At 49.3% G+C, this 67,567-nt stretch overlaps 1 protein-coding gene across 2 annotated transcripts; it reads right to left on the bottom strand.

The window, feature by feature from the left end:
• Positions 1–8,627: 8,627 nt before the first annotated feature.
• LOC122394014 lies at positions 8,628–35,392 on the bottom strand. 2 transcript variants are annotated; one of them, XM_043390543.1, is made up of 4 exons: positions 35,258–35,392; positions 24,034–24,225; positions 12,506–12,819; positions 8,628–9,621 (listed from the first exon to the last, which is right to left on the bottom strand). In XM_043390543.1, the coding sequence occupies exons 2-4, from the start codon at positions 24,219–24,221 to the stop codon at positions 9,368–9,370; spliced, it is 756 nt and encodes a 251-aa protein (XP_043246478.1). In that variant the 5' UTR covers positions 24,222–24,225; positions 35,258–35,392; the 3' UTR covers positions 8,628–9,367. The 2 variants fall into 2 exon arrangements, with proteins under 2 accessions (XP_043246478.1, XP_043246479.1); XM_043390544.1 differs by lacking the exon at positions 35,258–35,392 and adding an exon at positions 29,765–29,848.
• Positions 35,393–67,567: the final 32,175 nt, after the last annotated feature.

Genomic DNA, 67,567 nt, shown 5'->3' with positions numbered 1-67,567 from the left:
AAGATCAGTTTTCTTCTTGCTCATTATGCTAGAAAAAGTATAAAACGTATTCACGAAACGTAAAAATTAGGAATTTCTCGCAAATCACCTAAACCAATGCGGTGCACTGCCCATACCTGACAATAGACAATAGACAATAGACAGTTTATTCAGGACATTCCACTGGAACATGTGGCTACCTATTAGGGGAAGTTGGGGCAATGCCGGAGTTGGGGCAAAGCCGAAATTCGAGATATTTCGAAAACTGTACGACATGGGTGCCACTTGTCAGTGATGCTCTGAAGCTTAAGTGACTACCAATTATCGCATGATTGTTACGAGTCGTCATTCGGAATACTTCGGCTGTGAGGGCGCCAAGAGCGTTTTCAAGGTACGTTTCCCTTGTACTACATGCGCCTTTGAAGCAGTATTTCTTACTCATTATCCTACCGTTTGTCTGGCAAATTCGGTCAAGTAATCTTCAGCATGTCTTTGCATAAGTGTGCTGCCTATTTGAAATTCATACAGCACGTTGAAAAGTTATGGGCCTGCAAATGAAAGTAGGTATGGCTGGCTGGGGTAATGCCGAAAACGTGCAATTACACACGTTAAAGCACGCTACGTGGACTTTACTGCTGTAGAATAGCAACGCATATTTTTAGTCACACAAATTACACTTTCAACCGACACAACGGCCTGTTTCCTATAAGGAATGATTTACCTGGCCTTTTCTTATTATATTACACAACTATAACTTCCAGTGTGCACCAAGCGTCCTCAAACTAATAAAAAAGTGTCAGCTTTGATGAATTCTGGATAAAGTATGAGATAATATGGCAAAACATCAATTTCGGCATTCCCCGTAGATCATTTCTCCCATTTTCGGCTTTCCCGCAGTCCGGGGCAACGCCGAAAAAGTCACTTCTTTGATATTTTTAGTTTGTGCGCTTAACGGTATGCGAATTCATCAAATGCGCCTGATATGGTTGAAAGGCAAAAGACTGGCCTCTCGAATGACGCCAACAAGAATAGCTTATGTTGTCTACCTTGCGTGCTACGGGCGTCAGAAAAAAAGTATTCGGCGTTCCCCCAACTTCCCCTACTGCCCGTCGTCAGTAAAACAGGTGATGATAAAATACAATAAAAGATGAAAGGGGAACACATATACAGAGAGACACTCATGATGACTAGTTGCTAGTGTTCTGCTCCTCGAGCAGATGCCTGCGTAGGCGTTGTCCGAACGCCCCCGGGGGCAGTCGGGGCAAATCCGATGGCAGTGAGTTGAGGGCAGCCGGCGCTCGGCAGGTGAACCGGCGTTTGCCCATCTCTGTACGGGATCGCGGCACGTGCAGGAGTGTGTCCTGCCGCGTGCTGACAGCAGCGTCCCGGCCGCGCGCCTCCGCCACGGTGGCCAGACTACCCGCTAGCAACTCCGGCTCGGCGTGACACCGCACTTTGTGCAGCAGGCACAGGGAGTGGTAGGTGACGAGGTTCTCCGCGCTGAGCCAGCACAACTGGCACATCAAATCGGAAACATGATCGTACTTTTTGCGGCCGAAAATGACTTTTGCTGAGTAGTTTAAGATTTTTTGTATCCGAGAGAGATTGTGTCTGGTGCCAGCACCATACACTGCGATGCAGTATCGAACTTGTGATGATATGACCAGTGCGCTGACCAGCACGGAGATCACAGTGGGCGGTAGGTGCCCCCGGAGATGCGAGAGACCACCCAAAACTCCAAAGCAGCGTTTCGTGAGCGTTGTAATATGATCACCCCAGGTCAGGTGACGATCAAATATGATGCCCGAGATTTTTTGCTGAGGAAACTGGGGACAACTCGTGATCGCGGTATTTTACTTTAACCCTCGCCGGCCGAGGGGGGGGGGGCGGGTGCCGCCCCCCCATAGGGTTTTTTCGCGATAGCTCCGAACACGCTGGCGATAGAGAGCTGAAACTTGGCATACCTGACCTTTGATCCAAGCCGCATCTTTTGACACCAACCGCATTTTTGGGTCAGGTCAGGTCACTGACCTATGACGTCATAAGTGAACCTCTGCACGGTCTTCAGATGTCGCAACTTCGCAACGCTCTCACTGCCAGAGGAGATGTCACAGGGAAATGAAACTTGCAGGATCTAGTATCCATTATGAGTCCCGCAACTTGTATATCTCGGATTTTTCCTAAAGGTCATATGAGGTCAGGTCATTTTCGTGACCTCACCATTATAAGTCAATGGGGAAAAATGAAAACTGCTATTCTGGCGCCGGGAACGATCTCCAACTATCTCAAGCACACAGAATCGTGATTTTATGCACTCCTTGCAAGGTTAGATGCGTCACTTTTGCAATGTTGACCTTGCGTGACGTCATTTATGACGTCATCAAGGTCATATTAGTTTTTCGTCAATAACTCTTGATCAAATTGAGCTAGCGAGTCGGGAAAGCCACTAATGGACTCAGGAAGACCTGCCGAATCGAATGATATGCGACATGACCTCTTTCGACCATCTTCGTGACCTGGGGGTGCTGACCTGACCTTGACCTGAGGTCAACACCCCAAGTTGACCTGGCCCGGACAAAAAGTATATCATTCGACGCGCCTGAGCGAGACGAACACGATGCTGCAAAAATCGGCGCTCTGCGGCCGTTTTTTGCGAAGTTATTCACCAAAAACTGAACCGTACCTTGGGGCACTTGACCTGACCTCAGAGGTCACCGGTTGACCTAGGACCTTAAAATCGGGTACCAATCTCTGCGTCTCGTAACGGCGCACACGCTCGTTTTTTCCGCGACGCGCTAGTCCACCAGGGGCGAAACGGCGAGGGGGGGTCGTACCCGCCCCCCCCCCCTCGGCCGGCGCGTATGTAGAAAACCAATAGGTCCGGCGAGGGTAAGTTCAGGCAATGTGCGAAGATTTTGGGGGCTGCCCAACAGCATCAGCTGAGTCTTAGCGGCGTTGACTTTTAAGCCGTTGGCCCGGAACCAACGGTCAAGAGAGGCCAATGTGTCCTCCATACGAGTGACGAGTGATTGAAATTGAGATTTCTTGCCGCTTACTAGAATTTGTGTGTCGTCTGCATATTGTACTACTACTGCGCCTTCGGCAAACTGACTAAGGTCGTTGGCGAAGACGCAGTAGAGGAGGGGGCCTAAGGCTGAACCCTGAAAAACTCCGATGCTGTTGGGTAGCGGGCGGGACTTTTTGATTCCACCGTGATTGTCAGTGAAGCTGACGCTCTGAGTGTGGTTTTGAAGATATGCGGAAAACCATGAAGTGTCAATTCCGTGCGCCTGTAATTTTGAAAGGAGCTTCGAGTGGTCAATCACATCAAAACATTTGCTCAAATCCAGCAGGCAGCGAAGGGAAACCTCTCCATGGTCAGATGCGGATAGGATATGGTCGGAAATGGATGCGAGCGCGGTTTCCGTGGAATGGTGAGGTCGGAAACCGTGCTGGCTAGGAGATAGGAGATGGTTTTCAGACAGGTAGGAATAGAGCTTTGGTGGACAGCTCGCTCTAGGATTTTGGTGATGACAGGTACGATGGATATGGGACGGAAGTTGGACGGGCTAGACAAATCACCGGATTTTAAGATGGGATGAACAAGGGAATGTTTCCAGGAGTGCGGGACGTCGGATTGGGTAATGCTGGAGTTGAGCAAATGTAGGAGCACCTCACCGATCGACTCAAAACACGCACGGAGCACGTGAATACTGACACCGTCCTCGCCACAGGCCGACGAGCTGCTGAGTCCGAAGACGACAGCACGCAGCTCTGACAGCGACAACGGCGCCAGCACGAACGCACAGGCGCCCACACGCGGCAAACGGCAAGGGGCGGTCGGCAGATCACCCGACCCGCGTACCTCGGCAGCTACTCGCGGTCCGACACTGACAAAATAATCATTCAGGTGGTCCGCCGATGTGCTGGGCACAGCACGCGACCCCCGCCTACTACCCACGTACGGTCTGATAATGCGCCACATGACCTGCACTTCTGTTGTCGTCATGCTGCCAAAAGACAGTCAGCTGTCGCCCTAGACCTATTTATATTTCTGATTTCGGGGTGGGCGGTTTTCCCCAAAGGGCGGTGTTCCCCATCTTCCCCTATACCTACAGAAAAACGTTTTCCGCAAAAACTTCAAATTTTGTGTTTTTGCCTATGGAGGCTAAGCCGTTGACATGTCAAATTTGAGAGCATTATTCAGAAAGAGCTTTGAAACAGCTATCGAATGTTTTTTTTTTTTGTAACCATGTACAGGGTGTCCGGAAATTATCTGCCCCTTGTTCATTGAGCTATACTCCACCTGTGCGCTTAAAGAACTGTTGAAAATTTGCTAAAACCGTGCCTAAGGCTATCCACAGCTGTCCGTTAGTCACATGACCTAACCCGGTCACCTACCTTGACACGTGAGAGGCGCCAGGGGCCAGCGTTTGGCAGGCGTAACTCGCACCTTAACGTGGTGTCTTCTGTGACGAAAGAAATTCTTTGACAAAGCGTCATCGCGCTGAAGTTATGATGAAGACTGGAATGAAATAGGAAGTCAAATCGATTCCTCTGTCCTAATCCCAATCGAAAACCTATCGGGAATCATGAACGAGGAGTTCAGCAAGATTGAACCAGCTCCCACAGTAAAGAGACTTAGAGGAACCTGTGAAAGGTGTGGCTCAGCATCAGCGCGAATATTCTGGACATCTTGATCTATGGAATACCAAAGCGGATGAGGGAATGGGTAAGACAGGGCAGGGGATAAATCGGTCAATAAACCATGACCCGGGGGCTGTTTGTTTATTAATTATGGCGGCGAGCTGATGGAGGGGCAAATAATTTACGGACACCCTTTATATTAGCTGCAGCCGTAGCTGTAGCTTAGCTAAAGCTCTATTGTTTCCAGACTCATGCGCCGCTTTGTGAAAAGCTGTTCAGCTCGGGACCAAAATTCGTGATAAATTTTCTTTTGGTGACCTTCAGTGACCCCAGCGATGACCTGATCGAAAAATGATCTTATTGGTTCTGAAAGATCTTACTATAGCGAGCTATCTATTGCTTTTTGCCGTGTCTTTCTAGCTTTCTTACTTTTCGAGATAACCTGTTGTAGCTTGATAGCCCCCCCCCCCCCGGTGCGAGCGACTTTAGCGAGTGTCATTTGAGCGAACGTCATTTGAGCGAACCATTTTCAGCGACTGGCAACTTAGCGAATATCAAATTGAGCGATTATCAAATAGGTATAGCGATTATCAATTTCAGCGAAAGCTATGTTTCAGCGACATCTTTTTCGTCGACTACAGTTTGAGCGACTGTCATTTCAGCGAATCGTCCCGTCATTCGATCGTCGTCGAATCGTCATTTCACTTCATCGTCCCGTAACGGTGTATTTTTTTCTTTTTTCTTTTGCGAGCATTCGTACAACGAATGTTTCCGGAACTTTTCATGGTTATCCCGAACTGGATGGCGGATGTCACGTTCAAAGTTAAGACGTTAGGCTCCAAATTTGATACCACATTTCTAAAAAATTCTAGCGGTTCGATTTCACCCTCCCCCCCCCTGCTATTTGCCAATAATGATGACCAAACGTTTGTTCTGAGAGTCATATTGCTTGTGCTGCTTTTTTCGCGAAATCCCCCCCCCCCCCTTGAATTTGGATCAGTTCCCCATGTTGTAAAATTTGCTCTTGCCCCAAGCAACGTACGAATTTCCAGATATTTGGGTGAGGTCCCTGAAACATAGACTGGATCCCCTGTGCCATCCCTCGAGTTTATTATTGGTCCTTGGTATTCCTCCCATCGTCCTATCACTCACGTTCCACATTTCCTAATCAAAGTTGCAGAATGAGGCCAGATATTTTTGTGGTTTCCAAGCAGTGATGCCATCCACATTTTTGCTCCATCCCAAGATCTCGACCAGAATTTCCCAAGATTCTCGTCTCGAATCCCAAGACTACCTATCGCATATTCTTAGTAGTACCCCAAGTAAATCCATAGCTTATTTTGGACATATTAGTGTGTTTAGTATTCAACTTTCTCTTCTAAGGGTCCACCCTTGTCCTTATTGGCGTATTTACAGCAGCTAATGTACCTAGAGGCCGGGGGGAGGGGACGGGGAGGGGGTCGATCGGAATCCTACAGCTGATCGGTTCCTGACCGAGTATAAGAGCTTCACGAAAAATGAAGATGCTGGCCTAGACAACATGAAGCCGGTGGTATCTGATATTATGGTCAGGTCATTCGTCGACCGTCAATGGTGGGTCAAGGACCCAAAACACAAAGTCCTAATCTGTTAGAACTTCTTGGAAACGAAGTCTGTGGCATTTTGGATTTATTTCGAAATTTGTCTCGTGACACATTTGGAGAAGCTAGGGTCAGGTGAGGTCAGGCTGATTTTAAGTGTTTTCCACCACTGAGTTTTGAAATATGGGCTCCAAAACAAGCTCTTAAAAGCTTATGTGAATCCCGAAATCGAAAAGCCTATGCTGTGAATCTGCGCGTAAGCCAGTGCCCGCTGGGGCCCATGAATTTTCAAGCCGACGATGGCGAGGGGGTCTAAACGAGGACCTAACTCGTCCCCTTGACTATATACTATATAGTTACAAGACGTCAGCAGTGTTGTGAAGGTCGCAAGCAGGGCTGCGGAGTCGGAGTCGGAGTCGGAGTCGGTCGGAGTCGACAGTTGTGACCGGAGTCGGAGTCGGAGTCGGAGTCGATTTTAGAAACCCGAGCCGGAGTCGGAGTCGGAGTCACCGAAAATCTGTCGACTCCGCAGCCCTGCTAGGTCTGCGGAGTCGGAGTCGGGAGTTGGAGTCGGTCGGAGTCGACAATTCTGCCCGGAGTCGGAGTCGGAGCTGGTTTTTGAAAGCCGGAGTCGGAGTCGGAGTCGCCGAAAATCCATCGACTCCGCAGCCCTGGTGCGAAGGTTACGCTTTGATTATTTTTGGTCCAGCAAAGCCCAGAGGTCAGGTGACCAGACACTTTTCCGAGGTCAAAGACAAATTGCCCTTATTTTGGTTCGCGGTCAACGGAAAAGCCTCCATAAAGCAAAACCGTAAAATGAAACGCTTTGTGCGGGAGCCGCTTTCTGAAATATTTTTAGGCATAATGTTTGTAAAAGCTTTTCATAGCCACCCAACATCATGCCGCCAAACCACCCATCCCCGTTGATCGGTAGTTGGAAATTAAACAAATGAGAGCCAGTTGCGAACGGCGACTGAAAGCTGCTACTATACCCATAACAAGTAATGGTACAAAATAATCCTGCGATCTCGGGAAGATAATGCCTGCTAGAAACATCGCAAGCTTCGTCCGTTACTTCAATATGTTTAATTAACCGTCCGTAAGGCAAATCCATCCTAAATCTATTATCGACCAAGGAAAAAGCATTCGACAGCATGAGAAGACAAAGTGAAATCAGCTTCTGCCAGATCCCAAGATATGCAGTGCAAATCACAAGATCCCAATGTTAATGTTCAAATCCCAAGATCTTGGGACAAATCCCAAGGAATGGCATCGCTGTTTCCAAGCTTAAAAGCAAATTTTTAAGTTGCCGCGCGCAACTTGAAGCATGACACATACCAAGCGGGTATTCCAAGGGCAAGAATTCCCGAAAAGTAGCAAATGATCTTCCGTCGCGTTTGGTTTCGCTGTAATTGTGTTTGCTCAATTGGTCCCCCATTGACCTCCATATATTCGCTCAAACTGGTTTCGCTGATTCTGGTCCTCGCTTAAGTTGATAATCGCTGTGATTGAATTCGCCGACTTGACAATCGCTGAAAAAGTCAATCGCTTAAATTGATAATCGCTGAAAAGGCTTCGCTCAAATGTCGTTCGCTGAAATGACGCTCGCTCACGTGTCGCAGAACCCCCCCCCCCCTCCATGGCGAAATCGGCTGAGAGGCCCACCCGGGCGTGGGTTAAATTGGTCTCTCATGAGTGTTTGTAATAGGTATGCGTTCCTGTATTCACTTCGAATAAGCATTGGAGCAGTCGGCAAAGTGCTTCGGTCTTTTAGCAAACAGCACCATTATTACGGTGCTCTTTATCTCGCCTACGGACACAGAATGAGTTTCATTGAGTTAGTTTTTCGGGAGGAAGTGCAAAAGTAATGAGTTTCACGATGCGAGATCTGCCAATTGCGGGAAATATTTAAGCACCTGATACAGAAACTGCTCCCAAATAAGCGAAGTGTGTGAGAGCGCGTCGTCATGCAATGGAGCAGTCATTCCCAATCCATTAGCCAAAAATACCTACTGACTGCATCAGAAGGTATTGGGAACTTATGCCTTCACCACGTTGAATTCTTCTGCGAGTAGGTACCTACTATTATTCCCACCGCCTATCTTACTTGTCTCGCACAACCTGCCTCACAACCTTAACGTTTTATTTGTTTTCGATCAGTGGAAAGCTGTTCTCTCCTGACGTTTCATCCTACAGTTAAAATTAGCCCGTTTTGAACAATTTGTTCCAGTCACATTCCCTCGTAATAAATATAGCATCATCTCGGAAGTCTCGGAACAGCTTGATGCACCCAAGTTTCCTCTTTCCAGTGTCACGCTGCTGGATACTGGTCAAATGAGTTGTGCAAAGCGGAAAGGACGATGCAAGGTATGTTGTTGCCAAGCTCGGTAGGCATTTTGGATCAAAATCAAAATAATACACTGTTTTGCTTCTTGATTTACTGCGGCCTGAACAAAACTCGGTATGTGTTTCACAAACAAGCATTAACTGATCATACATGTTCCATTTACGCAAGAAAATAAAGAAGTCGTAAATTCCAAAACCACTGCAATAACAAATCAAATGTTTCCTCTAAAGTGCAAACCGATAAACAGAGACAATACCTTGTCAATACTTCAGCTCGGCACTGACTGGTCGTAGTTCAAGGTCATCTGACGACTACATATTAACAAAAGGCTACAAATCTACGATAAACATGATTTGAACAATTCAAAGCATCTTCGCACTGGGTGCAACAGCGTGAACTAAATGTGCTGGCACCTCTCAGCTGACCCTCGGCCAACACTTGTCATGCCCACTGTCTGCTATTGGTGCTTGAACGGATCTTCGTTCGTTCATTGTAAGTTCATTGTAAAACATCTTTGTACTTTCCTGACCACGACGACGTCACCTGATGCGTGAAACGATGAAAATAGTTGCCAGTGTCACAGTCGACGTCTCATAGGGCGGAGGCATAAATACAAATCGGACTGATCATAAACGCCATTTATCAGTCAATTCACTTGCATCGCAGTAGCGACTGATCGCTGGCCGATGCAAACCTAAAAAGTGTTATTGGCCAATTTCGAAGCCTTTGATAGCCTGAAGGGCAGCGCCTACCTTTCCCAGTATGATTTTCCAAGACCGATATGGTCTCATTTTCATTGGTCACTAGCCCCCTTTTAAGCTGTATCAAGATCTTGTGAGGTACTTGGCGCCGACTTTCCAGCACTTCTATCTGCGCACACGGGCCCTGCTGTGCGTGGCTGGGCGCGCATGGCCTCCGCGAGACGGTCCACGTGGCGGGCACACAGCTCTGGTGTGACGTGCTCCCAGGCCGACTGCAGCATCTCCCACATATGTTCGCTGGTGACGGATCCACTAAAGCCGCCCAGCGCACTCCTAAGCTCCTGCACCACCTCCTCCCAAACCTGATCTGTAAACAGACACAAACACCAGAAATTTAGTTATACGTCCGGCCTATTTCGAATGTTCATAAACATATTGAACCCGCGCACCGACGGGGGTCTGCGCCAACTTCGTACCAACGGGGGGGGGGGGGGGCCGCCCCCCTGAGATCTCGAGAACGAAGCAAGATAGCGAGTGCGACAAGCGGTAAACAGCATCGGATACGCACGGACATGGTCTACAATTTTTACACAGGTCATTTTCAGGTCAGGTCAAAGATGACGTCACAGCCACAGGGGTCAAAAAGTCAAAATGGCTGCGCTAGATATGGCGAGTTTTTCTCGAATAACTTTCGAATTGGTCAAGATAGGAATAAACTAAGGGCATCATCGTGATCCTCTCGTCAATCCGCATCGAATGATATATATGTTGACCTCGAAAGGCCAAGGTCAAAGGTTGACCTCAGGTCACGTGACCTCGAGGTCATCATGTATATCAATCGATGCGTCTTGACGAGCTGAACACAATGAGACCATCCGCGCGACTGTATCTTGTTCCTGTACGGAGTTATTGGCAAAAAACCTTTGGTGACCTTTGATGACGTCACATGACCTTACAGCTACCCACCAGCAAAACAGACCTCAAGGTAGTGAAGGTTGATCGTATATGAAGTCACGTATGGTATATGGGGCCTGTCATAACCGGCTCTCGCCTCTACCGGCGGCCTCCCTCCCTCTCTCCCTCGCATACTGGTCACCCCTCTCGTCCCAGTGGACTCGCCCGGTGCCTCGGGCAGTATCTGTGACACGACCTCGGGTGAGCGGCCGGGAAGCAATACAGTTTTGAACGGGACGCCGTGCTGTCTACTTCAGGGCCATTCCGACCCGTTTTAGTGGTAAAAACAGGGATTTGATTTTTCTCCCATTGACTTATAATGGGGAGAACGAGAAATTGACCTGACCTTAGGTCATCGATATCAAAATTCCGAGCTATACAAATTGTAGCTACTATAATGACTTAATAACATCCTGCGACTTTCAAAGGCCTCCGACATTTACATACTGTAGCTCTGGCACGGTGACAAAGTTGCAAAAAAGTGACTTGAGGTTGGGTCATTCAAAGTGACCTGGTGATCTGACCTTAAAAGTTAGGAGGTTCAAACTTGCACATCATGTGTAAAATTGATGAGAGAATAGTCGTACCAAATTTCGCGGCGCGATTTTTCCGTTATTCGCGAAAAACCTCAGGGGGGGCGGATATCCGCCCCCCGTCGGTGCGCGTGTTAAAAATGTACCAATACGTGCGTCTAGGGGAGAGTGGGGCACATTCGTGCATGGGGTACATTCGTTTTCAGCAATTTATGGGAACACGAGTGACTGCACGAGCTCAAGGTAAATTATGGAAATATGTCTATCATTGCCGCCCTTCGTTCACCGTAGAAGACAACACTGTACCTGCTGTCATGCTTGATAAAAACGCAAATTTGTAATATTCGTGAGCTTTCCAAACTTTTCTCATATCATCCATTTTCGTGACCCTGACTCGGAAATGTGGTTCAGCTTTTCAAAATTGGGGGTGAAGAACGGAACGGAACTCTATTCACGGAACTGCTGCAAACTTGTTTGTTGAAAAAGTGTCATTTTTTCAAAAAGAAATTTTGAAATATATTACTAATAACGTTGTGGGGCAGGTTCGTGTACGCACTGCCTGGGGGCACATTCGTGCATATTTTTTTTTAGTTTTTGCGATTTATGACTTTATCTGTACTAGGTTTCTCTAATGACGCTCGCCTGACTCAGTCTCGACTGCTTGCGACGTCGTGACGAGCAATTCACGCGAACTTGGCGAGGTCACGGAGGCCGGCAGTTGGCACATTCTTGTTGGCCAGCCCATTCTTTCTACATTTGTTGTGCAATGCATTCTTGTCGAAAAGAATCAAGTGAAATGACCCCATGCCAATTTCCTTTGGTAAATTTCCGGTAATGCCCGGTAATTTCTCGAATTTTGCCGGGTGAACGGAAGTGCCCCATCTCTTGAACGAATGTGCCCCATAGGTGGGACAGTTTCGTGCAAATGTTCAGAGTTAATAAAAGTCATTTTTTCTAATGGAAGCAATAGTTTTATAGGATAACTTTTAAGAGGAAAACTATCTGCAATAGTTCCTTTCCATACTACAATCAACAATTTTGCCATTGCACTAACCAAAGAACAGATATATGGGTTTATCCAATTTTTGCACGAATGTGTCCCACTATCCCCTACTTAACATCCACTATGGGTATTTTACGATAGGTTCAACCAAAGATGCGGCCAAAGTTGAACTTCCAACATCAATCATTAGCAGACATGTGCATGGATCCGAGTGATGGATCTATGATCTCACTGGATCTCAAGTAAAAAAAAGAAACTAGGATCTGTGATCCCTACGGATCTCTCGATAAATTACAGAGCTGGATCTACGATCCCGTCAGATCCGAGATCAGGATCCGTGGGATCAGACCCCAGATCCATTTGTTTGTTTGTTTGTTTGTTTGTTTGTTTGTTTGTTTGTTTGTTTGTTTGTTGGGGTTAGGGGCGCGCCGACGGCGAGGTCATTTTGAGCCCATAACAGATATTTTAAATACGTCTTTAATTACTTACTTATTTACGTTTTCTCGGATCCATGCACATGTCTGATCATTAGAACGGTCACATTGCACCTTGCACCCAGTACCAGTACCTACCGCAAGTTAGCATGTATGTCATGGAACGCTACATGAATGCTTGTTGCGTCAGCTCCTGACGCTGACGGTCATCGCGAATTTCGAGGAAAAACAGCCATGGTATTTTAGTCGTCACGAAGCCCATACTATGGCACCCAAAATCTCAAAGACACCCCTCGCAAGTCACCCACTAAGTCAGTCAGCGCTCACCAATCGGGTTGTGCTCAGTCGGGCGCGGATACCACCTAACCAGCTGCAGTCGCGGCTGTGCTTCCAGAAGCCCGTCCAAAGACAGCGCCCTCGGCCAATTGCGCAGGTGAAGCAGAACCCGGGACCGGTCGGGCCGCAGCTCGTCGTAGGCAGGTAGAAACTGACTCTCAAGCAGGGCGCGGTAGGCAGCGGGACCAGACGCACCGGCGCGTCCGGTGCGCAGTAGCGAGCCGCGTCCCTCGCCGTCGATCCACGTCCAGACTCGCACCGAGCGGGGGCTTTTCTGATGGCTTTTCTGGCGGTAGTCCCGTCGTCTGAGGAGCGACCATTGTCGGTGTGAGGTGAGACAGTCAGGGGCGGATCCAAGGGGGGGGGGGTCACATGGGTCATGGCCCCCCCCCCCTTGAGGCCCGGGGGCCCAAAGACCTGCCAGGGGCACCACCGGCCTATCAGGGGTATCACAGTCCTGACAGGGGCACCACAGGACCGCCAGGGGCACCACAGGCCTAACAGGGACACCACGGGCCTGGTGCCCCTGGGCCCTGACAGGACTGTAACGCCCCTGACAAGCCTGAAGTGTCCCCGGCAGGCACGTGGTGCCCCTGACAGGCCTGAGGCGCCCCTGCAAGGCCGGTGGTGCTCCTGGCAGGCCTGTGGTGTCCATTGCAGGCCTGTGGTGCCCTTGCTAGGCCTCTGGTGCCCCTGACAGGCTTGTAATGCCCCTGGAAGGACTGTGGTGCCCCTGGGCCCTGACAAGCCTGAGGTGCCCCTGACAGGCCAGTGGTGCCCTTGCTAGGCCTGCGGTGCCCCTGGCAGGCCTCTGGTGCCCCTGACAGGCTTGCGGTGCCCTTGGAAGGACTGTGGTGTCCCTGGGCCCTGAAAAGCCTGAGGTGCCCCTGACAGGCCCGTGGTGCCCTTGTTAGGCCTGTGGTGCCCCTGGCAGGCCTCTGGTGCCCTTGCTAGGCCGCTGGTGCCCCTGGCAGGCCTCTGGTGCCCCTGGCAGGCCTCTGGTGCCCTTGCGCCCGGAGAGGACTGGTGCCCCTGAAAAGTCTGAAGTGCCCCTCGGCAGGCCCGTGGTGCCCCTGACAGGCCCAAGGTGCCCCTGCGAGGCCGGTGGTGCCCCTGGCAGACCTCTGGTGCCCCTGGCAGGTCTGTGGTGCCCCTGGCAGGTCTGTGGCGCTCCTGGCAGACCTGTGTTGACTGGTGCCCCTGCTAGGTCGCTGGTGCCCCTCACAGACCTGTGGTGCCCCTGGGCCTTGACAAGCCTGAGATGCCTAGCTATGACAGGCTCGTGGTGCCCCTGATAGACCAGTGGTGCCCTTGCTAGGCCTGTAGTGCCCCTGGCAGGCCTCTGGTGCCCCTGCTATTCCTGCGCCCGGAGAGGACTATGGTGCCCCTGAAAAGCCTGAAGTGCCTCTCGACAAGCCCGTGGTGCCCCTGGGCCCTGACAGGCCCATGTTACCCCTGCGAGGTCGGTGGTGCTCCTGGCAGGCCTCTGGTGCCCCTGGCAGGTCTGTGGTGCCCCTGGCAGGCCTGTGTTGACTGGTGCCCCTGCTAGGCCGCTGGTGCCCCTCACAGGCCTGCGGTGCCCCTGGAAGGACTGTGGTGCCCCTGCCCCTAGGGGTGCTAATGGCCCAACAGGCCCGTTGTGCCCCTGACAGGCCTGTCGTGTATACTTGCTAGACCTGTGGTGCCCCTGCTTCCTGGCAGGCCTGTGGTGCCCCTGGCGGGCCTGTGGCGCCCTTACAAGGCCGTAGGTGCCCCTGACAGGTTTGTGGTGTCCCTGGAAGGACTTTGGTGCCCCTGACAAGCCTGAAGTGTCAAGGACAGACCCTTTAGACGCCAGGGTCAAGTTCGTCGGACTGACAACGATTTGCTTACCTGATAACGTTCCTGGTAAGTACTCACTACTCAGCGCCCACAACATATATACACATAGCACATTCATATATACTTGCTTACAATTGGTAAATGTGGTTGTGGCTAAGAGCTAAGATACTGACTAAAAAGAAAAAAAAGAAAAAAAACTGAAAATGGGGGCACCACCAAAATGAAGTGGACGAAATCCGTTGAGTTTTTAATTTTGGGTATAGGTAGGGGCACCACTTCGATTCATGACCCTCCCCTTGGAGTTTTCCTGGATCCGCCCCTGGAGACAGTAGGTGGCTTGGTGCATTTCATCACACATGAACCCCAGTGCAAGAAACGGGCTCTAAGTGACCATATGAAAGGGTTATTGAGTCGTATGAACTACAAAATGCTATTATTTGTTGAGCTTCGGAGGGCTGAGCCAATTGTTATGATCGAAATGAATAACCTTCGAAATGTATGTTTTTTTTTGCATTTTTGTCGTATCTAACAAATAACAAAGAAGTCTATACGCATGAATAATAAGTAATAACAACATTGTGGACAGAGGATAAAGGAAGAAATAACGCAATTGGTGAGCTGATGTAGGACTTGACGTATTTGATACCAGCAATTAATATCTGGATGACCGCCGCGATCACAGTGTCAATTCACGTACCGGGATACGATCAGCCTCCCTGCGGTCACAATGAACGTTCTCTCGTCAGAGAAAACAACGCGCCGCCATTGCTCCGGCTCGTGCTGTAGCAGGACACTGGCCAGCAGCACGCGCGGCGTTTCCGTCCGTGCGACGCAGCTGGGGGGTGTGGAAGTCGATGGTGCTCCAAATACGCCCCCATCAAGCATTCGACTGTAAAAGGACACGAAAAAAACTCAGCCAACAGCGGACGTCACACACAGATACACGGCACGGGAATTGCGTACATCAAACAGCAAATAGTCTCGCCTAGGCTGACGATTTTGGAATGTTCCCAGTTACAAAACCCGTCATCAATTTAAAACGCTGAACACTATAAAATGTTTAGAGCAATATTGAGTAACAGACACTGCGCCACAGACCTGATTCATCTACATCTTGCGTGGAATGGCTAAGCAGTCACATGAGATTAAGAACTGCATGCTTTGATCTTCAAAAGAAAGAAATAGCACATATGTAATTCGAATTTCAAACAAGTTTTCACATTTTCAAACTAGTCAGAAATGCTCAAGAACGTGTCGAGTTCTCCAAAACTTTCTTCCAGATGATCAAAATTATGGGAAGGATCAGCTAAGAGTTAAGACCTATAAGGTACACCAACCTGCCAGGCGCCATTTTACTGGGAGCCCCAGCGACAACGATCCTTCAGATATCTATGAGCCGAAATATTGTTGAGATCTCGTAACAAGTATCTTAGTGTCATGTAACGAAGTTCATATAAATTATTAATGCAATTTCATTCGTAACGCACCTTCTGACTGAAGCAACACTGCAGCCGAGACCAAGTTCCTTCTTGACGACAGCAGGGGTACTGAGCGGGTGCTGCAATACGTACTCCACTATCCTGGCATCATCTTCCTTTGCAGTTGACCTCCGGCGTCCAACAGCTCCGAGGTAGTAATTTGCAAACGGGTCTATCCGGAGACTCTCCGTACTGTTGTTCACAGTTCCTTGCACACTCGTCCCATCCTTCCTTGAGACATTTTGTACCTCCTGCTCTAAGCCAGTGTCGTGCTCCTCAGTGCCCGGATGGGTTAATCCAGCATTTTCTACCTCTGGCTGCTTCCATCCGTTGACCTTCTTCCAGCGATTCCACCAGAGACGAGCAGTGCAAACGGTGCAGCCGACCGCATCGCTGGCTGATCGCAACGAGTGGCCCTGCCTGATCAGCAGAACGCAGCGCTCCCGTTCTCCGCGGCTCAACCGCCTCCATCTCCCTGCCGGAGATCGACAACGTTAGCACGGGTGGTGTTGGTGTGATGATTTGGTGTTTTAGGGCGCACCAGTAACGAAGCTATACGGCAACGTTAGCAGTTAGCACGGCTGCAGAGGAACGACTGAACACGAAAAGCGGGAAGTATGATAACTTATTCGTTGAAGCAGAGAGTAGTGCCGCACTGAGAACCCATCCATGAATTACCATAGCAGGAACGAAGGAAATTGCATTGAAACGCACCGTAGACAGAAAATTTCACACCTTTCCTGACCCTTGATCGTGCATGGTCCAGCATCAGAGTTGCAGGTGAGGTAAGGGATGCAACACGGCTCCCATTTGATGTTCTACGATCGGAACAGCGCCACGAACCCGACTAAAATAAATGAATAATAACTCACGAGTAGATTTTAACGGTCCAGTGCGAGCTTGTGTGGGGGTTACCGCCTTTGCCATTCGTGGCGAGGGTTCTCCAGCTCCACCTGAAACGATAACCGGACGTCTAACGTCGTAAACACGTCATTAAAACGGTAACGCTAGTATATACACCTTACCTACTCGCTTTGTCTGGCATCATCGATGACGGAAACGTGATCCAGTTATCGAACTGTCTGCCGTGCGCTGAGCGATGTGACCATAGGAACGTTGGATTACGTCGTGCATGTTTATTTTTCCCGAAGTGACGAGTTCTCTGACATTTTTTTTATTAGTCAGTGCTATTGTCAATGCTCCAGTCTGGTATGACTTAGGAGATCGATAGATGGAAACACCACACAGCCCACAGTTTTATAGATCTGTTGGATGTTTCTTTATGTCTTTTTCATTGTCACGATATAAAAGTTAGTGACATAATCAATGTTCAAGGTCCCAGAGACGCCATACCATTTATTCGCATCTTTTATTTAATTAAATAATCACATGAGCAAAAACGCTTGGAAAAAAGAACATACTTCTTGCACAAACCAGCACAGACTTCAAATCAGATTTCATACGTTCAATAGTGATATGAACATACGAACCAGGGCAAACCGCTGCACCCTTTTCTCATTTAACACGACCGAAACAAACCATAGTAACTACACAGCCAACAAAGATCAGTACCTCACTGAAAGCAATAGACAATAACTGAAAAATATTCTTGAGGAAGTTTCATCACAGTCGAGGGACACTTTTTGGCTCGTAGCACTTTACAGCAGCACTATAAACATCGGCATGCTGTTATTGCCTACCAGTGCCAGCCACTGTTCGCTCACCACTCTTGTTTATCTGGGCTTAACGTCATATTCGTCACAAACGTTATCACTCATTCGATGTCATACTTGGAACAGGCGTTGACGGTAGTTTCCAAATACTTTGCAAGAAGGCGAGTAAAGCTTCACTCCGACTAGTTGACCCACCAACTTGGAAGCACTGCATCTGAAAAAGCATATCAACCGTCTGAGCGCGGCATAACACAAGAACAATCACGAACCACATTGCTTTAATAATTCTCAAACTATTATCACCGGTGAACCGGCTGCCGGCGAGGTCGGGTGGTGGATCCGTGGTGGCATTCGCAACAAGCACTGGTTAGCGGGCACCCGGGCCCACAGCAACGCATTAAACCATTCAGACAAAATTTCTTTTAAAAAACTTCGTTTACGAAGTAATGGCAATGTAAACTAGAGAAGTATACAAGCACCCGCCTGTTCGACGATGATAATTATCATGGATGCATGGAAACAATGATATCACCAATCTTTGTCTGTTCTAGTTTTAAGCGGCCATTACTTAACACTTCTCACTACACCACTCAGTACTCACTGACTCCCTTGATGCGCAGAATCACGGCAATTGTGATGTACTCTGCGCCGACTTCTCAGCATTTTTATCTGCGCACACGGGCCCTGCTGTACGCGACTGAGCGCGCACAGACCCCGCCAGACTGTCCACGTGGCGGGCACACAGCTCTGGAGTGACATGCTGCTCCCAGGCCGACTGCAGCATCTCCCAGATCTCTTCGCTGGTGACGGTTCCGCTACGGCTGTTCAGAGCACTCCTAAGCTCCGGCGCCACCTTCTCCCAAACCTGATCTGTACAAAGGCACAAATACCAGACATCCAGTTACAAGTTTGACCTCTTTCAAAACCTTGCAAACATTTAAGGATATATAGTAATGGACGTTTTTACATGAGGTCCTATTGTTTTTCATTCATAACTTCAAAGTAATACGCAGGTAAAATTCAAGTTCAAATTCAATCATTTAAAATGACATAATACATCTCGCACCAAATACAGCAGTTGGCGATTATGTCAACAATCGCTACATGAATGTTTGTTGCGCATATTTTTGACGGCCATTGCGATTTTTGAGAAAAGTCACGGCTTTTAGCCATAGAGCTCATATAATCACGCCCAAACCCTCAAGAGACCCCTCGCAAGTCACCCACTAAGCCAGTCAGCGCTTACCGATCGGGTTGTGCTCGTTCGGGCGCGGACACCACCTAACCAGCTGCAGTCGCGGCTGTGCTTCCAGAAGCCCGTCCAAAGACAGGGTCCTCGGCCAATCGCGCAGGTGAAGCAGAATCCGGGACCGGTCGGGTCGCAGCTCGTCGTAGGCAGGTAGAAACTGACTCTCGAGCAGGGCGCGGTAGGCAGCGGGACTGGACGCACCGGCACGTCCGGTGCGCAGTAGCGAGCCGCGTCCCTCGCCGTCGATCCACGTCCAGACTCGCACCGAGCGGGGGCTTTTCTGCTGGCTTTTCTGGCGGTAATCCCGTCGTCTGAGGAGCGACCATTGTCGGTGTATCGTGAGACAGTAGAAACGGTCCATCGCACTTCAACTTAAGTGTAAGAAACGGGCTCTGAGTGAACATATAAGCGAGTGAAGGTTATTAAGTCGAGTGAACTTCAAGATACTACGATCTGTTGAGCTTAGGAGGGCTAAGGCAATTGTTATATTCAAGAGAAAATGAGAAAATAGCCACTTAAAGGAAAATGTTGGTTTGTGAACTGTTTTTGCATGAAATAAAAGACACAAAAATATTATATATATATATATTCTTTTAGACAAAGACCATTAAACGTAATAGCACTTTCACATTTCGAAAGCTTTGTTTGTGTTTTTATGATCTTATTGACTATTTTCTTGCTGTTTTCGTCAATACGATGTATCAGATCGGCAAAGTTCATGTAAAAATATTCGTTAAAGTTCGACGCGTTTCGAATGTATTATACATTCATTTTCAAGTACACTGTGAGACACTCGTTCAAATAATGCGTACATGGACACGTTTGAAAAACAATAGGTCACGAGTAAAATCATAAATAACACTTTTAGTTTCAGCGCCCTACTACAACAGTAAATATGATCACGTCACACATAGCGCTAGTCGGGTTGGGTTGCTTGTGTTGGTGTTGTTCTGCGTGTTTGTGGGTGTGATGTGTGCTGCATTGTACCCCAGAGAGCCAGTTTTTCTAGGCGTGCGTTTTTCTGTTCATTGATGCTTGGTGTGTGGTCTCTGATGTGTATGGCCTCTGTGATCTCTACGCGTCTGGGGTCACGGTTGGAGTGGATGATCGACGTGTTTTCTACCAGGTGTTCTCTTGTCAGTCTAATCTTGTGTTTCTTCAGCATGTGTGTCTTGATTGCTCCCTCCTGTTTGTGCATGGTCAGACGACGAGACAAAGTGGTGCATGTGTATCCAACGTAGCTGATGTTCTGAAGCCTGCAATCTTCAGAGGGACAGTCAAATTGGTACACTACGTTGGTACACATGAGCCGCTTAGTCTCAATCGGGTTGTTTTTCATGACCAGATGTTTCGTCTTTGTGCTCTGATAGTAAATGTGGAACACGAGTTTGTCAGACTTGTCCTTGCATTCTACGTTTTTCGTAATGATGTGTTTAAGTATCCGCTTAGATTTATTGCCGAAGTATATATATGTGTATATATATATATATATATATATATATATATATATATATATATATATATATATATATATATATATATATATATATATATGTGTCGCCGACGCAACGAAAGGCGACAGCGATTGGAGCGCACGAGGAACGTTAATATTTTATTTATGATTTTACTGAACGTTCCGACGGGTTTCGACGAAAAATACAGTTTTTTGAGTGCATTACGACGATTCGTTTCCCTTCGCTTTTCGTATTCGTAATATGGGAATTTTTCGCATTTAACGTAATGTATTCATTAACTCAACATTCGTGATTGTTGTAACGACAACAATTAATGGTCCTCCGGGCCGGATACGTTACTCGGCTCATCGTAACGTCTGAGCATCGTAAAGCGTTCCATGCAGGGACGGAGCACACTCTGAATGAGCTAAGGCAGTTCTACTGGATTCCGAAGGCGAGGTCAGCTGTCAAATCATACCTACATTCCTGTGCGGTCTGTAAGAGACGGCGAGCCAAACCCCAGCCTCCGCTCATGGCCGATTTGCCGGAGGCAAGATTCGACAGCAGGCACGCCTTCAGCTCCATCGGGCTGGATTTCTTCGGGCCTGTCCACGTGAGAGTGCGTCGAAGTTCTGAGCGAAGGTTTATCCTTCTCGTGACCTGCCTGTCTACACGGGCGGTACATCTAGAGGTGACATCCTCTCTCGACACGGATAGCTTTCTGATGGCTCTCCGACGATTCATGGCTCGCCGTGGTCGTCCTTCCCAGATCCACTGCGACAACTGGAAGAGCTTCAAGAGGGGTGAACGGGAGCTTCGTGAATCACTGCAGAAGTGGAACGAGATGCAGATCAGCGACTCCCTGACCCAGCAGAACATCAGGTGGCGCTACAACCCACCTGGCGGACCGCACATGGGCGGCTGCTGGGAGCGACTGGTGGCCTCGGCAAAAAGGGCCCTGCGGGTTGTCATCGGCGAACGGCTTGTGACGGATGAGGTGCTGGCTACGGTTCTGGCCGAAGTGGAGCACATGCTGAACAACCGTCCACTGACCTACGTCAGTTCAACCGCTGGAGACCCGCAGGCTTTGACGCCAAATCACCTTCTCCTCGGTCGAGAGTTCCCTAACCTGCCTCCAGGGGCGTTCTCAGAAGAGGACCTGACAACCAGGCGACGCTGGAGACATGCTCAGCAGATAGCCGAGCATTTCTGGAGACGCTGGTCCAAGGAGTATGTCCCGACACTGATGAAGAGGGAAAAGTGGACGAGAAACACCCGGCAGCTCCAGGTGGACGATGTAGTTATCGTGGCTGACAACAACGCCCCTCGCGGTCGGTGGCCGATTGCTCGGGTGACGAAGGTTTACCCCGGCTCTGACGGGCGAGTGCGGTCAGTGGAGCTGAAGACGCGAACTGGCACGTACGTCAGACCGGTGGTAAAGATATGCCCTCTGGAGAAGGCAGCCTAATGCACAAGCATGATACCACATTCGCTGAAGGTGGCAGATATCGACGAATATCGATTGGATTGGACGGAATGTGTGTGTTTCCCCTATGTGTAATGACCTATATTGGTCATGGGGTGTTTTACAGCCGCGCGTGCTCGTCTCGAGGGGGGAGGATGTCGCCGATTTGATGGCTCCCCGAGAATGACGGCGCGTGATGATGTAAATTAAATGTGACCTCGATAACGATGTAAAATGTTTTTTGAATTCGATTCGTAACGGCTCAGTGAAACAATACATTTTGTTTTGATCGGCTAGATTCGATAATTTATAGTTCGTTATTTTATTCGTAAATAATCGAAACAATTCGCTTGATCTTTCGCAGATGTCGATTCGCGACATTAGTGGTATTAGTCGAGCGAGCCTTCGGAAGCCAGAACTTCTGCCGGAGCTCGTTCATCGTGTGCTCGACTCCTGCATGAATGACCTTGCGATGGTACGAAAATGGCGTTCTGCGTGTCGGTGGGAGACTATCAAAGAGTGATCTGCCGCCATCGACCAAGCATCCCATCATTCTACCGAGGCTACATGACGTCACACGCCTCATCGCCATTTCGTACCATCGCAAGGTCATTCATGCAGGAGTCGAGCACACGATGAACGAGCTCCGGCAGAAGTTCTGGCTTCCGAAGGCTCGCTCGACGCTGAGATCTCTGATCCTCTCCTGCTCCGTTTGCAAGAGGCGACGCGCGCGACCTCAGGCCCCCCTCATGGCTGGCTTGCCAAGTGCAAGATTCGACTGCAAGCATGCCTTCAGCTCTGTTGGCCTCGACTTCTGTGGACCGGTGTACGTGAGGAGTCGCCGCAGTCGTCAAAAACGATATATCCTGCTAGTGACGTGTCTGGCTTCAAGGGCAGTCCATCTAGAGATGACGTCATCACTGGACACGGACAGCCTTTTACTCGCTTTCCGCCGATTCATCGCCCGGCGAGGTAGGCCTACTCACGTCTTCTCCGATAACGGCAAGAATCTGCTGAGGGGCGAAAGAGAAATTCGTGAGGCCCTGCAGAAGTGGAACAAAGCACACATCCATGATGCCTTGGCCCAACAGGATATCACGTGGCACTTCAACCCGCCTGCAGCGCCGCACATGGGCGGATCCTGGGAGTCTCTCATCTCTTCGGTCAAGAGAGCTCTGAAGGTCGTGGTGGGAAACAGCCTGGTGACTGAAGAGGTGCTGCACACAGTCCTCACCGAGGTAGAGCACATCCTCAACAGTCGGCCTATCACCCACGTGAGCTCGGACGCCGGCGACGCCGAAGCTCTGACTCCAAACCACATCCTTTTGGGACGCAACTGCCCAAGTCTGCCTCCTGGAGTGTTTTCTGACAAAGACCTCTCCATGAAAAGACGTTGGCGTCACTCGCAACAGATTGCAGACCATTTCTGGCGCAGATGGACCAGAGAATATCTGCCCACACTGATCGGTAGACAGAAGTGGACGAAGGATACCAAAAACGTTCAGATCGGTGACGTGGTGCTAGTTGCTGAGAGTAATGTACCTCGTGGCCGCTGGCCCCTGGCTCGGGTAGTCAAAGTGTTCCCGGGATCAGATGGACGAGTGAGGTCAGTCGAACTAAACACGCCGAGTGGCACATATGTCCGACCTGTCGTCCGGTTGTGTGTTCTCGAGGAGTCGGAGTGAGCACGCACGTGACGCAGGGCGTGAGGAATATCGGTGTTGTACATAGGATCCTGAGATCGTCTCTGAGGCGCGCGAGTATATCGTTAGACTGTGCGCTTGTTAATGGACAGACGGCCTCCAAAAGGTACTGGAGGTAAATGTGTCGTGTGTTACCTGACTATATCGGGTATTCGGTTCGATTTCTGGGGGGGGGGGAGTGTGTCGCCGACGCAACGAAAGGCGACAGCGATTGGAGCGCACGAGGAACGTTAATATTTTATTTATGATTTTACTGAACGTTCCGACGGGTTTCGACGAAAAATACAGTTTTTTGAGTGCATTACGACGATTCGTTTCCCTTCGCTTTTCGTATTCGTAATATGGGAATTTTTCGCATTTAACGTAATGTATTCATTAACTCAACATTCGTGATTGTTGTAACGACAACAATATATATATATATATATATATATATATATATATATATATATATATATATATATATATATATATATATATATATATATATATATATATATATATATATATATATATATATATATATATATATATATATATATATATATATATATATATATATATATATATATATATATATATATATATATATATATGCGCATTGATAACACCATTTTCGACACCGGCATTTAACGTCTGAATGGACGCAGCGATCACACAGTGACAGTTTACGTACCGAGAGATGATCAGACTCCCTTTCTTCACGGTAAAGGTTCTCTCGTCAGAGAAAACGACGCGCCGCCATTGCTCCGGCTGGTGCTGTAGCAGGACACTGGCCAGCAGCACGCGCGGCGTTTCCGTCCGTGCGATGCAGCTGGGGCGTGTGGAAGTCGATGGTGCTCCAAATACGCCCCCATCAAGCATACGTCTGTAATAGGACATGAGAAACCTTAGCTTACAGCAGAAGTCGCACACAGACATACAGTATGGCAGTTATTGCGCATCCAATAGCAGATAGTCTCGCCTAGCCTCACGAACTTGCAATACCTCAAATTCCGAAAACCGTCATTAGTAGGTATAGAACACTTAACACTATAAAACGCATCAGAACAATATAAATGGTAAAAACAGTGCTGCATTGGTGTGAATTGGCTTGGCTAGGTACTCATATGTAATAAAGAACAACTGCATTGTGCTCATCAAACAGAAGACAGAAAAAGCATCATGTGACAATCAAGAAGCACTTAAAGGGACCCTCCCACCTTCAAAAAAGTTTATGAATTGGCATAAAAGTGATGTCGCTCGGTTCAGAAAGAGCGAAAACGAATATCTACCAAATTTCACCGAAAAATATTCACCGGTTTTCAAGATATTAGACTTTTACTTTTGTTTACTTTTTTGGGATCTCCACTGTTTCTAGCGACTTTATTTTAGAAGTGCGGCGTTTGCGGCAGATGTTGCGCGCAAATAGCATATACCATCGCGTGCTACAAAACGTTTTAGTCAAACATTTAAAAATCGTTAGATATTTGCGCTGACGTCACACATTCAGAGGGGTATTCCTAAGCATTAGCCCCTCTGAATCAAAATGCTGCAATTTTGAAATTCAATATTTCCGAGGTAAGGCATTTCTCGATGTTGTGAGTGCCGAAACCGGTAATTGTGAGCCAGGGACCCCATTTTGGCTATCTCAACTCAAATCTAATGTTAAGGTGGGAGGGTCCCTTTAACATTTTCTAAACTTCAGTCGGAAAGGCTAAAAGAAACGTGTCAACCTCACATAAACTTTCTTTCTGATGATCGAAATAACCCTCGCCGGCACAGGCCATTTTGAGTCCTTCGACGGCACAAGCGGGGGGGGGGGGGGGGTACGACCCCCCCTCGGGTTTGGTCCCTGATCGAGCTAGCTAGAGCTTTGCAGAAAAAAAACGAGCGTGTTGCCCGTCACGAGAGGAAACCGATTCTACCCAATTTTAAGATCCTAGGTCATCGGTTGACCTTCCAGGTCAGGTCAATGACCCAAAAGTCGTGAAAATCGGGACCTATTACTTGTTAGAAAGTCGTAACGGGGTTTTCGGGGTGCTGATCACGAATATCGTGTTAGTTTTGATCACAGATGATGTCTTTAAGCATTTAGACCAGATCGGGTTAGGTAAGGTCAGGTCAACCGGTAGGGGTCGTGAAGAAGGGTATTCGTAGTACGTGTCAACCGCCTCTGACAGCTTCGTAACATGTTCCGAAGGCACCAAAACTAGGGTAAGGGCGGGTAAGACCCAAGAGGACGCGGGCGATAAGAGTACGCATCAGCGGTTTCGGTTGCCTAGCAACGCGGGTTTGTCGAGTTCATGAAGCGACATGAAGCCGCCAGTGCGAGTTTGTCACCAACGGAACGTGGGCGTTGTGCGGCCACGCTGCTGAGTTTAACCCTCGCCGGCACAGGGGGGGGGAGGTTTTTCGCGAAAAAGTCGCGTAAAAAGCGGCCGATCGCGACGAAACTTTCAGTACCCTCGCATTCATCAATTTTACACCTACCCTAAAAATTTCATGACCCTGACCCCAATGACCTTTGACCTGTGACCTCTTTTCTGTGACCATGTTTGGCCGAAATCGCGGTTCCGCGCATGTCGGCTCGCATTAGCCGCGCGTTTGCAAGCTTTTCGTGGTTTCAAACGTTCAAACATGTGATTTGATGTTGCTCCCATGCATTAGGGTGGGTGTCAAGGTCACCTGAAGGTCAGGTCAGGTCATTGACCTTTGGTGACCTCGGGTGACCTCGGTTCACTTTTTCGAGTTTTACATGTTTCTAGGCTAGTTTTTGGAGCTGAATTCAAATATAGCAACCATTTGAACATTCACGAAGTAGTTTTGGTGCCTTCGTAACATGTTACGAAGCTGTCCGAGGCGGTTGACATGTATTACGAATACCCGTCACAACCCCTACCGGTTGACCTGATCTGACCTGACCCGAACTGGTCTAAATGCTTAAAGACATCATCTCTGATCAAAACTAACACGATATTCGTGATCAGCACCCCGGAAAACCACATCGCAGCCACACTTTACGACTTTCTAACAGGTCCCGATTTTCCCGGTTTTCGGGTCATTGACCTGACCTGGAAGGTCACCCGATGACCTAGGACCTTAAAATTGGGTATCATCGGCTTCCTCTCGTGACGGGCAGCACGCTCGTTTTTTCCGCGAAGCTCTAGCTCGATCAGGGGCCAAACGCGAGAGGGGGGGGGGGGGTCGTACCAACCCCCCCTTGTGCCGTCGAAGGACTCAAAATGGCCTGTGCCGGCGAGGGTTAAGACGATGAAGTGTGAAACTTGTGAGTTTCTCTCGGAGCCACTGTGCAGTGCAATATTCTGTTCGTGAAGTTTTGCACAATGTTTCGGGGTTGTTTTGTGTGCGAATTACATGTACGGTAAGGACGCATTGTTCATGAGGGTAAGAGTGCGCAAAATTATGCAGCATATCGAATAGGATACATAACATTTTCAATATATCGCTCGATGACTTTAGTCTTGTAGGCATCTTATCAATGAAACACTGTGAGGCAGATGTGTACCTACCCGAAAATCTAATTACATGTCTTCTGAGTTCGGTGTTAGCATTTGGACTAGAGGTGACAAAAGATGAAAACTTTGGGAACCAGACTCGAACCAGACCCGGCAGGACATTTCTGGAACCAGTCGGACCCGGCCTTAGTTGGAATCGGAACCAGTTGGACCCGGTTCTACAAAGTCGATTAATACAAACTACTTGTAGGTATCATTAGTTGCATCATGCAAAGCATCTTATTTCCCACTGGGAATACTCATGAGCTACTGTGTGCCAGGAAACATTCACTTCATTCACTTCATATTTTGCAATAATGTGTAGTGTGCAAGATGTACAGTTTATGGTAGGACCCGGTGGGACTCGTCAGAAAATTTCCAGGAATCGGTCTGGACCCATATGGGTCCAGACTGGTTCTTTGGACCGGGTCCTCGGGCCCACATTTTGCCACCTCTAATTTGGACGGTACAAGCTGCATAGATGTGTGTTCATATCAGTGTTCTAAAATTGGATTTTGGTTGGGTGTGGCGATGAAGAAAGAAATTTCCTAGGATGAGAAAAAAGAAGTAAATACCAATAGTAGGCATATGGCAGAAGGGCGTAACGCCCTTTTACGCCATTTGATGAAGCAGGATTTCATGTCAGGGTTTTGACAGGATCTAAAAGAAAAGTATGTGGATGCATCGACTGCCAAGTGATATGTAACCTGGCTGTTTGAATACATGAAATATTTTCCAAAGATGACATAGTGTCACTTTATCTTATTTTTGGGATGAAAATATTATCTCCATTAGGTGTGATTTTCCACCCAAAATTCTGAAAAACGGCACACTGGTTCATATGCTTGCGTACTCCACCCGCATGGTGTGCGTACTCTTATACAAGATACACACCCCAAGTGGTAAGAGTGCCTACGCAACAGCAGCGGTTAAGAAAATTTAGATTTAGACGACATTCATTTAAGCTGAGGTATCGTTGCCTTGCCTCATAGGTTGATAGCTAATTCCATGAGCTTTAACCCGCGCGGGGCTGGGGTCTCCAGCCGAACGCGCGGGGCTGGGGGGGGGGGTAAATTTTACCCCCCCCCCTGTTATCTCCCGAACTAATGGTCCGATTTGGAAAATTCAAACGCCAATCGAAAGCTCTCATCACGAACTACTAAAAACATGTACTTAATTTAAAGTTTGAGGTCAAGGTCAAGGTCAGGTCTGTTGTGTTCGGGTATAGGGGGTGTGTACTTGGACCGCCTCTGCGGCCCCACCTCTGTGTGCCTGGGAGCGCCCCTGCCGGCGCTCAGCTGATCGTGCGCGCCAAGCGGCATGACTGGCGCGGGCGACTAGGCGTGGCGCTCGCCATACTTGTTTAGTTTTTGGAGGACTCTCTCGGCCCATTCGCACCGGCAGTATATAAATCGCGTTTCTCTTAAGCTCTCTCTCACTCGAACCGTGAATCACGAACATAACATGGCGCGGTCAGTAGATGGTTCCGTGCGTGCGCGCAGTGATCAGTGTATCAGTGTATCAGTGATTAGTGTATAGCGCGCCGTGATCTGTGACGACGAGTGACATTGAGAAACTGACGCAGCTGCTCCTGCAGCAGGCGGAGCTGTCGGCGCAGCGGGAGCGAGACTCAGCGCAGCGCGAGGAGCGGCTCACTCAGATGGTGGAGAGACTGGTCGCCGACCGACAGCCACCCGCTACCGTCGCTGCCGACGATGCCTCGGCGGCGACAGCCGCCCGGACGTCGGCTGCCGCCCCGCCCGTGCGCCTGCCTGCTGCTGCAACGCCGGCGCCTCAGCTGTCGTCCTCCACATCCCTGCGCGACTTCGCTGTATGGAGGGAGAAGCTGGACGGGTACATGCTTCTGACCGGCGCGTCCGCGCTGCCCGTCTCTGCCCAGAGAGCTGCCCTTCTCAGTCTTCTCGACGAAGATTGGCACCGGGTGCTGCGCTATGGACTGACGATAGCGGACGACTCTCCCCTCTCCGCGGTGGTAGACGCAATGGAGAGTCATCTCCGTAAGCAGCGCAGTGTCCTGGTCGACCGCCGTGCGTTCTACGCCCGTGTCCAGGAGCAGGGCGAGAATTTTGAGGAGTTTCTGTGCGAAGTGAAGGAGCTCGCGGCATTTTGCGACTTTTGCACACACTGTTACGACTCACGCCTGCGTGACAAGATTGTGTGTGGCCTGCGGGACGAGGAGACGGTGAAGCGTCTGTTGGAGGATCCGGGGCTGGACCTCAAGAAGACGGTGGACATCTGCCGTGCGTCAGAGAACGCCCGGGCTACCTGCTCCGACCTCCGCTCACCGACGGCGTCAGTGAGCCGTCTGTCGGCATACCGCCGTTCAAGGTCGCGCGATGCGCGCCCCGCGGCCCAACCCGGCGGGCGTTCCGCGGGTACGGCCGGCGTGCGCCGCCCCCAGGCGCGCCCCGCGGCCCAACCTGGCGGGCGCTCCGCGGGCGCGGCCGGCGCGCGCTGCTGCCGCTGCGGGCGGGCCGCCCACGCAGACCCGGCGGCGTGCCGCGCTACTAGCGCCATCTGCAACTCGTGTGGCCAGCGCGGCCACTTTGCAGTGGTGTGCGCCCAGGTGGCGCGCGAGAGCGCCGCTGCCCCCGCCGAGCGCGCCGCACCGGAGCGCGCGCGGCCCGCGGTGGGGCAGCCGTCAGAGCCGCGCATCTGCCGTATCATCAGAGACGTCTACGTGAACGGCATCTCGACGCGGCCGACTCCCACTGTGGCTGTCCGACTGTCTACGCCGGCTGGTGTGTTCACCGTGCCGGCCCGGGCCGACTCCGGCGCCGAGGCGACAGTCATCGGCGAAGACAGCCTGTCTTCCATCTGCGTGGAACCAGCGCAGTTGGAGCCCTGCATCGGCCAGCCATTTTCAGCAGTAGGGAAACAGCCGCTCACCTGTGTCGGGTCGTTCCGGGCTACTCTGGAGCTGGGCGACCGATCGACCACCGCTGCCGTGTTCGTCATCAGGGAGCTGACTGGCCTGCTACTCAGCTGGTTCGACTGTGTGGCGCTGGGGATTCTGCCGAGGGATTTTCCGGCACAGATCCGGTCCGTCGAGGACGCACCGCGCCCTGCTGATGACGTCACGGCCTCTGTTGACGTCACATCCGCTGGTGACGTCACACCCTCTAATGACGTCATACCGTCTGCACCGCCGGCCGCTGCCGGCTCCGCTCGTAGCGCCAGCGGCCGCTCGGCCCCGTATGAGGCGCCGCGTGACAGGCCCTGTCCGGCCACCGGGACCGAGACGGGCGCGCCGGCGCCGCCGGCCGATGGCCCCGGCCCGGCCGCCGGCCTCAGCGGTCCGCTGCCGGCCTGGGACAGCGACTCAGACCCACCGGAGGCGGTCCGTGCAGCTCATGCAGCCGCTCTGGTGGAGTGTTTCCCGCGTGTGTTCGGGCAAGATTCGACTCTTCGAGTCATGGACGGCGGTCCGATGACGATCGAACTCCGGCCCGACGCGTGTCCGACGTCGGTCACCGCTGCGCGACCGATCCCCTTCGCCTGGCGTGCCGAGGTAAAGGCGCAGCTGGACGACCTGCTGGACCGCGGCGTCATCGTCCCTGTGGACTACCCGACGGAATGGTGCCATCCCATTTCGTGCGTGCCGAAGAACCCGTCCGGGTTTCGACTCTGCGTGGACCTGACGGGACTCAACCGGTACGTGAATCGACCCACGTACCCCTGCCGGTCTCCTCACGATGCCGTGACGAGTCTGCCCGCCGGGCACCGGTGGATGTCGACTCTGGACGCCAAGATGGGCTACTTCCAGGTGCCGCTCGCTGAGTCAAGTCAGGACCTCACCTGCTTCATCACACCGTGGGGCAGGTTCAAGTTCGTCCGCTGTCCGATGGGATGCAGTGCGTCTGGAGACGAGTACAACCGGCGCGGCGATGCCGCGCTCGGCGACATCCCAAACTGTGTCAAGATTGTCGACGACATCCTGGCCGTGGCACAGACGTACCGGCAGCACCTGCAGCAGGTGATCGAAATCCTCCGGCGCTGTGACGACCGAGGAATCACGCTGAACCTGCTGAAGTTCAAGTTCGCCCAGAATGAGGTCAAATTCTGCGGCTACAAGATCACCCCGGCCGGCTACACCACCGACAATGAAAAGGCGCGCGCCATCGCTGATTTCCCGAGACCGGAGAACGTCACCGACCTGCGGTCCTTCATGGGTCTGGTGAATCAGCTGAGCGGCCTCACACCGGAGCTGGCTGACTCGACTCAGGCCTTCAGAGACCTCCTCAAGTCGCGCCGGGTCTGGCGCTGGACTGAGCAGCACGAGGCAGCGTTTCTGCACACCAAGATTGTGCTGTCGTCACCGCCGGTGATGGCATTTTTCGACCCCCAGCTGCCGACCGTGCTACAGACGGACGCTGCTAAAACCCGAGGACTGGGTTTTGCACTGCTCCAGAGGCACGGAGAGGACTGGCGTGTGGTCCAGTATGGTTCACGGTTCCTGACCGATACCGAGAGCCGATATGCTGTAATCGAGCTGGAGCTGGCTGCTGTACTCTGGGCCTGCAAGAAGTGCCATGTCTACCTGGCTGGCATGCCCCACTTCGACCTGGTGGTCGACCACCGACCGCTGGTGACCATCCTAAACTACAAGCAGCTCAACTCGATCGACAACCCGCGTCTGCAGCGGATGAGAGAGAAGTTGTTGGCCTACAGCTTCACCACCAGCTGGCAGAAGGGATCGAGTCACGTGATCCCAGACGCGCTCTTGCGAGCGCCCACCAGCGACCCCGCCGCTGATGACGACGGAGCGGTGGACACCGAGGACGACCCGCTGCACGCCAGCGTCATTGCCGCGCTGCAGGCCTCCGCTCGATCGGAGGAGGGCGCCCAGCTGGCTCCGCTGGTCGACTCCACACTGGACTCCACGCCGGGCATCGACAAGCAGATTGCTGACACTGTCGCCGCCTGCGCTCAGTGCCGTCAGCGCCTGCCCAGCCACGCCCGGGAGCCGATGTGGCAGGAGGACGGCGCACCGACACGCGTCTTCGAGTCGGTCTCGGCCGACTACTTCTCCGCTGGAGGACACACGTACCTGGTGTACGTGGACCGGCTGTCCGGGTGGCCGTATGTCACAGTGTGTCCCCGCACGGCCTCGGCGGACCATCTGACGCGGCAGCTCCGACTGATGTTCTCGCAGACGGGCGTCCCGACCGTGTTCCGGTCAGACGGCGGACCCCAGTTTGCATCAGGCACGCTCCGCCGGTTCCTCCAGCGCTGGGACGTACGACATGAGATGTCGTCACCGCACTACCCGCGCGCTAACGGGCACGCGGAGGCCTGCGTGAAGACAGCGAAGAAGCTGGTGCTGGCTGCGTCCTCATCGGGCCGGCTCGACCAGGACCAACTGGACCGAAGTCTGCTCGAACTCCGTAACACGCCCCGAGCAGACGGACGGTCGCCGGCACAGGTGCTGTTTGGTCACCCGCTTCGCTCTGGTGTTCCCACGCACCACCGCGCCTTCGCTCCTGAGTGGCAGCGGGCGGCCGATGTCTGCGAGGAAAAGGCTGCCGAGCTCCAGGAGCAGGCCGTCAGGTGCTACAACAAGAGCACGCGCCGGCTGTCACCGCTCAAGATCGGCAGCCGGGTCGACCTTCAAGACCCCGCCACCGGCCGATGGAACCGGATCGGAGTGATCGTGGGCGTCGGTCAGCGGCGCACGTACCTCGTCAAGACGGCCAGTGGCAGGGTCCTGTGGCGTAACCGCCGCTACCTGCGCCCATACCGGCCGCTTCTGACGGAACCCACCCCGCCTGTGGCTCCGTCCGCCCCGTGCCCGCCCGCTGCGGGTGCGCCTCAGCCGCCGCCGCCGCCGCCGCCGCCAGCGCGCACCGCGGTCGCCGCCGAGAGGGCGGTCCGACCCGCCGCTAGTGCGCCGGCCGTGTGCCGCTCGTCGCCGGTGCGGTCACCCGAGGTGGAGACGGCCGCCGCCGCTCTCCCGCGTCGTTCTCGACGGCAGCGCCGCGCTCCTGGTCGGCTCCGAGTTCAATGGGGTGCGACCTCGTATGCGGAGTGACTGTGAGACAACGTCGTGCATTGTTGTGTTTTTGTGTGTTTTTGACGACTGTTGTCTCGAGGGGGGATGTTGTGTTCGGGTATAGGGGGTGTGTACTTGGACCGCCTCTGCGGCCCCACCTCTGTGTGCCTGGGAGCGCCCCTGCCGGCGCTCAGCTGATCGTGCGCGCCAAGCGGCATGACTGGCGCGGGCGACTAGGCGTGGCGCTCGCCATACTTGTTTAGTTTTTGGAGGACTCTCTCGGCCCATTCGCACCGGCAGTATATAAATCGCGTTTCTCTTAAGCTCTCTCTCACTCGAACCGTGAATCACGAACATAACAAGGTCAAGGGTACAAATTGCAAGTTTCTACAGTATCGGCCTTGCACCGTAGTTGCCGAAGAATGGAGTCATGGACTGAGACTGATCGCCCGAAACGTGTTCTTAGGCTACCATGACAATATTCGTTGCATACAATATCATTCAGAGGTCAAGGTCAAAGTCAGGTCAGGTCAGGTCAGGTCACCAAAAAACAAAATATAGAAAAGGGCATGTGCGACACATGTTTTATGGGTCATTTTACTCATAGAATTCAATAGGCACACTCAATAAGTGATATGGACCACCTCTGGATGAATTTCAGGTCGAGGTCAGGTCAAGGTTAGGTCAAGTGAGGTCAAATTTTGAAGTTGGTTGTTAAGGCCTAAAAAGGTGTCTATCTGATGCAGTTTTTCACGGCGAATCGAATGGTGCTATTTTTGTTTCCGTACGAGGTCTAGAACTTCCAAAAAAGTCATTTTTTTTTCAAAAAAAATTGTGTGTCGTGACGTCATAAAAATTTGAATAACTCCCCCATTTTTGAACCGATTCTTCTAAAATTTGGTATGTAGGTGCACATAGACCACTTATCTGACAAATATTCCGGTTATTTCGATAGACTCAAAATTTTGGATTTTATAATGATTTTCCCAAAAGTCAGTTTTTTGAAAAAAATTTAGGCAAAAATCCAAAATTTTCAAAAAACCGAGATAGCCATTTGATAGACAAAGTAAAATTACGTATAACCTTTTTTGTTACGTCTTGATTCCTTTAAAAATGAAGATGTTAGCGGCGTTTGAACTTTTGCAGTTTTTGAGGCGAAAATGGCGAACATGACGTCACTAAAACGTCAATTTCTCAAAAATTTTCCGACGGATTTCGCTCAAATTTTCAGGGAACGTGTCAAATTGATGTAAGAAAAGGTGCCGAAAGTTTGGCGGCGCTGCGCGCCGCCGTTTTTGAGATATCGCAAAAATTCGCGAGGGGGGGGGGTAAAATTTACCCCCCCAGCCCCGCGCGGGTTAATATTCCATATTTGCTATTTCTTTCTTTCAAATATTAAACGAATGAGAGCAAGAAATCCATGGTGCGTAATCTGATACGACTTGACCCTGCTTCGTAAATGTTCAAATGGTTGCTAAATTCAAATTCGGCTTCAAAACTATCCAAGAAACATGTAAAACTCGAAAAAGTGAACCGAGATCACCAAAGGTCAAAGACCTGACCTAACCTTCAGGTGACCTTGAAATCCACCCTAATGCATGGGAGCAACATCAAACCATACGAGTATGTTTGAACGTTTGAAACCACGAAAATCTTGCAAACGCGCGGCTAATGCCAGAAGACATACGTCAAATCGCGATTCCGGCCAAACATGGTCTTGGAAAGTAGGTCACAGGTCAAAGGTCATTTGAGTCAGGGTCATGGTATTTTCAAGGTAGGTTTAAAATTGATCAATGCGAGGGAACTAGAAGTTTCGTCGTTTTCGGCCGTTTTTTTTTACGCGAGTTATTCGCGAAAAAATCTTAGAGGGGGTGCATCAACCCCCCTCCCTGTACCATCGAGGGTTAACGGCAGGATCGGCTAAGACCCATAACATAAGGTACACAAATCCCATATTTTGGTCAGTGGCAATGGGTTCCCTGCGACAACGAACCTTCAGATATCCTTGAGTTAGCATACTATATAGTGAGATCTCTAAGCAGTAACGAAATTCGTAAAATACTTGATGCAGTGTCTTTCGTAACGCACCTTCTGACTAAAGCAACACTGCAGTCGAGACCGAGTTCCTTCTTGACGACAGCAGCGGTGCTGAGCGGGTGCTGCAATACGTACTCCACTATCCTGGCATCATCTTCCTTCGCAGTTGACCTCCGGCGTCCAAAGGCTCCGGGATGGCGGTTCGCAAACGGGTCTATCCGGATACTCTCCGCACAGTTGTTCCCAATCGCTTGCGGACTCGTCCCATCTTTCCTCGAGGCATCCTGTACCTCCTGCTCTAAGCCAGTGTCGTGCTCCTCAGTACCAGGATGGGTTGACCCAGTATTTTCTACCTCGGACGGCTTCCAGCCGTTGATCTTCTTCCAGCGATTCCACCAGCGACGTGTAGTGGGAGCGGTGCAGCCGATCACTTCGCTGGCTGATTGCATCGAGTAGCCCTGTCTCATCAGCTCGACGCAGCGCTCCCGTTTTTCACGGCTCAACTGCATCCATTTTCCTGCCGGATGCCGGAACACGTTAGCACAAGTAGAGAGGAACGACTGAATATGGAAAGGGGAAGTATGCCAACAAATGCGTTGAATCAGAGCACGGATCAATGGATCAAAATAGCACGAAAGATGAAAACTTTGAAATGCACCATACCAAGGATTTTTCCATATTTCCTGGCCCTTGACGCGGATATACTAACATTTTTTCCGTTGTCGCGGGAGTTGCGGGAGGTTAAACGGTGCAAAGCGGCTCCCACTTTATGTTCTACGACCAAGATAGCGCCACCAAGCTGACTAAAAATAGAAACATTTAATATCATCTCACGAGTAGGTTTCCGAGGTCCAGGGCGAGCTTGTGTGGGATTTGCTGCCTTTGCCACTCGTGACGAGGGTTCTCCAGCTTTGCCTGAAATGTTACCGAAAATATACCGTCGTAAGCACGTCATTAAAACGGTAACACTAGTACGGGGACCCGCAGTTGCTTCTGTACAGCGACCCTGAGTATATTGTCCAGCACCCTCACAGGGAACAACGACAAGCTGTCAGAGGGCACGCACAGAAAACCTCAGCTGCTCTTGTACAGGGACCGGCGGTCGATATCAATGTTATCGGTTGTTACTGGACAGGACAGACGGCTAGAGTTGGGGTTCGTCTACAGTAGCAACTGCGGGTCCCCGTACCTTACCTACTCGCTTTGCCTGGCATCATCGATGACGGAAGCGTGATCCAGTTATCAAACTGTCTCCCGTGCGCTGAGCGATGTGACCATAGGAACGTTGGATTACGTCGTGCACGTTTAAATTCCCGAAATGACGACTCTAACATTTTTTATTAGTCAGAGCTGTGGTCAATGGTCCAGTCTGATATGACTTAGGAGATCGAAAGATGGAAACACCATACAGCCCACAGTTTTATAGATCTGTTGGATGTTTCTGAATGTTTTTTTTTTCTATGTCACGACATAGAAGTTAGAAGCATACTCATTACTCAAAGTTCAAGTTCCCCCAGACGCGATGCCATTTATTCACACCTTTTATTGAGTTAAATAATTACATGAGCATGCCTGGAAAAAATAAATACTTCTTGCACAAAACAACAGACTTCAAATCTGACTTCATACGTTCAATAGTGATATCAACATACGAACCAGAGCAAACCACTGCACCCTCTTGTCATTTAACACGACCGTAACAAACCATACTCGAAGTAACTACAAAGCCAACAAAGATCAGTACCTCACTGAAAGCAATAGACAATAACTGAAAAATATTCTTGAGGAAGTTTCATCACAGTCGAGGGACACTTTTTGCCTCGTAGCGCTTTACAGCAGCACCACTAACATCGGCATGCTGTAATTGCCTACCAGTGTCAGCCACTGTTCGCTCAACACTCGTGTTTATGCGGGCTTCACATATCGGTCACAAAAATCATCACTCATTCGATGCCATTTTTGGAACAGGCGTTGACGGTAGTTTCCCAATACTTGGCAAGAAGGCGAGCAAAGCTTCACTCCGACTAGTTGACCCACCAACTTGGAAGCAATGCATCTGAAAACAGCATATATCAACCGTCAAAGCACGGCATAACAAAAGAACAATCACGAACCACATAGCTTTAATAATTCTTAAACAAACTATTATCGCTGGTGAACCGGGTGCGGGCAAGGTCGGGTGGTGGGTCCGTGGTGGCATTCGCAACAAGCACTGCTTAGCGGGCACCCGGGCCCACAGCAAGGCATTCAACCATTCAGACAAAATTTCTTTTAAAAACTTCTCTTACGAAGTAATGGCAGTGTAAACTAGAGAAGTATACAAGCACCCGCCTGTTCGACGATAATTATCATGGATGCATGGAAACAATGATATCACCAATCATTGTCTGTTCTACTTTTAGCCCGCGCCGGGCGGCGAGTTACCCAAGTGTGGAACTATAAGTCGATTCTAGGGCTCTGATTGGTGACTTTGGTCGGGGGATGACGCTTATAGCATAACGTCACTCGCGTACTTGGCCGGACCAACGGCGCGGCGCAGGCGCGCCGAACCAACCCAGAGGCTCTCAAACTCAATTGTACAGATCCTGCGCATTGAATGGCGAAACTTCGGCGAGTTCGCTTGAGTTTGGAAGCCCCTGCCAGAGAACTGGAGACGGCCTGATTATTTGCTCGACAATGGGCAGCGCAGATGGCGATCGACGGTGCCAAAAAGATGATAGGGAAAAAGGGGTTGAGACTTGAGCAGTGAATTACAAGCCTGTTGCATAGCTGAGTGGTAAATTGTAAAATACTTAAGGTTTGAAGAGATGCAGTGTAGTTTAGCCGATTCAGGGGCATTCTGCCGAGTTATGTAAGGCGGAAGGGTCGCAACTCGCAAGTCGTTTGTTTACATGATTGCTTGATTAAAATGTAAAGCGTACCTAATGTTTAGTTGACAATACAGCGAGGTTGGGCATCTGCTCAATCCATTTCTTCTCTGCAGACTCTGCAATAGTGCATTCGCCACTGTAATTCATTGTAAGAGGCACTGGGCTGCGCCGCCTGTTAATTATTCCGAAACCACCAGTGAATTGTCACAGTCACTCACAACAATACGAATCGTTCAGTCGTGCGCTGGGGGTCCGCCAAGTTTGAGTGTGCTGCAGAATGCAGACTGGACCGCCGAGAATATAACACTTCCGTCTCCCTGGGCGAGCGGCGCATTGGAGCCGAAGGAAACTGCTTCAGTTTTTTTGTGGGGAAGATACCCATGTTTGAAAATTATGTTCTGGAATGATGCAATAAGGAAAAGGACGGTTTCTTGAATTGAGGGCTGTGGAGAAGAAGCAGATTTTCTCATTTGCTACCCGACACAACGCGAAAAGACGCAAATGTTGCACATTAGGCTTAATAAGTCTAATAAAAGATAAGGGACTTCGTGAATCATGCCTAACTGACCGTGACCCAGTTATTTGCCACTGCAGGTAGGTACTAGGTAGGTAGATACTCATTTGTAAACAGAGCGTTCCACCAACCCTCGCCAGAAATTCAATCAGCAGTTGCTTATCTTAAAACGTTTGAGTGCACCTAACAACCTTTAAAAATGACGTCCTCCCTCTCAATGGTTCGTTCGAAGACACAAAGCCAGAATCAGCCAAGCAATATCGGAATCCATTGCGCAGTGTGTCGACTGTCGGATGTGCCCATCCACATAACATAGCACACACTGCTAAATGCAGGTACGCTCACCTACACATTAGGTATTCGAAGGACTTGATAGCTCATACACATGGAAGAAACGCATGAAATGTGATTAATAGCTGCAGCAGAAGTTTGGCGTCCGATGCCTCTTCGCCAAGTTAAGACCATGCCAATCTCGGCCAGTCTGCCGCCGCGCCGGCACTGGCCGTAGTGTGACGTCATCCGGCCGGCTCGGCGCTGGGTAGTTCCACACTTAGGTAACTCGCCGCCGGGCGGGGGGCGTTTGAACAGCCCCCTGCGGTTTTTTACAGATATCTCAAAAACCGCGGGCGAGGCTTCCCGAATTAGCCGTTGGCAGTTTCCAAAATGTTGGAATAGCCAACATTTTACCTTTGGTGACCTCTGGTGAACTTTATGTTGTTGCAGTGTGAATAAAATGCTCTCGCTCCCTCTCGCCCTCTCTCGCCCTCTCTCTCTCTCTCTCTCTCTCTCTCTCTCTCTCTCTCTCTCTCTCTTCTCTCTCTCTTCTCTCTCCCGGCGCGGGTTAAGCGGCAATTACTTAACACTTCTCACTACACCATTCAATACTCACTGACTCCCTTGATGCACAGAATCACGGCACTTGTGATATACTCTGCGCCGACTTCCCAGCACTTTCAGCTGTGCACACGGGCCCTGCTGTGCGCGGCTGGGCGCGCATGGCCTCCGCGGCGCGGTCCACGTGGCGGGCACACAGCTCTGGAGTGACGTGCTCCCAGGCTGCCTGCAGCATCTCCCAGATCCGCTCAGCGGTGACGTTACCTTTGACGCCGTCCAGTGCACATTTCAACTCCGCAGTCACTCCCTTCCATACATGATCTGCCAACGAAGTAGCGCACACACATAATGGCAGGCCATGCACCATGAATCATCAAATCACAAAGGTAACACTTTGACACCCGAAACCCCAAGATGCATTCCTGAAAGACACCCAGGCACCGTCAGCGCTCACCGATCGGATTGAGGTCAGTCAGACGTGGAAACCACCTAAGCAGCTGCAGCCGTGGCTGAGTTTCCAGCCAGCCTCGCAGCGTCAGGGTCCTCGGCCAATTACGCAAGTGTAGCAGAATCCGGGACCGGTCGGGCCGCAGCTCGTCGTAGGCAGGTAGAAACTGACTCTCGAGCAGGGCGCGGTAGGCAGCGGGACCAGACGCACCGGCGCGTCTGGTACGCAGTAGCGAGCCGCGTCCCTCGCCGTCGATCCACGTCCAGACTCGCACCGAGCGGGGGCTTTTCTGCTGGCTGCTCTTACTCTGGCGGTAGTCTCGCCGTCTGAGGGGCGAAGCCCGATGCTAATACGTCGGTGTATGGCGAGACAGTACATAGATATAGTTTATCGCACTTTACCCTAGTACATACAACAGGAACAGCTATAATGGTCAAGTAAGATAAACTACCTATTGAAGTGATCAATGCATCCCGCTTTATTTCTTTTAATGTTAAACCAAATTGTAATTCAGTGCTAACTGACACATACTACTGTTAACGCCAGACCCCTTGAGATCCTAATCTTTCGCGATTATTTTTAAATGCGTGGAAGAATTTCAACCAAGCTCAGGACATGGCCGTTTCAAGACCTGCCGAAACTTATACAATTTAGATATTTCATCGCAATTTCAATATTTCAGGCACTTCTCATTGACTCGTAATGTTAAATTTCGAGCAAGATTTTCACCCGGTGTGTAGAGGCTATCACCAGTCAGTCTGTGATACGTTATGACGTCACAGCTAAGCCCCGCCTCTGTGGTCTTGGCCTGCGGCGGTTTCGGGCCGGCGCGCGGTCACCCGCGCTGTGGCGGGGAGCGGGAACGGGCGACGGTCGAGCGGTGCCGAAAGCCGGCGGAGTTGTGCATAACGTCATGGCTGACAGTGCCCAAAGAGCGACATGATGACTGAGGAGCCATAAATGTTCAATGCGCATTGCTTGCACAATGCTGATATGTTCGCTGATATGTTTTATTTTTTATAAGCTGCAAATGACTGGCAGATGGCATATAACTGACATAGGGTTAGGAAATATTCACCTGTGTTTAACCCGCGACTTGGTGGGGGGGGGCTATTTTTTGCCCCCCCCCCCCTCCAGACTTTTCGATATATCTCCAGAACCGCTCCGCTGATCGTCACCAAACTTTCAGCACCCTCTCGGACATCAATTTTTCACATTGTGACCAAATTTTTTTCCAAAGGCTATGATAGGTTGGCCGGAAATGACGTCAGAGTGACGTCATGTTCTGCCGTTTTCGACCCAAAAAAGGGTTTCGCGGTAAGAGCTGTCAGGCCTATAGCTTTGCAAATACAGAAAAATGATAGAGACATAAAAGCTGTAGAATTGACAGGGCTACAAAACTGCTATCTCGGATTTTTGAAACTTTTGGATTTTGACCCCCAAAAATAGAAAAAAAAAATATTTTTTTGGATATAATAACCGAAAAATCCAAAGTTTTTTTGAATTTCGCAAAAACCAGAATATATATGATAGTCCTTACCGCCTTCCATCCACATACCAAATTTGAGATTGATGCCTCTTTTTTTGGCGAAGTTATAGCGAAAAAACTTCAAAATTGATGACGTCAAATTTTCAAACTCAATTTTTAGCAATTCTAGACCCCGTAGCGCAAAACAAAGACCACCATTAGACTCCCCGTGACAAGCTGCATCGAATCGATACCCATTTTATGCAAAACTATCAACTTTAAAATTTGACCTTTTTTGGCCTGACCTTGACCTGACCTTGACCTGAACTTCACCAGAAAGTGACCTAAGCCGTACCTGATAGTCTTATAACCAACACCATTGAGTTGGAAATGAAAAATTGGCCATAAAACATGCATCACACAACCTTAGTAAAGTTGGGCTCATGTGACCTGACCTGTGATCCTTGGTAACCTGACCTGTGACCTGACCTGGTATTGTCAGTGACCTCTAGTAGCAACATATCTACTAGGCAACTGACGCCCTATCGCTGATTCTCGACAAAATGCGTTTTCCTCGGTGTTATAGCGCATTCCCTACAAGACCCGTGAACGGTGAAACATTTAATCTTTGACCTGACCTGTGACGTCATCGGTGACCCCGAGGTCAATGAAATTTGAATTCCCTCCACAAATTTGACAGGCCTTTCGAACGCTGTTTGAATTTTGCGGATCCGTCCAGTAGTTTCGGAGATACGGGGGGGGGCAAAAAATAGCCCCCCCCCACCAGGTCGCGTTATAAACAGATCCCACCAGTGGCCATTCTTATAAAGAAAAAGGACGGAGGGACGGAAGGAAAAAAAGAACTCAATGAATTAAACGATTCCGTCCTTATTGGTTATCATAAAGGTTCCGTCCCTCTACCCCTCCCCCTTCGTTGTTTTGCTAGGATGCGTTTTTCGTCTAAATGATCAAGAGCTTTAGTAAATGAAACAGGAATTATTTCCTGCAATATTTTCTTATAAATTTCGTCACAAAGAATGCAATAAGACTAGGAAAATACTGTGTGATCGCTATATTGGTATACTAAAATGAGAACCTGCAATTATTTGGGATCATATTTGAATTTTTATGGGAACGGGGGCTGTTGTCTGCTACGATACATAGCCTTGGCGGCCTTGGCTACGATGAAGGAAAATATACAATATACATAGATAGGCGAAGTATGCAATATGTTGTAGTCTTTCCTGCTAGGCTGAAACCCACCAAAGATTGTTTTGCGTATAAATGTGGTAATGCCTATGTCTTACTCAGTGATAGGGTGTCTAATAAGCGGTAAGGGAACAACGCAGACACCCTGAGTTAGCGTGGCGGCTCGGGACAGGCGGTAGAGATAAAAGAGGAGGGGATACTCATAAGGCATCTTATCGCTCTAGGGGACGACGCGGCGTGCGGCGAACGCGCGCCGCGGCTCGGGATGAAAGGGAGGGAGAGGGAAGGAGTAGGTAGAGAGAGAGACGGGGGCGCAGGTGTTGTTTTGACGAACTGCCACGCTAAAGAGGGGGGAGGGGGAGCGGGGGGAAGAAATGGCCTGTGGATCTTCTCTGTGAGGGGACAGCGAGGACAGTCCAGCGAGAGCGCTTGAGCGTGGCGGAGTGTATAAAGTGCTAACGAGAAGTTGTAGTGCCACGTGACTCAGACCTCCAACCGTGATACCAGTCGAGGCGCCAGAGGACACAGGACACAGGCCAGGTGAGGGTGGAGCTACTGGGAGGCAGTTGCAAACAGTAAACACCTACCACTTACTGGATATTGCATCTCAAGGTGTCCAATCCTGCCTGTTAATGTGCATGCCCGATAAACAACGATAGCTGCAGAACGATAAGGTGGCGGTCTATAGGTACTTGGTCTGCATGTCAAATTGACTAATTTTCGTGTGAAATAACTCCCGACCAATGTCATACAGCTCACATATCGATTAGCATGCAGCCTGAAACACATTTCGCACAAGTTGCTCTCGCAACCAGCTAAATATCGTATCAATGCCGTAAAAAAGCGCTGCCGAAGAGCAGCGCTATTTCTGGTGCGTTATTTTTCACGAACAACGCAAAGTCTTACGTCACCAGAGGCGTTTATGTCTCTTTATGATACGGAAACGCGTCCTTTTGGGTGGGGGTAGCGTCAATCTGGCTTCGTTCTTTTAACAGGTTCCGTCTTTCGTCTTCGTCCTTTTATGATAACCAAATTCCGTCTAATCTCAGAAATGACGGAGCGTCCCTCCGTTCTTTTCTTTATAAGAATGGCCTCAGGGCGCGGATTAACCCGCGCCCCACTGGGGTCTGCGTATAACACGCCCTACTGGGGGGGGGGGGGCTATTCATAGCCCCCCTCCTAACTCCGAAACTACTGGGCCGATCGTCAAAATTCAAACGGCGTCTGATAGCCCCGGAAAAACTGTCGCGCGAAACCTAATTTCATTGACCTCGAGGTCACCGATGACGTCACAGGTCAGGTCAAATTAAAAATTATTAGCATTTTGGCTTGTTCACGTTTTGGGCTCTGGCCGCCGTCTTACAACTCAGATCAGGCTCATTTTTGGTTCACACACTCGTGATCAGATGCTCTAGACACCCTGAGGGTGCCAAACTTGTACTTTGATTTTCAGGTCAAGGTCAGGTCATCACAGGTCACGAAAATATTATATCATGCGTCGGTCACGTGACACATCTTTTATGGTCCATTTAGGCCAAAGATTTCGAATTTGATGTCGTCTGTGTCATTCGAGGTAATTTTGAGTCGAATTTAGCTTAGGTCAGGTCACTTTCAGGTCAAAAAAGGTCAAATTTTGAAGTTATAATTTTTCAACAGAAAAGGTGTCTGTTGGATGCAGTTTGAGCTCAGGAACACGATGGTGCTATTCATATTGGCGTACGATGTCAAATACGTGGTTAAAAATTGATTTGAAAAATTTATAATTGTTAATTTTTTGCAATAATGCGTATAACTTGGCCATTTTTGAAGATATTTAGCTAAAACTTGCTAGAGTTAGTCATAATAACGCATTCTATCACATATATTCCGGTTTTTTCGAAAAGTCAAAAACTTTTTGAACAAAAAAAATGTAAGAATGTAAATTTTGAATTTTATTATATAAAACTTTCCAAATTTTCAAAATTTCGAAAATCCGAGATAGCAGTTTGATAGCGCAGTCTATTCTGAGTCCTCTCATGCAAAGAAATTAGATCTAGCTTAAAAACTGAGCCCTTGGGAGCGATTGCCGTGGTTCAATGTTTTGCGTCGAAATCGACCGAACATGACGTCACTCTGACGTCATTTCCGGCCGACCTATGGTAGCTACGAAGTTCAAATTTTGACACAAGGTGTCAAATTGATGCAGCCGAAGTTACTGAAAGTTTGGCGTCGATACGTCAAGCGGTTTGGAAGTTATTGCAGAAAAACGGGAGGGGGGGCTATAAATAGCCCCCCAGTGGGGCGCGGGTTAAAGCCTTTGGCGTTGCAGATAATGCGATAATGGGATGTCGGATGTCACCAAGTAGCTGCCGATTTGTATATCGCTATGCAACCATCGAACAACGCAATAATTAAGTTTATTGTCTTCGCTTCACATCATTCGGCTCGCTCGTATTTCAAACAGATATCCTACATCGAAAATCGTATTTGTTAAGGATCGTTAACGTTTATTCGAAGCACGTGTGAGCAGTAGGTTGAGGAGTGATGGTCCTCTTGGTCCTATCCTATATACAAGAGTCAACAAGAGCCAACATTTACTTGACTGTCTGCTGCAATTGATTCATAGCACGTGAAGCGTCAGCGAAATTCATAGTCCTTTGCAGATGGCAGGGGCGTCGTTTGTACAGAGGTCGCTGATGGGCACGGGTCAATGCCGCAGTCGTGGGCGGAGTCTAATGTCCTATGACGTATGAAAGCCTCTATCCAGGATGGAAAAAAGTTAACATCACGAGCCAAGACAAGTACCACAAATATTTAAGTGACAACAAAATGTATTTGAAGAAAAAGTTTCGGCAGGTCTTGAAACAGCTGCTTTCTAAATATGGTTGAAATTATTCCACGCATTTAAAAACAATCGCGAAAAATTAGGGTCTCAAGGGGTCTGGCGTTAACAGTAGTAACTTTTCGAAGTAGAACTCTAACTTCAGCTGTTCCTAAAATAGGATACTTTAAAATGGGGCCTGCTGGAACATCTACGTAGAGTCGCCGCGGTCAACCAAGGCTGATTCACTTACCGGGATACGATCAGCTTTCCTTTGGTCACAGTGAACGTCCTCTCGTCGGAGAAAGCGACGCGCCGCCACAGCTCCGGCTCGTTTTGTAGCACGGCGTCGGCCTGCAGCAGCCACGGTGTCTCCGTCCGTGCGACGCAGCTGGGACGCGTGGCGGTCGACGGTGCTCCGAAAACACCCGCCTCGTGCAGGCGTCTGGAACACATGGTTGGCGTGTCACCTTCAGTGCGCTTCACAAGTTTCAGCAATGTGGGCCCTTGCACACTTCGGTAAGTTGTAACTTGAATAATCTTGGAACATTAACAGGTTATGGCAAAAGAGGCCTTTTCTTTGCAAACGGTTCATCAAGTAACTTCCTTTAAACGTCCAGTGTATAAAGGAAAGTGTTGAGGCACCCAGTCACTTCGTTTCAAGCACTGACATCTAATGTTGTAGGCAGAGCCCTTGTATGATGTATCACTACGTGCTATGCATCCTTATCTCTAACAAGTTACAAATAACTTACTCGATAGGTGTACCATTACAAATTTGTTATCAGATCATGCTATCAATAACTAAATCATAGCACAAAAAGCGAGACATCCCAACTCTGTCCATTTTTGCCTCAACAGGCAAAAGTTGTATAAGTCCAAAATAACTACTGTCACCCCGCGCGGGGACTTTATTCAATAAATGTGTTAATCCTGGGTGTCGCGCATCGTTCGTCTCTCTTATGATTTTCAAGGACTGATAATAAGAAAACATGTGGACCTTCGTTAAACTTACAATCCCTAGCACGTAGTGAGCTAAAGGCTGTATGTAGCTTTATAGCATAGAAAACGTACCTCATGATAAGCCCTTCGGTACAGACGAGACCGAGCTCTCTCTTGATCACGGCAGGAGTGCTGAGCGGATGCTGGGCTGCGTATTCCACTATCCTGGCATCATCTTCCTTTGAAGTCCATCTTCGGCGCCCTTTGTTCGACTTTAAATCTTTCAGCGGGTCATCCGTTTTGTCCTTACCCTTGCCCTCCACAGTATTTGTTTTCATTTCGACAGCCTCCACTTTGTTATCTTCTTCCGAGCTGGTATCATCATCGCCCTCCGAGATCGGCTCGGGGTACATGAGATTTATTCCACCCTGTTCAGCCTGTCTCTCGGGCGGTTTCCAGCCGGTGGTCTCCCGCCAGCGCCTCCACCAGCGAAGGACACTACGCTGATTGCAGCCAATGAGCCGGCTGGCAGCCGTCGATGAGTAGCCCAGCATCATGAGCGCTACAGCACGCTCACGCTCTTGTCGGGTCAGCCGCCCTTTCAGCGCTCCGCCGCGCTCCCGCTCTTGGCAGCCTGTCTGCGACCCTTGCGCCTCGCCACTCTCCCGTTTCCCGCCACGCTTACGTTCTTGGCGCTTTAACTGCGTTTTTTGAGCCACACCACGCTCACGTTTTTGGCGGCCTGAGCGTGACTTTGTCACCACGCCACGCTTCCGTTCTTGGTAGGTCATCTGTGGTCCTTGCGAGACACTACTCTCACAGTCTTGGCGCACCAACCTCGATTTTTGCGCCATGCAACGTTCCCGTGTTTTACTATTCAGTAGAATTTTTCCCGCGACGCCGCGTTGACGTTCTTGGCGGTTTGGCTGCGATCTTGGCGCCACGCCGGCTTCAGGATCCCGGTGGCTCCGCCGCCTTTGTGTGCCTGACCGAACACAAGGCAGATGGACCAGACAACAGCTGAAAGAAGGAACTGAAGAGTGGATGGACTGGGATATGACTGTAAAGACAAACGTGATACTTTAAAAGAAAATGAGGAAACAATTTGAAAATACCAATCGGTCAACTGTCCCATCGATGCACAAGACGACACTAGACACAACCCGACATAATGTGGAGGAACATAAATTTAAATGCACATGTCTTCTTTATGCGTTTACCACTACCACCATTTAACAGCATTGATCCCAGTGTGCATTTATCTGGCATTTCCTGTTTCACGTAAATGTATCGACAGTCAGGCGGCGGCCGTTCAACACAACCATGCAAAATATAGGTACAACAGAACAGAAAGCCGAATCTTTGGCTGGCGAAAGAGCGCTCTTGTAGAGTCTCTCTTTGAAAGTGCCGATGCACATTGCACGGGAAAGGAAGCACCGGTGAACTAACCACTAAAATCGGTTCGACCATGCCTCCCTTCCTTCCCGACATCCGCATCCATCCCCCAGGTCAAGTGTTTTGGTGACTGAAACTTAGCAGCCCTCCCTCGGTCGGGCTTGATGGTACCGCCGCCCCTTGCATCGGTACTTTCAAGAAACACTGCACAAACAAGCAAAGAAGCAAACATCTGCGACCAATAAAGCAGGGTAAATGTTTCGATTAGCGCCCCCCCCCCCCCAAGCTTGAAGCTTGCTGAAGCACAGCCTATCTTTTCATTTGTACCGTTTTTCATTTTCATTTGTACTCCAGCAGTTTTTTTGGCAATAACTTAGGTATGATAAAATCATATGCAGCATGACCTTTTCCTGTCAGGTCATGCTGCAGGAATGACCTTGACCGTAGGTAATTTTTTTCTTCAAAATCACCTACTATTGTCAAATTATCGTTCATTCGCGTCTCGACGAGCGACACGCGATCCTGGTAAAGTAAAAGTCGTGCCTTTCTGGAGTCAAATTTGTTCCAGGAAAAACATTGTTCGTAAAAACGGCTATTTTTAGAGTTTTTACCCTCTGGAGGCTAAGCCATTGATTCCAGGTCAAATCTGTGAGTTCACTCCAGAGACAGCGTTATGGAATGCGATTTTTCCGCGGCGCTGTCTATTGGTATCCGAGTTTTGCGCTAGCTTTTTGTTGAAATAGGCAAAATTTTACCTTTGATGACCTCTGGTAACTTAACCTTCGACCTCACCTAAGATGACATAGGTATTTTCGTCATGATTTTTGACACTCTTTCGAATGCCGCTTACCGTTTGTCGCCACATGGCCCAGGAGCCGAGTTAGAGGGGGGGGGGGGGAGGTGAACACCCACGACCGGGCGCTGTTGGCGCCGAGTACTGCACCGGCCCGGGTTAAATGGTTAGGTACAGGTCTCGCGAGATTAAGCGGTAGGTTTTGCACTTTTACATTTCCGGTCATATCTCAGAAACTAATCGATCTACGATGAAGCCATTTTACACGCTCATGGCCGGCTTGTTACCCAACAAGTCGATCGCATCTTCAACACTTAAAAGCTTAAAGGAAATAGTTCACTTTCCTGAAATTAGTATTTTGCTATGGATTTATGTTTTTTTATGCTCAAAATGATCAGAAAATAAAACAAAACGTTTTTGTAAAAAGGATTATTTTCTACATTTTAGTATAAGAAGAACTATATTCTATATAAAATAATGTTTGACGCGGAAGCTTATTACGCGTTGACCAATCATATTGCGTAGGACAAACCCATCGGCTGTAAGCAGCATTCTGATTGGCTGACGATGACGTGACTGCATTCCTCAGCAAGGCACGCATTCCTCTGCAAGGCACTCTTTTCGGAACGAAAAATGGAATATCTTCGTCTAGGGTGATCGTTGGGCCGTAAAAGCTTCTGATTTGTGCTAGTCTCAGCGCAAGCAACAAAACTGCTATTCCAGTTCCAAACCCCATGTTAAAAGTGAACTATTTCCTTTAAGACGACGAAGATATAGCCTGAAGTACACTAAATTTTCTAGGTGCAAAACCTACCGCTAAAACCCGCGAGACCTGTACGTACAACAAATTTATTTATAACGGCTTAGAAGTTCCTACCCCAGTCCTACTCGCTTAACCCGCGCCGGGCCGGGGGGGGGGACTGTTTGAACACCTCCCCCATGCGGTTTTTCGCAAATATCTCAAAAACGCCGGCGCAGACCCAGGGCTTTCAAGGTCAGGTCACCAGGTCACGTCAAGTGACCTCACCTAAGAAAAAGTTTCAATCCTCGTCAGAGCTACAGCGGCTGAACGATCGCCTTGAAACTTTCAGCGATTGATAAGAGTAACAGTATGTACAAAATGTATATCTCGGAATTTTGATATCGGTGACCTAAGGTCACGTCAATTTTGCGACCTCTCCATTACCTATCAGTCAATGGGAGAAAATGGAAATGCGCCTGTTGTGGACGAATGGTTCTCAAAACCCTCTCAAACATCGGTTCATGGGTAAACATGTCACACTGAATCGGAAAAATGCACTTGTGACCCCTCTGTGTGCCCCTGAGGTAATCTCAGGTAACGAACGGTCACCAACAGTTTTTTGGCTATAACTTTTGATAGAGACGTGCTAGAGCGATGAAAACACGTCAGATGTATTCAGCTCGACGATACGGATCGACCGATATGCAACATGACCCTTTCCGGTCAGGTCATGACCTTGACCTGGGGTCAAATTTTCAAAATGACCTTTCAAGGTCAGCGAATAGTTCACTCGACGCGTCTCGACGAGAAAAACACGATGCTGGCAAAAGTAATGTCGTGGCTTGCTTGATCAAAAGCTATTACTGAAAAAAACTATTTTTGGTGAAACGGCTATTTTTACAGTTTTTGCTCTCTGCAGGCTAAACCGTTGACCTGAGGTCAAATCTGAGAGCAATACTCAGAAAGGTCTGTAAAAGGGCTATCGAATGCGCTTTTCCGCGGCGCTGTAGCTCTATTGGTTCCCGAGTTAGCCGTTGGCAGTTTCCAAAATTGTTGAAATGGCCTACATTTGACCTTTGATGACCTCTGGCGACCTGACCTTTGACCTGACCCGACAAATGACCGAAGTGTTTCCGTCATTATTTTTGACGTTCTTTCGAATGCCGCTTACCGCGTGTCGCTACGTGGCCCAGGAGCCGAGTTACACGGGGGGGGGGGGGGTTCAGACACCCCCCCCCCCGGCCCGGCACGGAAGTCGCGGAGCACCGGCCCGGCGCGGGTTAAGAGGTAGTGATGTCAATTACAGAAAATCGGAATACCGATACCAAACCAAACACCAACCGAAATAGTGGGGAAATACCGAAACCGAACCAACTCTGGAACATAGTGAAATGCCAACTTTTTACCAATTTCCTAGCCTCTTATATATTAGTGAGGGTTCATAACACCAACAAAATACCAAACACATTAGGATTGAAATACCAAATACCGAGTTGGTATCGGTTTGGTATCGGTATACCAAAAAGTTGGTATCCGATTGACATCTCTATTAAGAGGGCTGGGTCGCAAATTGGGAAGGGTCGCTAATAGAAACATTTACCCTACTTTAATAGCATAAATATTGCAAGCAAATTGAATCAATATTTTTGGGGCAGGGGGCCTAACTAGAAAGATATGCATTAATACGGTCTATGCACAGGTCACGAAATTGCGCACATGTCGGATATACGTAATCTCAAAGTGAAAATTCACTTACCAAGTGAGTTCGATGGTCCTAGGTTTTCTTCTTTGACCTCGACGGCCATTACAACACCGGGTGTGTCATCCCCAGCGCCGTCTGAAACAATCGCCGGACTCCTTTCTTGTACCAATGGACGCCACGCTGACCAGTTAGGTGCCACACCACAACAATCATCGAGATAACATTCGATGCTGCCTCACTGCTAGCCTTGGTCATTTTTTGCTAGACGCTTAGCTTGATCAAAGTTCATTTCGACTCTGGAATGACTAACTTTGTCTTGTTGTTGATTTGCATATATTTCTTTTTTTTCTAAAATCGAATGAAAAAACATAAAAAACAATAACGTACTTCTTAACGCCATAATCGCTTAACAAATAAACACATTTAACCCACAACTCGTCTGCCTGCAATAAAAAAGTATGTCCAAAAATGAGAATCCAATGCTTTATTCCGAGTTTAACAACAATTCGCCTTTGTGTAACTGCCTGAAATGTCCAATACATTTTAGCTCCTAATTTATCGAGCTGGCAGCTGCTTTGGTATTTTGTGTAATAAATGCTTAAAGAATGCCTAGAAACCTGCATAAAGGTAGATTAATTAAACAGATCCTTGCATCGTCGTATTACACGTAAAAAAAATGAGCAAGGCAGTTTGATAGCGATAATTACACTTATAACTGTGAAATCTAACATTAGGCGATAACGAACATTTGTGAGAATTCCCTGTTTTCATAACGTAGATGAATTCTATACATTCTTATTAGATAGTCTGCTTTATATTTCAATGTGACGAATAAAAAGAAAAAATCAGGACTTCTTTAAAATTTAAAGAAACTTGTTTGATTAAAATGCGATCCAACGTCCAATGCCACCTTCCGGGACCCAACAATACCCGGATTGGAATTTTCCGTAAAAGTGACACTTCAAGAATTGAATTCCCAAGTTCGTTACTACATCATTCAATACCTTGCAAATATTTATAATATAACAGGTCTACGTGTACACACCAAAAGAATACAATGATCTGGGCATGACGACTAAGATACCTGTTCAAATCCTATCGTCACGCAATGGATATACCTACCTTCTGTTGAAGTGCCACATGATTCAGATGATTTGTTTAGGAGTCTGTTCAGCTCATTGATGTCAGGCTTCACATCCTCAGGCGGGTCACCTGTAAGCAGAAAAAGAGGACATCATTCACATGTTATACTCTCATTTCGTTTGCGGATGAGTCAACATTTACATTACACTTCACAGTCGTTTCTCTTTCCTTCTTTGCAAAGCGTTAGCACCAACTAAGGTAGACTTAGTAGAGTTTTCACAACAATTCACATGTAGACGCACACAACCAATTCCCAGACTCAAAGTCCCACCCACTGGTCCCAGCTTGTGTCCAGCTACATCCACTGAAATTGGCGCGTCTCTGAACGACTTGGGTTTCCCTCCTTGTCATTCCTCTTCTTAGAGAAAGGCTGAGGAAACCGGACAGGTGAGTATCGAAGGTCTAAAACTTGGCAATTGTTCGGTAGTTGGTAAGCACATATACCTACATACCTGTGGCAAATAATGCGTAACGTGCAGGCTTTTCCGTTGTAAAATTAATACAGCAGCAGTCCTTAACCCTCGCCGGCCGAGGGGGGGGGGGGGGCGGGTGCCGCCCCCCCCCCATAGGGTTTTTTCGCGATAGCTCCGAACACGCTGGCGATAGAGAGCTGAAACTTGGCATACCTGACCTTTGATCCAAGCCGCATCTTTTGACACCAACCGCATTTTTGGGTCAGGTCAGGTCACTGACCTATGACGTCATAAGTGAATCTCTGCACGGTCTTCAGATGTCGCAACTTCGCAACGCCCTCACTGCCAGAGGAGATGTCACAGGGAAATGAAACTTGCAGGATCTAGTATCCATCATGAGTCTCACAACTTGTATATCTCGGATTTTTCCTAAAGGTCATATGAGGTCAGGTCATTTTCGTGACCTCACTATTATAAGTCAATGGGGAAAAATTCAAACTGCTATTCTGGCGCCGGGAACGATCTCCAACTATCTCAAGCACACATAATCGTGATTTGATGCACTCCTTGCAAGGTTAGATGCGTCACTTTTGCAATGTTGACCTTCCGTGACGTCATTTATGACGTCATCAAGGTCATATTAGTTTTTCGTCAATAACTCCCGATCAAATTGAGCTAGCGAGTCGGGAAAGCCACCAATGGACTCGGGAAGACCTGCCAAATCGAATGATATGCGACATGACCTCTTTCGACCAACTTCGTGACCTGGGGGTGCTGACCTGACCTTGACCTGAGGTCAACACCCTAAGTTGACCTGACCCGAACAAAAAGTATATCATTCGACGCGCCTGATCAAGGCGAACACGATGCTGCCAAAATCGCGGCTCTGCGGCCGTTTTTTGCGAAGTTATTCACCAAAAACTGAACCGTACCCTGGGGCACTTGACCTGACCTCAGAGGTCACCGGTTGACCTAGGACCTTAAAATCGGGCACCAATCTCTGCGTCTCGTAACGGCGCACACGCTCGTTTTTTCCGCGACGCGCTAGCTCCACCAGGGGCGAAACGGCGAGGGGGGGGTCGTACCCGCCCCCCCCTCGGCCGGCGCGTATGTAGAAAACGAATAGGTCCGGCGAGGGTTAAAGGAACTATCCCACCTTCTAAAATGTTGTTAAAACCAGTTAAATTGTGCCCGACTTTATAGATTGGATGACCAGGAACACGGTTCTGGCATTTATTACGGAGCGAGCGAAGCGAGCGTAGTCTTTCCTTAGATTAACGGAAATTTCTGAGTATGAGCGGCCGGCCGGCCGGCCGGCCGGCCGGCCGGCCGGCCGGCCGGCCGTGGTCACGCTTTTGCGAGGCTTATATCTCAGCAACCACTTGACCGATTTACATGCGGTAATTTTTGTAGGGTAGCTTCATTCCTTCTACCAAGTATTGCACTATTCCCGATGCATGTGGGTGACCCCTTATGCACGTGCCACGTGCAAAACGAAGAGGTGTCACTTTTGTAATTGTTGCAATATCTCGGTAACTACTGGGCCGATTGCGCTGAGAGTTGGCATGTAGGTAGGCACCCACTAGGCAATGCATATCCATGTGCCAGAGTTGGGGTGCTGCTGCACGTGCGCACGTGCAGGGGTCGTTTCCAGATCTCGAGAACGGCTGGACCGATTGCGCTCAAATTTGGTACACGGTTACGGAGCAGTTAGTAGGGTGCCGTGCACAAGTCAGTTGGGATCCATTTTGCACGTGCGCACGTGCAGGGGGCCGCTTCCAGATCTCGAGAACGGCTGGGCCGATTGTGCTCAAATTTGGCACATCGCTAGAGACCGGTTAGTAAGGTGCCGTGCACAAGTCAGTTGGAGGTACCCCCTCGCAATTTCGCACGTGCAAGGCCCACCCTCTCGCTCGCTCCGTTAGTCGCCACAAAAGGCGTTATACTGGTTTTTCATTAAACATCTTAGGCTAGTCAAAAGACTTCACGCCAGTTTTCGAATCATTCTAAAGTAGAACGCATGATAATACGACACGGGCACCTCGATGCGATGTATCTTTTTTGTTTTATTACAAAATGTTTGGCCGTCAAAAAGCAATCGAACGAAATGGATACCAACCAAATCGACAAAGACCAACCCAATACCCACGGGTCAAAAATAACCCTTCTTCGCGTTGCGGAGCACGCGGGTAGCCCTAGTCCAATGCTATTTGCATCCAGCTAATAGCAATATCCAGCTATGATGTAAGTTAGACTATTTTATATTCTTAGTAATGCTTAGGTACCAAAAAATGTCTGGAAGTGTGTCAGTCATCAATGGCATGGCCGTTAGGTGTTGGTCTATCTTCAGCTTCTCTATGTTCTTGCATCTCTTCAGCTACATCAATTCAAGCCTTTCAGTCTGCTGTCCTCTGAAAATTTATCTTTCAATATTTTAGAAACTTGCTGACTATAAATTCACAACCCATCTGAGCGAAATTCAATTCAACTTTTATAAAAATCACCAAAATTCAATCCCTTGAACCAACTGCAGGGACTCCACACAGCGCAAAACACAGTGGGCGCAACTGGCACATTCGCAGCCACATTTTATGTGTCCAAAGAAGACAGTCCTGCCACCTGGTGAGGAACTCAGCACAATTAAAAAGCCTTGATCAAATTGCCCCAGACAGCAGACGCCATCTTATCAGATTCCACCCAAATCAACTTCATGCTGATTTTCTGTTAATTGGCCTCTGTCATGTGGCTTCATTCTTGGCATTCTCAGTAGGCGGAACCAAGATACCTATAAGAAACAGGTAGGTCCGATGTTTTGAGTAAAGCCCACGTAAAGCCCTGGTGACGTCACTGACATTTCTTATATGGAGAATTTCGCCCATAGGAAAAATATTTTACATACGAAAATTTGTATTTCATTCGGAAAAAATACATTCTATCAATTTCATCATGAAACTTATATAATTTAATTAAAAAACTTGAAATCCTTTGAGTGCTTGTCCCAACCCCTGCTATACCTTTGGTCACGTGACTTCCATGATAAACTTTGCGTTTTGCAATGTTATGACTTAAACAGAAGCAATAAATGTTACAATCGTATTATTTATGATGTTTTAGGCAGCAATCGTGTAATAACATCCTTGAATTATATACATTTTGCTTAAAAGAGGTCACGTGATGTTACCAGATTGTGCTCGGACAGCATCTTCTTGAACTTCGATTTTGAGTACTTTTTACCTTCATTGAGTCCTAATAACGGACGTTTTTAGTTATAAAATGAAGCAATGAATCTATTGAGGGCAAAATTTAATCATTTTTGCACTTTCAAGCCGGGCTATCCTGGCATGAACTTCGGCCGGTTTGTGTGTGAAGCCTATGGTGAAGGGAAAACTTCACGCCCGGCTGACGTCACAGACCTCGGCTACCAAATCGTGTCCGGTGGGGGTCGGGCGGAACTATGGTCATGAGTACCCAAATATAGGAACGTTCCCATTTTTGGGAACGGAGTTCCCAAATATGGGAACGGGCGTTCCCATTTATGAGAACGGAAGGCAATTTTTCGGCCGTTCGCCCACTAAAACTCAAAAGTGCATCACGTCTCAAAAAAGTGCACGCTGATTTAACCCGCGCCGTGCTGGGGGGGGGGCGTTTTTACGCCCCCCCCTCAGGTTTTTCGCGAATATCTCAAAAACGGCGGCGCGCAGCGCCGCCGTTTTTGGTACACGTGTTCCTACATCATTTCCGCACATGTTGTGAAAATTTCAGACCTAGGCCGTTCAAGGTCAGGTCACCAGGTCACGTCAAGTGACCTTACCTCAGAAAAAGTTCAAAGGCTCGCTATAGCTACACCGACTGAACGATCACTTTGAAACTTTCAGCGATTGATATGAATAACAGTATGTATAAAATGTATATCTCGGATTTTTGATATCTGTGACCTAAGGTCAGGTCAATTTTGCGACCTCTCCATTATAAGTCAATGGGAGAAAATTGAAATGCGCCTCTTTTGGACGAATATCGTTCAAAACGCTCTCAAACATCGGTTCATAGGTAAACATGACACACTGAATAGGAAAAATGCACCTGTGACCCCTCTGTGTGCCCCTGAGGTCATCTCAGGTCATGAACGGTCGCCAGCAGTTTTTTGGCTATAACTTTTGATAGAGACGTGCTAGAGCGGTGAAAACACGTCAGATGTGTTCAGCTCGACGATAGGGATCGACTGATATGCAACATGACCCTTTTCGGTCAGGTCATGACCTTGACCTGAGGTCAAATTTTCAAAATGACCTTTCAAGGTCAACAAATAGTTCATTCGACGCGTCTCGACGAGAGGAACACGATGCTGGCAAAAGTAATGTCATGGCGCTTATGAGTCAAAAGTTATTGACGAAAAAACGTTTTTCGTAAAAACGGCTATTTTTGGAGTTTTTGCCCTCTGGAGGCTAAACCGTTGGCCTGAGGTCAAATCTGAGAACATTACTCAGAAAGGTCTGTAAAAGGGCTATCGAATGCGCTTTTCCGCGGCGCTGTAGCTCTATCGGTTCCCGAGATAGCCGTTGGCAGTTTCCAAAATGTTGAAATAGTCAACATTTTACCTTTGGTGACCTCTGGTGACCTGACCTTTGACCTGACCCAAAAAAATGACCGAAGTGTTTTCGTCCTTATTTTTGACACTCTTTCGATTGCCGCTTACCGCGTGTCGCTACGTGGCCCAGGAGCCGAGTTAGACGGGGGGGGCGTGAAAACGCCCCCCCCCCAGCACTCGGCGGAAAGTTCAGGCCACCAGCACGGCGCGGGTTAAGTATCTACTAAATCTCCATAAAGTTATCTTTAATCTGACCGTGGAACAAGGAAATTGACCGTGGAATGATATTTTTAATGATTTTTTAAAAATGACAGAATGGTGGAAATATGGGTTATATGACATTTAACATGCAATTTTAAGGAAAATTAAGCATTTTTTACATTTTGAGGTCAAGTATAATAATTTTCGCCTGGTTATGAAGTTTCATTCTAGCGACACCAGATGCTGACATATGCAAGCGAACACGCGGACAGTCCCGAGGTAATATTGTTGACTTTTGGTGTCGGGGCGATCGACCGCGTGGAACGTCAGTGATTTTACCGAACTACTGTTGTAAACTCAGTTTCAGTGGTTTAAAATCATTCAGCTGTATTTCATCAGCCCTGAAAGACATATTTTATTTGGATGCTAGCTGTTTAGCGTTGTTTTATAAGCAGCGTCATGAGCGTGGTTTTTGTCTTCGGCGTTTCTAAGCATGATCGTTTGGGGGGAATTTCTCTGATATAGGTCGCTCTGTGTGGCTTATTTATAATTTTTATGCTGATTTCGATCATTCCTCGTGCCCATCCTACCAGGCCTTTTGCCACTTACACTCATTAAGAAAGGAAAAAACTAGATTTTCATTGGGACTAGGTGTTTTGAGGGTGTAACATATTCAGCGTTCCCATTTTGGATACTTCTTGTGCTCGTCAACTCTCGGTGATTAGCAGACAGGTGCTTGACATGTCTCCACCCTCGGCGCGGACGGTGGATATAGGTATGGAAGACCTTGTTGAACATCGCTGAGCGTTGTGGATTACGTAATCCTGCAGAGGGGGGCGTGCCCGCTGCGAGATCGACGGGAATAAAAGCGCAGAAGACCGGGCGAAACATGCAACGGTCTTGCCGGAAAGGTCATCTGATGATTGTTGCGTTAACAATAATTTGCGGCGTTGGACGTGATGCTTGTTAATGAAAAGAGCCCCTGAAAGGCGTCGGTGAAATCGTTCCCAATTTTGGGTACGCCGTTCCCATAATAAGGAACGCTTGCAGCGCCAGTGTACGAGAGCTTTCCCAAATTTGGGCTCGCGGCCCGGGTGATGGACTGCTTTAGAAATAGGGGAACGATTTGAAACTACGATGGGCCTTACAATATCAAACTCTTTCCCAACAATATTGAGACAACTATCAGGCGGTTCACGATCGTTTTATATTTTTTGGACGTCATTTAACGGTTCTTTTTCTTGTTTTAAATAATGCCTACATGGCGTTCCCATATTTGGGTTTATCGTTCCCAAACATGGGAACGAAAATGCGTTCCCGAAAATGGGTACGCTTGACCATAGTTCCGCCTACTGATTCTAGAGTAAAGGAATTGATTTTGGTATTAGTAGAGCAGTCACACAAAGGTTTTGCAACCAAGGAGAGGCGCTATACCCGGAGGTGCTTCGGTATTCTCTTAGCAGACGTCACCCGAGCTGCCATATCCAGTAAGGTAGGTTAGGTTGTAGGTTGGTAGGTTAGGTTGTGGGTTGTAGGTTGGTAGGTTAGGTTGTAGGTTGTAGGTAAGGTTAGGTCAGGTTAGATTATGTTTTGTTATATATTTAACCGTGAAAAGACAATTGTTGCGCACGTGAGACGTAGATATGGCAGCTCGGGTGATGTCTGCTAAGAGTACCGGTGCTTCTTTCTAACAAAACCTAAACAAACCTAAACTAACCTGACCTAACCTAACCTACAACCTACAAACCAAAACCTACAACCTAAAAACCTACCCTACAACCTACAAACATACAGCACCTCTCCTCAGTTGGAATTTGGAAAACCGCCTTGGGAAAACCTTCATGTGATGTCTGCTCTACTAATGCCTTAATTCATCCATAAGGGAATGACTTTGGAATTAAACTACATCTTTTTGCCTAGGGTGATCCAATTTGATGGCCAAAAACTAAATCCTTCACCATCAACACCAAACACAACACCAACACTAACACCCAAATTGAAATTGTGAAATTATTCCTGGCTTACTTTCATATCATCACAGATAAAACTTACCAGGTAGTATATATTCCGGCTCAGTGGAAGCCATTTTTAATCACAAGCAGATATTAAAAGAATCTTTATACAACAGTCAACAGCATAGTCATTGCGCCCGTCTTCAAGGTATCTTGTCGCCCGTCTTCCGCATTCCGCAAGTCTTCCGTCTTCACAAAAGCGGGACGCCGGTGGGACGGTGGGACGACGGTGAAAACAGGGCGCCTGAGGCGATTTGATCAAGGTTCGTGAAATTCACACGTGATGTTTAGCATGTGGAAGGCCCACAAAGGGGGAGAACTTCCAAATGTCACGTGACTAATATGCCCTCCGGCGCCCTGTTTTCACCGACGTCCCGCCGGTGGGCACCGGAGGGCATATTCGTCACGTGACATTGGGAACTTTACCCCCCTCCGTGGGCCTTTTCATGGCGTATTTGGAAATTCCGACCTCGACGAGCATCTGTGGTAGAAAACCACCACTTTGGTAGGGGAAACTACTGCTGTCTGCTACCATTTGCACTGCATGTGTCGCTATAGCTGCGACACATAGGTATGCGACATTATATGCATATACATATGAACCACGACATCTGTGGACTGTGTGCGCTGATTATAGTTAGCGATTAGCTAGGGCACCAGGGTGGATCCAGACTTTTAGTTTGAGGCAGGGCCGGGGTGCGGAGCCGGAGCCGGAGCTGGAGCCGGAACCGGCATATTTTGCCCGTGTAAGGGCAAAATTGAGCGCGTCAGAGAGTGTGTAGAGCGGTGGGCCGGAGAACCAGAGTGCGCGTTAGGCCAGTCCGCCGTATGTTTGCCTCCGGCGGGAAAGGCGTGCCCGCCGGTTGAAAGGCAGTGGCTGGCCGGCACCTGGGACTCGCTGGCCCGTCTCTCGTGGCATTTGCCTCTGCGGTGTCGTCGGGGCAACATCTTTCGGTAAGCGAATCCTTTTCCACCCCCCCCCCCCCCCTAAATTAATGCCGCAGCGCCCAGGCGCTGCGGAAGTCCCCGACATTTACGTCCTGGATCTTATTTGGCTCTCCGACCCACCGCAAATAGAGGTGGGCACTCCCGTTTATATCCAGGACGGTCCCATCTAAATTATAACTAGATGCCGGCAGAGCTCGTGCGTTGCCTTGGGCCAGAATTGGAGGATCCATAGCCCAATGAAATGTGCATTATTTTGGAGGCCTTGCCTGGGACTACCCAGGGCCTCCTCTAAGGATTTTTCACTGGGTGGGCAAAATTTTCGCTACTCCCCTGCCCAAGGGTGGATCCAGCCACTGTTTTGGGGTTCAACCAATTTCATAACCTGTTACCGGGGGGGGGGGGGGGGCGGGGTGAGGCGAAATAAGCAGTGCCGTTATTGGAAATAAGATGATAGTTTGCAAAGTTAACGTTTGTCGTATGTTTTATGGTCAGCAATCAGGCGCGCACACAGGACTTTTGAAAGGGGGGGGGCACGACCTTCGAACTGGGCCCCCCATGCCGAAGGCCCCCCCCCCAAAAAAAAATACGGCCCACGGGGCTATATTTCGGTTGGTTTGAAGCTTGAGCAATTGGTTTGTCAATGCATGGTAAAACAATTATTTCGGTACCAGCTTAATTTTCAAAACATATATATGTTTACGCTGGGCTGTTTTTTTTTCTCAAATGCGACTCTGAGCCGGTACATATACCTAATCATCTAGTTTATTACGTAAAACATTTCATTAATAAACATTTTTGCAGGTCCCTCAGAAATCAGCCCCGGGCAGCGACTGACTGCCGGCCGGCCGACCGGCCCCGGGTGGCTAGAAGCAGGGGCCGGTCACTGTTTGGCCCGGATGTGTAGGAGCGGGAGCAGCACTCCTTTTTCACGTATATTCGCATTTTTTTTTAGGCACATCGACATGAAATGTCATTATATCTGATACGATGCGGGATCACAGACTAGAGATCCAGCTTATAACTTATATTTAATGCTTAACCGATGAATCAAATCAACAGGACTATGTACGATGCATATCGGACACGTACCCAGAATTTCGCCCAAGAGGGGGTCACCTGCTGGTCACCTGACCCCGGGCCCGCGAGTCACCCGGGCGCCCGGGGTCAGCTCAGGCAAGGATGTACCCAGGACCTTTCGATGGGAGGAGGGAGGCACGGTGGGTCCAGTCTCACTGGCAGACGGGTCTCTTTAAAACGGTCTTTGCATGAGAAAATGTGGAAAATTGGCAAGCAAAAGTATCATTTATGCCCGAGGAGTGTGCCTAATGTACACTAATGCCTAATTTACATGATATTTTACGAGCGAGCGAAGCGAGCGAGCTCCTCAGAGTCACCGGTGTGTGGCGCGTTCAGAGGTGCCACTGAAAGGCCGTCAGATGCGCTGGTGTTGGGTCCTCACAGGCGCCGTTGCGGGGTCTTAGGGCTTAGAGACACTGGTGGGGCCATCATTGGCATGTGTGTGGCCCTGCAAAATGGCCTGCAAGTGGAAAGTGGCCCGTCATAGGCTGGCAAGGACACTCGGAGGCTGGTAAGAGGCCCTCAGAGTCACTGGTACGCGGCCCTCAGAGGCGTCGGTGTAGGCCCTTAAGATGCGCTGGTGGGGGTCCCTTGGAGGTGGGGCGAGGGGCCTCGCAGTTGCCATTGTGGGTGCCTTTAGAAACACTGGTGTGGACCGTGTGTCAATCACAGACGGATGTGGAGCCATAGCAGCCAATCCCTCGTTGGCCGTTACTGCTTAGGGCCCTGAGCGGCCGGCGAGGTCTCTCAGAAACCGGCATTGGGCCTTTATGAAGATAATTGTGGCTACATAGGAGCCAATAACGTCCCCCCACAAGCCCTGTGGTGTCCTTCCGAGTTGAAGTGCGGCCAGCGCTAACCCTCTGCTACCAACTGGCGCCGCAGGGCCCCTCGGTTTCGAAGGAACCTTAAACCCGAGAACGGGCACGTACCCCCTCGCTCCCTTGCTATGTCACTGAATCCAAGTGATGGGACCCTTTAGGTAATCAGGGGCGTTTCAGATGACCAGGGGTTTTCAATTGATCAGGGGCCCACCAGGTGACCATGGCCCCTCTGGTAACCAGGCGCCCCTTAAGTAACCAGGGACCCCATCAATAACCAGGGCCCCTCAGTAAACGGGGGCCACTCAGGTAAATGTAGGAGTCCCGCAGATAACCAGGGCCGACAAGGTTTCTCAGGTCCGTTTTTTGACAAGGCTCTTATTGACTCAGGTGCGAGCCCTTTGCCATCAGCAGAGGGCCCTTTCAAGCCTTTTGAGGGCCGTTTAACGTCTCTTGAGTTCCCATTGAGGCCTTCTAAATGCCCTTTGAGCAGTCGAGGGGCCTTTGAGGCCTTTTGAGGGTCTCTTGACGTCAGCTGAGGACCGTTGGACGCCAGCTGAGGATCGTTTTTGGGCCTTCTGATGGCCATTAGACGCCAATGGATGACCCTCTGACACCAACTGGGGCCCTCTGACACCAGCTAAGGGCACTTTAAGTTTGACGCTAGCTCAGGGCCCTCTGACATTAGCTGGGGGGGCCTCTGACGCTAGCTCAAGGCTCTTTGACGCTCTTTAAGGCCTTCTGAGGGCCCCTTGAGGTCTTCTAAGGGCCCCTTAAGGCTTTTTGAGGGCCGCTTGACGCCAACTGAAGACCGTTTGAGGCCTACTGATGGCCATTTGGCGCCAGCTGGGGGCCCTCTGTCACCAGCTAAGGACCCTTTAGAGCCTTCGGAGAGCCATTTGACGCAAGGGCATGGCCCTCTGACGCCAGCTCAGGGACCTTTGACACCCTTTAAGGCCTTCTGACGTCCGTTTGACGTTAGCTGAGGGCCCTTTGAGGCTATCTGAGGGCCCTTTAAGGCCATCTGAGAGTCCTTTGAGGTCATCTGAGGGCTCCTTAACCCTCGCCGGCCGAGGGGGGGGGCGGGTGCCGCCCCCCCCCCATAGGGTTTTTTTCGCGATAGCTCCGAACACGCTGGCGATAGAGAGCTGAAACTTGGCATACCTGACCTTTGATCCAAGCCGCATCTTTTGACACCAACCGCATTTTTGGGTCAGGTCAGGTCACTGACCTATGACGTCATAAGTGAACCTCTGCACGGTCTTCAGATGTCGCAACTTCGCAACGCCCTCACTGCCAGAGGAGATGTCACAGGGAAATGAAACTTGCAGGATCTAGTATCCATTATGAGTCCCACAACTTGTATATCTCGGATTTTTTCTAAAGGTCATATGAGGTCAGGTCATTTTCGTGACCTCACCATTATAAGTCAATGGGGAAAAATTCAAACTGCTATTCTGGCGCCGGGAACGATCTCCAACTATCTCAAGCACACAGAATCGTGATTTTATGCACTCCTTGCAAGGTTAGATGCGTCACTTTTGCAATGTTGACCTTGCGTGACGTCATTTATGACGTCATCAAGGTCATATTAGTTTTTCGTCAATAACTCTTGATCAAATTGAGCTAGCGAGTCGGGAAAGCCACCAATGGACTCAGGAAGACCTGCCGAATCGAATGATATGCGACATGACCCCTTTCGACCAACTTCGTGACCTGGGGGTGCTGACCTGACCTTGACCTGAGGTCAACACCCCAAGTTGACCTGACCCGGACAAAAAGTATATCATTCGACGCGCCTGAGCGAGACGAACACGATGCTGCCAAAATCGCGGCTCTGCGGCCGTTTTTTGCGAAGTTATTCACCAAAAACTGAACCGTACCTTGGGGCACTTGACCTGACCTCAGAGGTCACCGGTTGACCTAGGACCTTAAAATCGGGTACCAATCTCTGCGTCTCGTAACGGCGCACACGCTCGTTTTTTTCCGCGACGCGCTAGCTCCACCAGGGGCGAAACGGCGAGGGGGGGGTCGTACCCGCCCCCCCCCCCTCGGCCGGCGCGTATGTAGAAAACCAATAGGTCCGGCGAGGGTTAAGGCCATCTGAGGGCCCTTTGACACCATCTGAGGGCCCTTTGACACCATCTAAGGGCCCTTTGACACCAGATGAGGGCCCTATGACGCTAACTGAGGGCCCTTCGAGGCCATCTGAGGGCCTTTTGAAACCATCTGAGGGCCCTTTAAGGCCATTTGAGGGCCCGTTGTACACGGTCTTCGGTGGTCTAAGGATTAGTTAGAGGCCCATTTGAGGCGGCCTTCGGCCGCCTCAAATGGGCCCCTTCCTTCGAGTTGGGCCCCCCAACTCGAATGGGGGGGGCACGGGCCCGTGTGCCCCCCTTGTGTGCGCCCTTGTTAGCAATGCTCGAGCGATTCGTTCCAGAGTTACATGTACAGCCCTCTGCAAACTGCGTGGTAGGTAGGTATTCTTATTCGGTATTCTTGCTATTTTGACAATGCACCAGTTTTTGTGACCTTGTGACCTGACCTCGGGTCACTGGAACCTAAAACTCCAAGGCCAAGTGACAAACAGATGCTCCAAGTCGTGTCTTAAATTTGGTAGCGCTACGTGCTATAGAACTCACGCTATCAACGAAAAACTCTGGCATTCGGTTGCCGCTAAACTGTTAGTCCAATTTTCCCCTGACCTTGTACCGGGTTTGTGACCTGGTGACCTGACCTGAAAAGACTAGAGACCTGAAATTTTCAGGACAAGTGCCAAAAGGTTGCCCCAGAGGGTATGCGAAATTTGAGCGCCGCCGTTTTTACGTTATTTGTGAAAAGCCTTAGGGGGGTGCATCAACCCCCCTCATCGGGCGAGGGCTAACTAACATAATACATTGTAGTAAAGGCTACCCGAACCGGTAATGATTCTTGCTTATTTGTTCAGCTCAGCCGTATTTAGAGATTTAGCTGGCTTTGTCCATGAATAACAATATCGGCAGGGGCGTAGCCAAGGGGGAGGGGCCACGGGGGCAATGGCCCCCTCCCTTGAGCGCAAAACGCGCCATGGGAGAGCCCCTCAAGCCCCGGGATATTTTTTCAAACACTGGATAAAACGTCTTTTACTCGGAAGAAAATTGATATCGAAGTTTCATTTCTCTGGCCTTCTGATGACCCAATGGGCCCCTGCACTCATCCGATGACCCCCGGTTTTCTGGGGCCCCTGGTCGCCTAGGGGGCCCCGGTCGCTTGAGGGCTAGTCGCCTGGGGGCCCCTGGTCGCCTGGGGGCCTGGTCGCCTGGCCCCTGCCCCCTGGTCGCCTGGAAGAACGTTTGTCACCTGCAGTGGCATAGCCAATGAGGGGGCCAAAGGGACCATGCCCCCCCCTGGAAGCCAGGGGTCCTTATTCTATAGGGGCCCCTGGCTGACACAGTGGGCCCTTGGCGACGCAAAGGCCCCTGCGGCAGATCCTTTGACACAGCTGAGTAGTTATACTTTGGCCAAGAGAGCCCCAATTTTAGAGCCTTGGGGCCCTATTGAAACCAGGGGGCCAGTTGGATGGGATGGGATCAACTTGGGTCCAACGGTGTGTAAACAGAATCAATGCGTTCCGACTGTTGGTCTGACCCTATATCGGTTTGAGGGAGCTCGGATCGGATCCACTGTCGATTTGAGGGGGCCCTATCGGTTTGAGAAAGCCCTCAAATGCCCTGAACGGGTCCTTAGTTTGTCTAAGAGAGCCCTCCGTCGGCATGACTGGGCCTCTGCAAGTGCAAGGAGGGCTTTTGTCGGTCTTAGTGGCCCTTAGGCGGCTTATATGACCCTCAGACGGCTTACGAGGCTCTCATGCGCTGTAGGGGCCTCTGACGGTCTGAAGAACCCTCATCCGACCTACGGGCCCTCAGACCGCCCTCAAAACCGACTGGCGACTCTATGAAGCTATTCGTGGGCCTATCTAACAGGGCCCATGGACTGCTTACCCCCTAAGTTCTAATATTTTTGTTAATAAATATTTTTTCCCTATTTATTTGGGCCCCCTCCAAAAAATATTGGATGCAACCAGATGGCTTTTTGGATTTTGAGGGGGTTATCTTGGGCCCCTGTGCGTTTGGCCCCCTCCTTGAGGAAATCCTGGCTACGCCCCTGAATATCGGGCAACCAGAAAACTTTTTTTGGCCTTCAAACAGCATCCAGTTTGCTTAAGACCAGAAAGGTAGTACCGGACGTCCGGCCGGACCAGAATTTTTGCATTTGCTTCTGGGTGGGCAAATCGACGCCACTGGGTGGGCAATTGTGGTGACTGGGTGGGCATTTGCCCACCCAGTGGGTATGTTAGAGGAGGCCCTGGGACTACCATTGAACCGATTTTGAGGTTGATAGCTTAAAATTTCTTTGAGCCAGAGGACCTCACGTCAAAACGGTTTTCCGACCCCAGCACGTGCAGCCTGCACCCCTCGCAGACGGTGACCCCCCTGGAAACTGGTTCAAGGTGTTACCGATGTGTCCCGCCAGTATGGCTTTGCCCGTGACCTCGGGTTGACCTGTAGCCTTGACAAAAAAAATCGTGTCACCGAAACTTTGAAGCGGAATAGCATGTGCCACGAAGCACCGAGCGAACCGAGGCCAGCACCAAAAGTTTACCTCGCCGGAGACGAATCAAACGGTCCCACTTCCGTCCCGATCAGTCCACCCATTTTGACTCCAGGTCCAAAAAAGCTTGGACAAACTCACTCACATACTCACTCACTCACTGACAAACAGGTTCAGCCCAAGGCCATGTTCAGCCCAAGATTACTAGATACTAATTACTAGATACAAGATACCAGGGCATATTTTAAGGATTTTTTTACTGCGTCCCAAGGGTGGCATATAGGGCACATGCTTCGATCGGAAAGGGCACATACCACATTGCAAGCGAAATAGTATAAAATGCAGGTGAGATACACGTGTCATTGTGTAATGTGCCGGTGGAGGGACAGCAAGCGCCAAGCGGGATATTGGGAGCGGGCTGTGATTGCTTTTGGCCAGTCTCGAAATTCGCCCAATCATAGCGCGTTCTTTTTCCGCATTCAAAGGACGGACTGGCGAGTAAATGATATATCCATTGCTGTTAGTCATTCGTTTTCCTGAACGTCGTTGGGTGTGTTTGACCTCCCTTGATGCACCTAAATGTACCTATGTTTAGAGAATAAAAATGAATATGTACATGATTATCAAACTATGATACATTACACACGTCTTTTCACGTGTTTTTCACCCTTATCAATCTAGTCAAAAGAGAGCTTGACGTGTGAAATATTGTCAATTCGCATTTAAGATATTATGTGTTGGAATTATTAGATGACTTTGGGTCAAACAGTAGGTACCCACTTAGCCTGTGACAAGAAAACATCGGATTTTAAAGCTATTTTAAAAATAATCATAGATGATAGATGAATGTTTTGGATGAACAGTTTAAATAAATTCACATTAAAATTCATACTCAAAGAAAAAAAACTAACGAAAAAACATAACATTTCAACAGATACAGTGGTTAATACACATACATGTATTTACAACAGATCACGTGCCCGCCCTTTAAAGTACCGTACCTGCGACAACTTGTCTACGATACGTTCTCACATTCAATATGAAGCATCTTAGCTTCCAAGATATCGTATTAACCCTCGCCCATGTAGGGGGGGTGCAACCCCCCCCCCCTGAGGTTTTTCTTAGCTACACGCCGAACCGTTTCAGATAGCCTGCT

This window comes from Amphibalanus amphitrite, unplaced genomic scaffold (assembly GCF_019059575.1).
Source record: "Amphibalanus amphitrite isolate SeventyFive unplaced genomic scaffold, NRLGWU_Aamphi_draft 000568F_arrow, whole genome shotgun sequence".
In the NCBI taxonomy this organism is placed as follows: domain Eukaryota; kingdom Metazoa; phylum Arthropoda; class Thecostraca; order Balanomorpha; family Balanidae; genus Amphibalanus; species Amphibalanus amphitrite.
This window is presented reverse-complemented; position numbering and strand designations above follow the sequence as displayed.

Coding starts and splice junctions, on each gene's coding strand:
- LOC122394014 (XM_043390543.1), bottom strand. CDS start 24,221: ATGCTTGATGGGGGCGTATTTGGAGCACCATCGACTTCCACACGCCCC. Junction 12,820..24,033: donor GGGAGTCTGATCATCTCTCG/GTACGTAAACTG, acceptor GTCGCTCCTCAG/ACGACGGGACTACCGCCAGA. Junction 9,622..12,505: donor GACTGAGCACAACCCGATTG/GTGAGCGCTGAC, acceptor GTCTGTTTACAG/ATCAGGTTTGGGAGGAGGTG.